The sequence below is a fragment of the Prionailurus bengalensis genome, chromosome B4 (assembly GCF_016509475.1).
Source record: "Prionailurus bengalensis isolate Pbe53 chromosome B4, Fcat_Pben_1.1_paternal_pri, whole genome shotgun sequence".
Lineage (NCBI taxonomy): Eukaryota > Metazoa > Chordata > Mammalia > Carnivora > Felidae > Prionailurus > Prionailurus bengalensis.
Genome location: NC_057358.1, coordinates 109101013 through 109162552, shown reverse-complemented (window position 1 = coordinate 109162552; position 61540 = coordinate 109101013). Strand labels below are relative to the sequence as shown.

General features: G+C 35.0%; 1 long non-coding RNA gene across 1 annotated transcript; it reads right to left on the bottom strand.

The window, feature by feature from the left end:
- Positions 1-1110: 1110 nt before the first annotated feature.
- LOC122472415 lies at positions 1111-28489 on the bottom strand. Its single transcript, XR_006294429.1, has 3 exons — positions 28444-28489; positions 4566-4667; positions 1111-1383 (listed from the first exon to the last, which is right to left on the bottom strand). It is a non-coding gene; the product is annotated as an uncharacterized LOC122472415 (long non-coding RNA).
- Between the last annotated feature and the right edge of the window lie 33051 nt (positions 28490-61540).

The window sequence follows — 61540 nt, the reverse complement described above, 5'->3', positions numbered from 1 at the left end:
TTGTGATCTTTATTATTACTTTTCACACAGTTTTTTGTTACAACTAGTTCAAGTCAGCCGGCACGTGCCAAACTGATTGTGTCAGAAATGAGTGCCTTTCAATTTAGACAGAATCAAGCCAAAATATTGATCGGATGGATGACTTCAACATGTTGAGGGAAAAGAAATTTCTCTTTCCTCTAGATTTTGAGTTAGTAGTGTGTCCAGTTGGACTTACATAGCCATCCTGTGATCATGAGGGGTTAAATAATGACAATTAATGAAAAAGGGGAGATTCAAAGTGAGAGGCTAGAACTATAAATTTTGTTTATAGGTTTTAAGCCCGTTAAGACAACTCTCTTCCAGAAAATTTTATTTGCGTAAGCCAGTAAATGTCTTATTTGCTTAAACAAATTCGAATCAGGTTTTCTGTTTCATTGTAACCAAAGAGACTTAAGATTTACAAAGCCTGTCCTATAACCGTCTTGTGAGGCTTATGAGATAGTTTTCATAGTGTTCAGGATAGACTCTGCCATTTAATAATTCTGATTACTTTTTAGCTGTTATTCAATAGCAAAATTATTTAATGTTAGCAAAAGTTTTGATGAATACCTGACATCAGATGGCATTTTAAATTATGAAAATAAATTTCTTGCTCTACATTGTTTTTATTCTGAGTCTGCCCTGCTTTGTTTACTCTTAAGCTTTTATTTTTTTTACACAGAAATTACTCAAACATAAATACATTTCTTACCAGCTATACTTTTTCAAGTAATTGAAAATATCTTCTTTAAGCTCTCCAAGAATAATCTAATCATTGTTTTCTCAATATAAATGATTGATTTTATGGGCTTGCTACAAAAGCATGAGACGCTTATTCTTTTCAAAAACCCTTTCTAAGTCACAGTTACTTTGTGTGCATTGATTTATGATTTCCTTCACAAGGTAACAAAGCATTTTCTACATAATGCTGTCTTGCACTAACATCTGTACTACAGTAACTCTTTCACTGGATGGATCTTTTGATTTTTCATTCTTTCTTTGAAAGCTACATATATGAAGCAAAATACTGTTTTCTTCTGACTCCCACTGTCTATGTGAAATGTCATATAATGTAATTCTCTCGGTTCTGAATACGAGTGCTTTGGGTCTTAAGCGATAGTAAACAACTCTAGCCTACTTTAGGGAAACAAAAGGATTTTATTGAAAGGATTCATGGCAATTCATAAACCAAAAAGAGAACAAAACAACCAGCTTTTGCAAAGAACAGGACCCAGGAAAGTTGGCAGGAAAAGGAGGGAAATCTGTCCGTGACACTGCAATTGGTGTGCTTCATCTCCTCCCGTTTTCCCTCCTGTGTCAGTGGCTGGGATTCAAATTCCTGGGAGACAAGGTCTGAGTGGCCTGTAGTGAAAAAGAACACTTCCAAAAGATGATTCAGGGCATGTTTCCACAAAATAAATAAACAAGAATAAAATAAAAGTAGGTAAGAGCTGCAGGGTAATCAAACCCAAGGTACCCATTCTAACACGTAACCCACACACTTGAGCTGGATATTCAAGTCACTCTCCTTCATAACCCCAGTTTCTCTTTTAAGCCTTATCTCGTTTATCTATCCATGAAATATTCCCTAGCCAAACTGCAGACCTTTCTTTATTCCAAACACAGTCCCCACCTTCCTAACTTCAGTGGCTTTTATAGAATTTTCTTGTCTATTGAATGAGCTACTTGAACCCCTGAAATTCTTCCTAGCAAGTTCTACTTCTAATTCTTTCTTCTTCAAAATTCTTTCTCCATCCTTACTAAAACATAAACTCCTTGAGGACAGGATCCATGTTCACATGAAATTTTTCATAGCAAGTAATGCCGTGGCCTAGAACAAATATAGTATTGAATGAATAGTACATTTTTGCCAAATCCTGGCAAATCCTCCTTTATGACCCCTCCTACATCTGTCTCCTCTGATTTCTCTGTCCTATGTTATAAGGTCAGGCTCTGTTATTATTTCTGTTAATGAATGATTTCATCTTGGTCTCCACGCTCATAAATTCTCTCCATTCCAGCCTATACTAAACACATCAATACTTGTAATTTTTTTTTGTCTTACTCTTGCTTATTGATTGTGGAATTGATTTTAATAACACAAATTTCTAAAGTCCCCTGCTCTAATTACAACCTGAATTTCTGGTTCTTTTACCTATTGATGAATTTATTTATTTTTATTAATTTATTTCTTTATTTATTTATTTTGAGAGAACATGAGTGTGTGTGTGTGCAAGTGGGGAAGGGGCAGAAAGAGAAGGAGAGAGAAAGAATCCCAAGCACTTTTAGTGCAGAGCCTGACGTGGGTCTCAAACTCAAGGACTGTGAGATCATGACTTTAGCTGAAATCAAGAGTTGGATGCCTAACCAACTGAGCTACCTACCCATTACTAATTTAAGAAAGTATTCATTTATACATTATTTTACTTATTACTTAACCTATTTTATTTTATTAAGTTTACATTCTCCATAGTAGAACTACTTTTTCTCTCCTATTATAAATCATGTTCACCTACATTTCCAACCATATTTTGTTTCCTGTATCTGGAATAGCTTTCGAATTGGCATGTTCAAATCATACCCATGTATTTCAAGGTCTTCCATGAAATTATAACTTATTCATTTTTAAAGTCAGAGTCAAGGCATCACTACAAACTAATATTTAAAGATGCAAGAATGTATAACTTCCCAGTTTAGGTCTGAAGTTTAAGGTGAACTTACTGCTTATGAAAAGAGAAATGACTTAATTCAATGAAATGCACAAATATTGATAACTTCTCTGTGCATAGCATTATAGACGATTTTTTTTTATTTTTTTAATGTTTATTTTTGAGAAAGAGAGATACAGAGCATGAGGGGGGGAGGGGCAGAGAGAGAGGGAGACACAGAATCTGAAGCAGGCTCCAGGCTCTGAGCTGTCAGCATGGAACCTGATGCAGGGCTCCAGCTCATGAACTATGAGATCATGACCTGAGCAGAAGTTGGACGCTTAACCAACTGAGCCACCCAGGTGTCCCTGTAAACAATATAGTTTTTTAATATTCAGAGAAAATTTCCCTTTAAAATATGCTCTGACTAATTAGGGAGATCAGACAAAGAACAAGCTCAGCAGTATGTGAGTAATCCAGAGGACTCTTTCTTAGAAATTCGGTATATAAGTATATAAGTAATCCAGAGTATATAAGTATATAAATAATCCAGAGTAATTCAGTATATAAGTAATCCAGAGGACTCTTTGTTAGAAATTCAGAGATTGGAGAGGGCAATAGAACTCAAACCAAAGGAAAATGTCTTCAAAGGGGAACCAGACCAACACATGGTTTCAGCCATTGTGGTCTGCATCTGATCCAGATATCTTTTAAGGATAAGTAGTGTTTCACAAAAGAATAAACAGGATTGGAAGTAAAAGGAAACCTAGTATATTCTTTGAGAAATGAAGCCCTCACCAATTGGGACATTTATTACAATCACATCAACATATTTAGTTCCTTAGCATCTTTGCCTTGTTCTTCCTTTTTTTGAAAAAAACAAACAAATAAATGTTTAATATCAAAGTCCAATTCTTAAGGACTTCTTTCATTAGAAGCCATTCCTAACTCTATAGTATATTCCCTACAAATGTAGTTACTCCCTTATCTGTGGTCTCATAGCACTTTGTACATAAATGTTCATAGTATTTACCACATTGAATTTAGTCAGCTGTTTGACTGCCAGCCTTCACCTGCTGCTTTTCTGAATTTGTGGAATGCAAGATAATATTCTATTCATTTTTGTTCCCCGTAACATGTAGCATTTGACTGTCACATAGCAGGTGTGAAGGTTGAGTGGTTATAAATCTTAAATGGCTCTAGGGTGGAATTACAGTGCTGCAGACAGAGCAAACAGAGGAACAAAGTTGTTTGACATGATCTTTGCGTAAATGATTTGAGAAGGCTGAAAAAAATAAGAATTTAAGTTGCATTCTTGTTCTTTACTTAAGGGTTAAATCATTTTGTAATGTACATCTAATGACAAGAGAAAAGGGACAAATGTGGAGTACTTCAAATATTGTAAGCATTTTTCAGTGCCATATTATATCATGGTTATATAAAATTAAATTATAATTTTCTTGCATTAGTATATGACTTTAGGTTTGAAAAACTAGCATGATAATATTTTTTGTTAATATTGTGATAGTTAAATTATGTTTTATTTCATGTTACCTCTGGCACTTTTTATTGAATATCAGATTATATTTCCCCTAAAGCATAAAAATACATCTTAATGGATTTTTTCATTTAATATACCATATTCCATAAAACTGTTTGTGTGACTCATCTAACATGCATCTAATTTTTATGACATCTACAAAAATCTTCATGGAATTTGATTTTTTCCTCAAGATTAGCAATCAGTTCTTAAAAGTATTTATCTAATTTTCACCTATGAATTTTCCAAACACTTGTTGCATATACTTTAAATGTTATGCCAATCAGCTCGGGCTGTTATAACAGTTATAATACACACAGACTGGGTGGCTTAAACAATAAATGTTTGTTTCTCACAATTCTAAAATCTGGGACGTCCAGGATCAAGGTGCTGGTACATCCAGTGTCTAGTGAGGGCCCTCTTCTGGTTTGCAGAAGGACATCTCATTGTGTCCTCACCTGGCAGTAAAAGAGAGAGGAAGCAAGTTCTTTTCTGCCTCTTGTTACAAGGGCACTAATTCCATCATGAGGGCTCCTACCTTATGACCTAATTATCTCCCAAAGGTTCCATCTCTAAATATCATCACATTAAGGATAGGGTTTGAACATATGAATTTTAGGGAGATACAGTTTATAATAATTGTATTAATATTTTCCATAGATTTGACTTTTTGAAAGACTGCAATGTTTCTCCTTCAATTTAGTAGTTATTTAGTAATAGAGAAAATACACAAAAATAAGGAATAGCTATTTGAGTATCAGAGCAAAGGAATATTGCTGTTCATTATCTTGTAATCAATATACTGCATTTATTTTTCCAGCAAATAGAGACAGACATTTATGATAGCTTAGTTTTCTCATATTTGAATGATAAATAGTGCATGAAATAGCTGTATAATTTAGCCACTGTATTCATAAAGTTATTCTTGGCAGCTAATGCTGCTTTCTATGTAAAGAAGAAAGGTATAAAGATGAATTATTTTAGCAGTTAACAAACATCCATTCTTCCAAATTTGTATCATGCATTGAGTAGAAGACCCAGATCTGTCTAATTCTAAGAGCTTAATAACTGTTTTCTCATATCCACCTAAGGCTCCCTATAATCATTTATTTCTCTCAACAAAGCTGCATAAGTTTCTTTTCAAAACACAAATTTTGTATTTCTCTTTTTTTAGTCCTTGCACTTTAAGTGTATGGGCACAGACGCTGCCTCCCAATGTCTTTCCTTTTGTCTAAGGTTAAAATCTATGTGATAAAACCGGTCTCTACTTCCCCATGCAGTATGCTGCTCTAACTCTCTGCTCTAACTAGACTAGTCTCCTGTGAGTTTCTTTTAGCCACTGAGACATTCATTCATTCACTCATTTTACTCATTCACTTATGTAATGAAGGTTTTTGCTCCTGTTGTTGCCTCTCTCATACATACTGCCATGCTTGCAAATTCTCTTACATTTAGAAGTATGTGATAAATTTTCAACCTACTGGTTAGACTGAACTCATGATATTGTGCATAGCCTCTCTTCTGCTTGACAATTTTGTATTCTCTGTGCTGAGCCCAGTTATCAATCCACAGAAAACACTTAAAATATGTCAAGAATAACGAATGGGAAGATGGTGATGAAGTAGTAGGACACTAGGTTTATCTCACCCTATGAGCACAACTAGATAAATATCAAATCATCCTAAATACCCCCAGAAATTGACCTACAGACTAGCAGAAAAAACTCCACAACTGAGGGAAGAGAAGAGGTCACATTGAAGATGGTAGAAAGTTCAGAGACATGGTTTAGAGAACAAATGGGTTGTGGGTATTGTGAAGGGGAGGGAGCTGTGGTTGCAGAGAAGAGTGGGAGAGAGGAACACACAGAAAGATGCACAAAGAGAACATTTTATCAAAGCCATTGGCTTGGAAAATGAGAGGGGCTGAATTTTATGAGCTCTTGCAACCAGTGGGACTTAAAGCCTGCAAGTTGAAAGGCCAGCAGGCTTGGCTGGGATAGAGTCTGGAGGGCACTACATTGCTCCTGGAGGGAAGGCAGGCAAAAAACCTGGGAGCAGAGAGCATGGAAACAGTGATCTGAAGAGTGCCTGGGGCACAGTGGGGAGATTATTCACTCTTCTCAGAATACTTCCCTATGTGGAAACATTCACAGGGATGCCTCTCTGAAAACAGAGGAGCTGTCAGGTGCCATTTTCCTCCCTGCCTTTCAGCATCAACACAGAGCCAGCAAAAAGCAGCACAATGCTGACAGTGGCTGCCCAACTTCCTTACACTGAGCTCTACCACCCTGTGCTCTGCAGGATTGCTTTTCTCAGTCAAGCTTGCTTCAGTACCAGAATGGAGAACTTCCCCCAGAAGACCAGTGCAAATGCCTTGCCCACACAGTATCTCCTGAGCAGAGAGTTTTGGAGGTCCTCAGTTCTGGTGGAGTTGCTGCCAGGTCTCTTTTCACATGCAGATTGGAGCACACCTTGCTAAAGCTTGCCACACTCTGGCTAGGGACCAAACATTGCCCACAGCAGACAAGGAAAGCCTCTGCAGATGACTGGCCTGAAGGATAGAGCAGCCAAACACAACAGCATAGTATACACAGCACACAATGAAGACATTCCTTAAGTGCCAGACCTGGGCACTATATGACCTCAGTTTAATAAGGCCATTACTTTCAGGAGGAAAAGATATAACTGGTTCTTCTAACACAGAGAAGGAGGCAGAGACTTAGACAAAATGCCAAGATGGAGGAACTAATTGCAAATGAAAGAACAAGATAAGGCCATGGCAAGAGATCTAAGTGAAATATATATAAATAACATGCCTGATGACGAATTTAAAGCAGCAATCATAAGGGCTTGAGAAAAAAATAGAGACATCAGTGAGACCCTTACCCCAGAGATGAAAGTATTAAAAAAGAACCAGAGATGAAGAATGCAATAAACAAGATTGTAAACAGGCTTGATGCAGTGAATAACATGCTAGAAGAAGCAGAGGAATAAATTAGTGACCTACAAAACAAAATAATAGAAAATAATGAAGCTGAACAAAAGAGACAAAGAAGGATTATACAACACAAAAATAGACCTAGAAAATTCAGTTACTCCATCAAACATAATGATATTCATGTTTTGGGAGGCCCAGAAGAAGAAGAGAGAAAAGGGGGCATAAAATTTATTTTCAAGAATTAATAGCAGAAAACTTCCCTAATCTGGGGGAGGTAACAGACATCTAGATGTAGGAGGCACAGACAACTCCCATTGAGATCAACAAAAGCAGGCCAACACAAAGACATATTGCAATTAGATTTGCAAAATATAGTGATAAAAAAAATCTTAAAAGGAGCAAGAAAACAGAAGTCCTTAACGTACAAGGGAAAACACATATGCTAGCTGGAGATTTCTCAACAGAAACTTGGCATGCCAGGGTGGAGTGGCAGGATGTAGTCAAAATGCTGAATGGGAGAAATCTGCAGCCAAGAATATTCTATCCAGTAAGGTTTACATTCAGAATAGAAGGAGAGATGAAGAGTTTCCTAGACAAAACTAGAGAAGTTTTTGACGAATAAACCAGTCCTGCAAGAAATATTAAAGAAACTGGTGCCTGGGTGGCTCAGTAGGTTAAGCATCTGACTTTGACTCAGGTCATGATTTCATGGCTCAAGGGTTCAAGCCCCATGTCATGATCTGTGCTGACAGTTCAGAGCCTTGAGCATGCTTTGGATTCTGTGCCTCTATGTCTCTCTGCTCCTTCCCTACTTAGTCTTCCTCTCTCTCCCTCTCAAAAATAAGTACACATTTAAAAAAAATTTTAAAGAAATGTTAGAGACTCTTTGAGTGCAAAGGAGAGGTCAAAAGTGACAAAGACAAGAAAAAAATCAGAGAAAATCTCCAGAAACAATCATCAAACAAGTAAAATGGCAATAAATACATATCCATCAATAATTACTCTGAATGTAAATGAACTAAATCAAAAGACATAGGGTGTCAGAATGGATAAAAAAAAAAGACCCATCTATATGCTGCCTATAAGAGACTCATTTTAAACCTAAAGGCACCTGCAGATTAATGTGAGGGACTGGAGAAACATTTATCATATAAATGGCTGTCAAAAGAAAGCCAGGGTTGCAATACTTATATTGCACAAATTAGACTTCAAAACAAAAATTGTTAAAAGAGAAAGACATTATATAATCATAAAGGGACAGATTTAACAAATATTATAAATATTTATGTACCCAACATAGGGGTACCCAAATATATAAAACAATTAATAACAAAAATAAAGGAATTAATTGATAATAACACACACACTAATAGTATGGGACTTTAACACTCCACTTACATCAATGTGCAGATCATCTAAACAAAAAATAAACAAGGAAACAATGGTTTTGAATGACACACTAGACCAGATGGATTTAACAGATATATTCACAGTATTCAATCCTAAAACAACAGAATACACATTCTTTACAAGTGCACATGGAACATTCTCCATATTGGACCACATAATAGGTCACAAAACAGGCCTCAACAAATACAAACAAGTTGACATTGTACCATACACCTTTTCTGACCACAACACTATAAAACTAGAATTCAACCACAGCAAATATTTTGTAAGAACACAAATACATGGAAGTTAAAATGCTACTAAAATGAATAGGTACACCAGGAAATCAAAACAAAACAAAACAAAACAAAACAAAACAAAACAAAACAACATGAAACAAATGAAAATAAAAACACAATGGCTGAAAACTTTGGGGATGCAACAAAAGTGATCTTATAGGGGAAGAATATAGCAATACAGGCCTACTTCAAGAAGCAAGAAAAATCTCAGATAAACAACCTCACCTTACACCTAAAGGCGCTAGGAAACAACAACAATAAATGAAACCTAAAACTAGCAGAAGAAAGAAAATAATAAAGATTAGAGTAGAAATAAATGAATAGGAACTCCAAAAAACAAACAAACAAACAAACAAAAAACCCAAAACAGATCAATGAAAACAGGAGATGGTTTTTTGAAAACATCAATAAAATTGATAAACTTTTCACCAGACATATCAAAAAGAAAAGAGAAATAACCCAAATAAATAAATTCAGAAATGAGAAAGGAGAAATAACAACCAACACCACAGAAATATAAATAATTATAACAAAATATTATGAAAAACCATATGCCAACAAATTGGACAATGTAAAGAATGGATAAGTTCCTAGAAACATATAAACTACCAAAACTGAAACAGGAAGAAATAGAAAACTTGAACAGACTGATAACCAGCATAGAAATTTAATCAGTAATCAAAAAACTCCCAACAAACAAAAGTCTAGGGCCAGATGGCTTCCCAGGGTAATTCTGAAAACATTTAAAGAATAGTTAATACCTATTAATCTCAAACTACTCCAAAAAATAAAAATAAAAAAGGGAGGAACATTTCCAAATTCATTCTTTGAGGCCATCATTACCCTGATACCAAAACAAGATAAAAACTCCACTAAAAAAGAAAACTACCAGCTAATATCCCTGATGAACATGCATGCAAACATTCTCAATAAAAGCATACCAAATTCAACAATACATTAAAAAGAACATTCACCATGATCAGGTGTGATTTATTCCTGCATTGCAAAGGTGTTTCAATCTTTACAAATCAATCAATGCAGAATATGCATTGAACAAAGAACAACATCCATTCATGATAAAAACCCTCAGAAAAGTAGGTTTAGAGAGAACATACCTCAACATCATAAAGACCACCTTTGAGAAAGCAACAGCTAATATCATCCTCGATGGGGGAGAACTTAGAGATTTTCCTCTAAGGTCAGTAACAAGACAGGGATGTTCACTTTAACCACTTTTATTCAACATAGTACTAGAAGTCCTAGCCTAAGGAATGTCACCTCCCACCTGTCAGGAATGGCTAAAATAAACAACACAAGAAACAACATGTGTTGGTGAGGATGTGGAGAAAGGGGAACCCTCTTGCATTGTTGATGGAAATGCAAACTGGGGTAGCCACTGTGGTAAACAGTATGGAGATTCCTCAGAAACTTAAAAATAGAACTACCCTATGATCCAGCAATTGTACTAGAAGGTATTTACCCAAAGAATGCAAAAATAGTAAGTCAAGGGGATACATGCATCCCTATGTTTATACCAACATTACCTACAATAGCAAAATTATGGAAGTAGCCCAAGTGTTCATCAACTGATGAATGGATAAAGAACTTGAGGTATATATATATATATATATATATACACATAATGGAATATTATTCAGACATAAAATGAATGAAATCTTGCCATTTGCAATGACATGGATGGAGCTACACAGTATTATGTTAAACAAAATAAGTCAGAGAAAGACAAATACCATATGATTTCACTCATATGTGGAATTTAAGAAATGAAACAAGCAAAGGGAAGAAAAAAAAAGAGAGTCAAACCATGACATCGACTCTTCACTATAGAGGACAAACTGATGATTACCAGAAGGGACGTGGGTGGGGATGGATTAAACAGGTGATGGGATTGAGGAGTGCACTTGTGATGATCACTGGTTGTTTTATAGATGTATTGAATCAGTATATTGTAGATGTGAAACTAATATTCAACTGTACATTAACTACCTGGAATTTATATAAAAACTTAAAAAAATAAATGTAAAAAAAATAATGAATAAATCAATCCTTTGAGATCCATGTATTCCGTTTACTACTTATGAGAGCATGTTTTCTAATATAGTCACAGAAATTTTGTCTTGCTACTACCTCTCCCAACTAGAGAACAGTGTTGTGGTCTCTAGTTGGTAGGAAGAATTTCTATGGCATAACTCCCTTCCTAATGTCCTGCCAGGTGGACTATAGCATCATTTAACTACAATAAACATTTGGTAGTTAGGTGTTATCAGGAATCTTACACATGAATATGAGAAAGTAGGTAAAAGTAGGGACAAAAGTTGAAGACCTTATGCATACTTATTGCCTGTCACATCAATGTATTGCCCTCAAATTTGATAAGCTATAGAATCATCTCTAGGAGTATTTTAGGGTATTGGAATCTCCCCTCCTGTATTACAAGGAAGGTTGATAAAGGTTTTCACTCTTAGGTTATCCAAAAGAACCCAATACCCAACATGATTTGTCTATCAGCATTACTAATTTAGTCCTACCCAGTTTGAAGACTAAATTGATTGTCTTTACATTAACATAGTATTTGAGTTTAATAAGCATATCAATGTTTTTCATGAAATGATTAGGAATGATAAAATTTGATCCTATTCTCATTAAAACAAGAAAATGAGTAAAGCTTCTCAAGTGGTTCTCCATAATGCAAAACTTATTAGGAACAAGTTAAAAAGAGAAGTCAAGCATTTAGAAGATGTTCTATTTAATTTAAATTTTAAAGAGTTAAAAAAACATTCTTTCATAATGTAGAAGAAAGGAAAAAGAAATCTGGATCTTACAGTCTAACGGGAGAGATAGACAATAAAGAATCATATGAATAATGATAAAAGTGTAACTTTAGTAATTTTCTTGAAGGGAAGATATATAAGAAACTCTAGGTTTACAGTATAGGACACTTTTGTTAATATTTTTATGACTTCCTCCGTGTTGGGAGGGATAATTGAGATAATTCATGTGAAATAAGTTTTTTTAAAATTACATTAAAGTGTGTATGTGTATGATATTTAAAATAATAACTATTTTCCTTTTGTGAATCAAACTTTGTATGCCTGCTTCTGGATTTTATTGAAATATTTAACTATTTAAATTTAACTAGTTGTTTATTAAATTATTATAGCCTTTTATTACACATTTAATCTGTAAATATTGTGACGATGATTTTACAAAAGACTGGCATCCTCAGTTTTGTGGTAAAAACAAAGATGATTATGAAATCACAGACTTTTTGGGTTAATACACTACATTCCAAATTATTGATATATTATTCTCAGATTACAATTGATATCTTAACAAGATGCATTGAATTTCTTCCTATTTCACATGTAAAATAGATAATATTAAGCCATGAAATGATTTAGAAGGATATAACATAAAAGCACAGTCCTTAGCTAGTCTGTTTTAAATTGTATTAATCTCCTTAGGCTAGAAACTGGGTTACATAAACAACAAAAATGTATCTTCCCACAGTTCTGGGAGCTGGAAATCTAAGATCAAGCGACTTTTTTTCCAGTGAGACTCCACTTTTCTGGCTTTCAGAGAGCCACCTACCCTCTGTGTTCTCGCAGGGCATTTCCTTTGTGTTCACAGGAAGAAAGTGATATCTCTGGTATCGCTTCCTCTTCTAATAATGGCACCAGTCCCAGCAGATTAGGGTCCCACCTTTGTGATGGTATTATTTACCTCCCTAAGTGCCGTGTACCCAAATATAATCATATTGAAGGTTAGAGCTTCAACATATGAATTTGGGGATATACAATACAGCCCATAACGTAAACCTTGCATTATTTTGAAAAATAAAGTACATTTATACCACCAATAATACATGGTCTTTTTATTAATCCTATTCCAAACAAATCCCAATTTGAAAATTAGCATCTGTCACTGAACTTTAATAAAAAAAGAAGTTCTTTTATTTTAAGTAACATAAATAGAAAAAAATCTGGTTTAATTTTTGCATACAAAATTTTAATGAATGCTAGTATAGCAATCAAATGATTCTATGTAAATATAAACAATTTTATGTTAAATCATTAGTATATATGTATAATTATGTGGTGACAAGCTTTAAAAAATAATCTTGAAATATTTTGTGTCCAACTTTAGATTTGTTATCTCATAGGAAGAAAGAAATCTAGATGGGAAATATTGAACATTGTGAAGATTACTGCACAAAATGATATCATGAGAAAGGAATTTTCATGAGGACAGGAATGTTGTCTGCTTTTTTCTTTGCCACCATAACCTCAGAGCCTAGAATAGTATCTTGCTCAAAATAAGTGTTCTAAAAATGTTGGTCAAGTAGATAATTAGCACATCATTTGGGCAACCTGACTTAATATCCTATAACATTTTACAATTTTCCTGAATCCTTCTCATAATGATATGAGATCATTAAAGAAAGCTGTGGTTTTAAAAATCCATACATTGGGGCGCCTGGGTGGCTCAGTCGGTTAAGCCTCTGACTTCAGTTCAGGTCACGATCTCACAGTCCGTGGGTTCGAGCCCCGCGTCGGGCTCTGGGCTAACGGCTCAGAGCCTGGAGCCTGCTTCCGATTCTGTGTCTCCCTCTCTCTCTGCCCCTCCCCCATTCATGCTCTGTCTCTCTCTGTCTCAAAAATAAATAAACGTTAAAAAAAATAAAAAAAAAATCCATACATTTACTGGGCAGAAGCTTTTATACTGTCTTGTTGTTCTCTCTAATTTAAAAGTGCTGTATTTATCATCTCAATACTCTATACCTAGCTACTTTACAAAATTTTTAATGTTGTCCCAAGATCCAAAATCCATACTTTCTTGTTTATAAAATTATGATTAATGTATCCTATTTTAACTTTAAACTTAACATTGAGATTTAGAAAACAAAAATGAATAAATTATGGTTTTATAAATATTCATTTAAAATTCTGATGGCATTTATAACTATATAAAATCACAAAACAAATAGGGAATTGGTATTTGTATCATTTATTTGCTTTGTAAGAAAGTTCTATTGCATTAATATTGGGCAAACAAAGAGACATTACCTTTTACCAAAGGTATATATATTTTTTTATTTTGATGATATGTATTGACAGATATTAATTACTATTAGTTTTCACTAGATGCCCAAGGGAATTGAGGACTACTTAATTTTTTCTTTTTCACTTTGCCTTTTGTCATTTTATAATTTGCCTTTCAAGCATTGAAATTAGGATGTAGAAAAATATCAGGGAAAGAACTCTGGTTTTAGAATCAATCATAACATGATCCCTGATGGTTAAACTGCTTACTAGCTGTGTGTTCTATGGAAATTTATATATCTTTTGTTTCTTCTTCCAGAATTTGACCAATTTTTAAATGAAATATCAGGCATAATAAAAATGGCTATGATTCTATTCTTTTATAAATAAAATATTTGTATTATGTTAAAATCAATTTAGATTTTCTTCATAGGAAAACCAGAAGGTTTATTGTAAGTCTGTGTTATAAGTTCTACAATTATAACTTATTTCATACCATGAAGGAGAATTTTAGAAGTTTTAAAAACATACAAATAAAATTGTATCTTTGGAAGGAAAGCCAACTCCTAGAGATTCTGTCCTCAACATTCGTAAATGTTTCAAAACAGGGCTGACTCAAATCACATAAGGCTGTGACCTTTCCCTTGTTATTTGTCACTAACAAGCTTGACAGCAGTGAGGATGTTAGTGACAAATGTAAGAAAATAGGTCATCATTGCTCATTTTGGATATAGTAGGTACTTCTTTTCTTACGTGGTTGTCAAATTAACCCCGGGGATATTTTTCGGGTTGCCAGATCTACTATGTTAAATATCTATGTGTAGATGTTTGGCTTTATTTTGATGCTACCAAATTTAGTGCAAGACTAGAATAAGCTTTTTTCTTAAATGCTGTCAAGTCTCTCTTCTACCAGCTTTCATTCTTCAATTAAATTTCAGAAAGGAGAAATTTCTCAAAAAAGAGTGTACTTATGTTTCTTGGTGTCTTTTGTAAAATACATGTAAATGGGTTTTCTAAAATCATGCATTTTATCTGTCTATCCAGCTTATACTCTCTCTGTTTTACTAAGTGTCTCTCTCTGTCTCTGTCTCTGTCTCTTTCTCTCTCTCACACACACAGACATATTTTGGTGAAGATAGGAAATTTCAAGCTCTCTTCAACATTAGGACCTTTGACAATGAGCTTGATGCTTTATATACATTATCTTTACCCTTCTACTCTCCTCTTCAGGCTAGTATTATTTTCATTTTCATGTGATAGATGCTTAGAGGGAGAAAAGGGCTTGATGTAGGACCCACAATTAGTAAGCTTTGGAGCTGGAATTTGAATCAGTTCATCTGGATCAATAGACTGCAATCAACTCACTTCCCTCCCTCTAGAGGCAAAAGAGAAAGAAAAAAAATGTAATGAGATGATTTCTTTTAAAATAAATTATTATTAAAGAGGTTACTTGATAAGTCTTCAAAATTCAAAATTTGAGTTCCACATAGAGAACTGATTTAAAAATATATAGAAGACTAGCATCTCTCTTATAGCTAGCTATTTTTCTTAAATTTATCAGTTTTTCTTTTATGACTTAAGTAGTCTTCCTATTCCAAATATACACAAAGCACTTGAAAACATATTTCAAAGGACCTCTAGAGTGGAGTACTAGTAAGGAGTCAACTCAGATTCTTATATTTCTTCCTACACTGAAAGGCACAAGCTTCCTTTGTTATATATTTCATTTCTCATGTTCCTCAATTCCAGCTCTCTAGCTTCCAAAACTAACATTCTTGAATAAGAAGAAATCTGTGCCAATGACTACTCGGAATTTTTCCAACCACAAGATTCACAGTCTCTGGCTGCCTCTAATTCATTATCTTCTACATATCCAACAATGACTCAAGCCAAATACCAACCAGGCCAGGACACCTTTTGATCTGCCAAAGCAACTTGTGAAAGAGGTAAACCAGTCCAATTCTGATAATTGATCTATGAGGAAATTAGATAGTCTTCTTGCAAGCAAGTGTCAGTACTGTGACCAAGCAGAGATGACAGGATTCACAAGCTGTTTCATCATTGAACTGTATCAGAAAGAATATTTTCGTAAACATAGTAAATATACTAAACCATCTTGACAGCATTATATTAAGCTTAGATTTAATAAGAATGACTGAGCTACATCACTAAGCACAATATAACACTGTGATTTGGCAAATTGCCATTGGATTTCATATATTAATCTTACTGAAGTCGATAAGTTACTCTGCAAAATTGTTTATGAAGGCTTAGATAGATTCTAGGTTCAATTTTAATTGGCTCTATTTCTTCATCAACTAGGCAATTTTAAATTTATTTTTATCTTATTTAAGTTTAGTTTTTAATTTTAATTACAGTATCATTAACATACAGTGTTCTATTAGTTTTAGGTGTACAATATAGTAATTCAAAAACTGTACATATTACTCAATGCTCATCATGATAAGTATACTCTTTAATCACCATCACCTATTTCACCCATCCCCCCCACCTACCTCCCCTCTGGTAACCATCAGTTTATTCTCTATAGTTAATAGTTTGTTTTTTGGTTTGTCTCTCTCTCTCTCTGTCTCTGTCTCTCTCTCTCTGTCTCTCTCTTTTATAACTTTGTTTTGTTTCTTAAATTCCACATATGAGTGAAATAATATGGTATTTGTCACTCTCTGACTCATTTCACTTAGCATTATACTTTCTAGCTCACCCATGTTGTCATAAAAGGCAAGATTGCATTCTTTTTATCGCTGAATAATATTCCATTTATATATATATATATATATATATATATATATATACACACACATGAGACATCTTCTTTGTCCATTTATCTATTGATGGATACTTCAGCTGTTTCCACATTTTGGATATTCTAAATAATTATGCAATAAACATAGGAGTGCATGTATCCCTTTGAGTTAGTGTTCTTGGATTTTGGGGGTAAACACCCAGTATTGTGATTGCTGAATCCTAAAGCAGTTCTATTTTTAATTTTGAGGAAACTGCACATTATTTTCCACAATGACTGTACCAGTTTGCATTCCCGCCAACAATGCATGAGGGTTCTTTTTTCTCCATAAACTCACCAACCCTTGATGTTTACTGTGTTCTTTATTTTAGCCATTCTGACAGGTGTCAGATGATCTCACATTGCAGTTTTGATTTGTATTCCCCTGATGATGAGTTATGTTGAGCATCTTTCCATGAGTCTGTCAGTCAACTGGATATCTTCTTTCAAGAAGGATCTGTTCATGTCTTCTTCCCATTTTAATTGGATTGTTTCTGGGGGGGGACGGTGTTGAGTGGTATCAGGTCTTTATTTATTTTGGATACTATCCCTTTATCGGATATGTCATTTGAAAATATCTTCTCCCAATCAATGGGTTTTTTGTTTTGTTTTGTTTTCTGTTTTGTTGATTGTTTCCTTCACTATGCAGAAGATTTTTATTTTAATGTAGTCCCAATAGTTGGAATTTGCTTTTATTTCCTCTGCCTCAGAAGACATATTTAGAAAATCATTGCTATGGGCAATGTCAGAAAATTACTGCCTGTGCTCTTTTGTAGGATTTTTATGGTTTTAGGTTTCACATTTAAGTCTTTAATCCATTTTGAGTTTATTTTTGTGTAGGGCATAAGTGGTTCAGTTTCATTCTTTTGCAGAGAGTTGTCAAGTTTTCCCAACACCCTTTGTTGAAAATACTATCTTTTTCCCATTGCATATTCTTTCCTCCTTTGTTGAAGATTAAATGTTCATGTAATTGTGAGTTTATTTCTGGGTTTTATATTCTGTTCCATTGATTTGCCTATTTCTGTGTCATACTCTTTTGATTACTACTGTTTTGTAATATAACTTGAAGCCTGAAATTATGATACCTCCAATATTGTTTTCCTTTTCCAAGATTGCTTTGGCTATTCAGGGTCTTTTGTGGTTCCATACAAATTTTAGAATTGTTTGTTCTATCTCTGTGAAAAATTCTATTGGTATTTTGATAGGGATTATGTTAATGTGTAGATTGCTTTGGGTAGTTTAGACGTTTTAATAATATTTGTTCTTCCATGAACATGAGATGTCTGTATTTCTTTGTGTCTTCTTCAATTTTTGTCATCAGTGTTTTATAGTTTTCATAGTATGGGTCTTTTACCTTTTTGGTTAGGTTTATTCCTACATATTTTATTATTTTTAGTACAATTGTAAATGGGATTGCTTTAATTTCGCTTTCTACTCCTTCATTATTAGTGTATACAGATCTGTAGTGTATACAGATTTCTGTATGTTCATTTTGTATCCTACAACTTTACTGAATTCATTTATCAGTTCTAGTAGTTTTTTGGTGTGGTCTTTTGAGTTTTCTCTATAGAGTATTATGTCATCTGCAAAAAGTGAAAGTTTTACTTCTTCCCTACAAATTTGGATGTCTTCTGTTTCTTTTGTTATCTAATTGCCATGGTAGCATTTCCAGTAAAATAAAAGTGGTGAGAGTGAACGCCAAGTAGGCGTTTTTTTCAATATAACTTTGAGTTACATGTATAATGGCAAGTCATAAAGAATCTGAATCTTTTCATAACTGATGTTCTTGGATGTGTCTTAATAATCATCCTATAAAAATATGGTATTCATTGGTCTTACTTGATTTAAACACATAAAAGAAATGGGAAGGAAGAAATAAAAGAAGTGTAAAAGGCTGTAAGAGGTAGTTCCATATATTTTCACTAATATTCCTTAAAACAACTCTGGAACATAATTATTATCCATATTTTATAGATGGCAAAACTGGGGTTTATAAATATATAAGATCACAAATTAGTAAATGAATATTTTTCTTCTCAGTAGTTTGAATTCTCTATCAGCTCATATAAAGCTTTATTAGCAATACCAGGTTTTTTAAACTTTTTTTAATGTTTATTTATTTTTTTACAGAGAGAGGGGGCAGAGGGGCAGAGAGAGAGGGAGACACAGAACATCCAGCAAGCTCCAGGTTTGTAGCGTCAGCACAGAGCCTAATGCGGGGCTCTAACTCACAAATGGTTAGATCATGACCTGAACTTCTGAAGTCAGATGCTTAACCAACTGAACCACCCAGGTGCCCCTAATAATACCAGTTTAAATGACTATTAAGAAAAAGAAGTATTTGTTATTTTTTAATGAGTTTTACGTTTTATGTTAAGCTCTTGAGGATAAGATGGTATCTTAAATAAATATATTATTTATATTGACTAATCAAGGATCTTATACCTGGAAATATGTGAATTTAGGTTAAAAATAAAAATAAATTATTATAAGTGTTCTTACACATCCATAACTTGTAGTAATACGAAATTAGTATAAATTGTAAAAATTCTATTTTGTTAAAGTCTTCCAAATCTAATTCATTCTCACTCTCATCACCTTAGGTCAAGTTTTATCAATATACAATATACAGAATTTGTTTTTAAAGGCCAAATTCTAAATTTTAAGCAAAGTTAAAAATATATTCAGTCAAATTTTTATGTATTCTTCTCTTGACTTGTTTTGTATAGAGGAATCTATTGTTCAGTATAAGAGGTGAATATATCATGCTTGATAAGATTAGTAAGACAGTGACTCAGGTAATAGCAATTTTATATAAAGTTCAGGGTCAAAAACAAACAAACAAAAAACACAACTCGAGAAAGCTGAAAAATAAGAATAGTTGATGATTTAGGGATGCCTTGGTGGCTCAGTTGGTTAAGTGTCTGGGCTCTTGATTTCAGCTCAGATGGTGAGCTCATGGATTGTGAGATGGAACCCCATGTTGGGCTCTGTGCTGACAGCATGGAGCCTGCCTGGGATTATTTCTCTCGCTCGCCCTTTGACCCTCCCCCACTCATGCACTCTCAAAAATAAATAAGTAAACATTAAATAGGAATAATTGGTGATTTAAAAATAGTAAATCACATGGTCTAACAAATAAGACTATATGTTTGTATAACTCAGATGTCATTCTGTCCTTTTTTCCTTCAAAGGTTATTGCCCACATGTTATCACTGACTCTGAAATCCTTTCTAACCCCCTTCAAAAAGGTTGGTTTCTTCTTAATCCTTCCTATGGCACTTTCATACACGTCTGTGATAGAGCTTGTCCAATTTGGGTTTATTTGAGTATATGTGTGACATCTCTGTAATACTTTTACCTCCTTAGGAGCTAGAATGATGCCTTTTCTCACTGGTATTTGTAATGGACACTCAACAAATATTTTTAATTGTTAAATATATATACTAATTATGAATATATATTAAATCAATTTCATTATATTATTATATGTTGCTATATGTTATATAAGTAATACATGCATTACTTATATAAAATAATAGGGACATTATTTTATATTTTAATTATACATAAAAATTAAAAAATGAATGGATATACTTTATTCACATGGCTTTGTGTTAAGCTATAGAGTTTATCCTATGTTCAGTAGGATGGTAAGTTTGCATTTCCCAATTGAAAAAACAGAGAGGTGACTGGCCAGTTTTCTAATCCACAGGAAGAGGGTTTGTATCTGTGCCTATATGCAAAGCATTTCAGAAGGTCTTTTGCAACACCTATTTCATGACTCTTTCCACTAAATAGAAACATTCATTTACTAAAGACCTGCTACTTTTTATAATAAAATGTATGGATTTTTAAAAGGTTAAGTTTTTGTAATTTATAAAATTAACCACCAAACAATTGTTTTTACCTGAGTATTCGTGACACACAAATAATCCATTATATTGATTCTGTTCTCATCAATAGTTCTCTCATATTTCCCAGAATTGGTTGTCTTTGGGGATGTTACATAATAAAGTACTCATGAGACCTCATTATAGAACCAACTCTATTTTCAATCATTAAATTAATGTTCTTATTAAGATAAAGTGTGAGCGGGGCACCTGGGTGGCGCAGTCGGTTAAGCGTCCGACTTCAGCCAGGTCACGATCTCGCGGTCCGTGGGTTCGAGCCCCGCGTCGGGCTCTGGGCTGACGGCTCGGAGCCTGGAGCCTGTTTCGGATTCTGTGTCTCCCTCTCTCTCTGCCCCTCGCCCGTCCATGCTCTGTCTCTCTCTGTCCCAAAAATAAATAAAAAACGTTGAAAAAAAAATTTTTTTTAAATAAAAAAAAGATAAAGTGTGAGCTGTTTAAATAGTTGCTTTCTTGAAAATGCTGCTTAAAATACTTAAAATCCTTTAGAATAGAGAAGGAACTTTTTTGTCATAATAAAGAATGATATTTTTGGTTAAGAAATTTAATTGCAATTAAATTGATAAATGTAGTGAATTATTTATGTACAAACTGAATTGATGCAAACATGACTTCTTTTCACAAGGAGAAAAATAGGAGAATAGCATAACTATAATCACTTGACAATATAGCCACTCCCAACTGTGAGGCAAATCACCTTTCAAAAAAAATATATATATATATGTATATACATATACACAAATATATATACACACACATATATATATACACACATACACATCAAAAAAATATATATGTATATATGTACATTTATATATATATACACACACACACACATACACATCAAAGGCATCCTTATACATTTAACCCATTTCCTTTCACTTATGTTTAGTTGCATGGATAGGAATAAAAAGGAGGACTTTAAAAATTACTTTATTTAACTTAGCCATGGTAAACTAGTATATTTTGGCTAAGTAGAATTAATCATCTAATGTAATTAAAATAATCTATATTTAATTAATTATTTTATTCAAATTTGTTAAATACCACAGATGCACTAGATTATATGTTATATATAAATACAAATAAAAGATTCTAATTGTTTATAATGTCTTTTCCCTGAAGGAGCTTAAAATCAGTTTGTAGGTAACCATATGGATATGGACATATATGTGTATATATGTGTATATACATGTATATATACCATTTGCTTTATATAAAGTCTTTAAAGATATGAATAAAATTATTATATTTATTATACAGTATCATCATAAGACTTGTAATTACTTAAGTGATCAGATTTTACATTTATTTCCTATTCAATAATAGAAAAATTGTTAAGTGTGTTAGTCAGTTGTCTTAGTTATCTTGTGCTGCCACAACAAAGAACCACAGACTGAGTGGATTACATGACAGAAACTTACTTCCTCACAGTTCTGCAAGTTTTAAGTCCAAGACCAAATTGTAAACTGGGTTGGTTGCTTCTGAGGGGCCTAAGGGAAGGTGCTATTCTAGGCCTCTCTCTTTGGCTTTGTAGCTTGTTGTCTTCTCCCTGTGTCTTCATGTTGTCTTGCCTCTGCTCATGTCTGTGTCCCAATTTCCACTTCATTCAAAGCCACCAGTCATACTGGACAGGGCCCACCACAATGACCTTATTTGAACTTTATTACCTCTGTAATGTAATCGCCAAATGTACTGATATTCTTAGGTACTAGGGCTGAAGACCTCAATATATGAAATTTGAAGGGACATAATTAAGTCTGCAAATAATCTACCCTTAGTCCCCTAAAAAGCCATATCCTTTTCATATGCAAAACCTATTTACCTGATTCTTCCAGACTCAAAGTCTTAACCTATTCCAGAAGCAAATTTAAGTTCAAATCACCTATAAATATTACCTACATCAGGTATGGGTGAGAATTGAGGTACGTTTCATCCTAAGGGAAATTTTCTTTCCAGCCCTTTTCTAAGGCTGTTAATAACAAGTTACCACAGACTACGTGGTTTATATAACAGAAATTTCTTTCTTTATAGTTTTTAATATAAAGTTTATTTATTACTTATTTGAGAGAGACAGACAGTGTGGGTGGGAGTGGGGCAGAGAGAGAGAGAGAGAGAGAGGGAATCCCAAGGAGGCTCCACACTGCCATCACAGAGCTCCATGTGGGACTCAAATCCACAAAATCGTGAGCTCGTGACCTGAGCTGAAACCAAGAGTCAGAAGCTCCACCAATTGAGCCACCTAGGTGCCCCTTTCTTTATAGTTTTGGGTGGTAAAAGTCTAGGATCAAGTTTTTGGGAGGATAGTGCCTTCAGAGTGCCAGAATAGGTGTGTTCCTGATCTTTCTCCTTGGCTTGTAGATGGCTGTCTTCTCCATGTATCTTCACATCATTTCCCCTCTGTATACACCTATGTCCAAACTTCCTCTTCTGATAAGAATACCAGTCATACTGGTTTAGGGCACACCCTAATGACTTAATTTTAATTGCCCCTGTAAAAACCCTATCTTCAGGGGATCTGGGTGACTCAGTCATTTGTGTTGAACCTTGATTGCAGCTCAGGTTATGAAATCATGATTCGTGAGATCCAGCCCTGTGTTAGGCTCCACGCTGACAGCTTGGAGCCTGCTAGGGATTCTCTCTCCTTTCTTTCTTGACCCTCCCCCTGCTCGTGCCAGTTCTCTCTCTCTAAATAAATAAATAAACATTAAAACAAAACAAAACAGAGCAAAAAACAAACAAAAAAACCCAGTTTCACATATGATCACATTCTGGTGTACTGGAGTTAGGATTTCAACCTACAAATTTGAGAGGGTATACAATTCAGTCTATAATACTTCAAATTAATGTCATATTTATAATACTATATCTCCCAGGGGCACCTGGGTGGCTCAGTCAGTTAAGCATCCGACTTTAGCTCAGGTCATGAGCTCACGGTTTGTGGGTTCGAGCCCCGCATCGGGCTCTGTGCTGGCAGCTCAGAGCCTGGAGTCTGCTTTGGATTCTGTGTCTCCTTCTCTCTCTTCCCCTCCCCTGCTCATGCTCTGTCTCTCTCTCTCAAAAATAAATATGCATTAAAAAAATTTATATAATACTATATCTCCCAACTATTTCTAGAGAAACCGCTCAAAATTTCTATTTAATTCCAAAATTATTTTTTCTTGATTTAAGACATAAATTTCTAATAGTATAGATTAAAATTATTAACTATTTCCAAGACTGAATCTATGGTTTTAATGTTGAAAGTATTCATACATAAGTTGGTTCCACCAGTATTAAACATATATTACTGAGTTAACTGAAATTTATGTCCATATTCTATGACAAATACATTGTCTATGTAAAAAATGAGACAGTTGCTTCTAAGATGTTTCTTAACAGTCTACTTCAATCCAATTTATATGCATCATATGCAAATTTTAACATAGTTTTTGAGAGGCCTCAAAATATGTATAAATAAAAAATCATAGTACCATTATAGGATGTTCCTTCAAAAACTTCAATTAGCCAACAAAATAACAAAAATGACATTAATTAGATATAAATATATAATAGACACTAATAGACATTATTTTACATAATTATATTAATATTGGGAAATAAAAGGATTGTTATAAACTATACATACTTCCTCAGAGTTCAAAGTCTATAATGATAAAAATGTGATATAATAGGCACATAAGGGCAGTTAATGCTTAATTTCCACACTATTGTTGTCACTATAAATTGATATTTATAATAAAACTTGGCTTTTTTCAATACTTATGAAAGACCAATGCTTCATGAAAAACTTGCTGTGTTCTTGAATATAGTTTAAATCATTCTCACTGGATCATAAACATTAACACGAAATGCTAAACTTTAAGTCACAGAATCTCTAATAGGATGGAGCCTACAATGTCATTATTATTAACTATGTCCTAGATATAGAAACCTTAACTAAATCCTAGGTGAGTTGATTTTTAAGTGTAATTACAGTTACCAGTTACAGTTACAGAACGACTACTATGTATCAGACATTTGCAAATACACCATATACAACACACACACACACACACACACACACACATTTATGGGTATTAATTGAATGCAAATTGGTATGTCTGTCCCTCTGTCAATCAAAATTAATGCCTGAATCACAAAATGCTTAAAATTTCTGTGAAATACTGTAATCAGTTTTATTGAAAATATCTATAGACTTATTATAATTTTTTGGTAATATTCAAAGCATAGATGTGGATACTAGTGAAAAAAATGAAATAATTCCTGCTTGTTAGTTCATAGTATACTCTGGCACATAATGGATATACAAAATATTAATAAAAATACAGTAGGGTGTATTAATGGGATATCAAATAAGTACCATATTCAATCAGCACAGATTTAGGAATGGCTGTGATAAAATGAAAAAAAAATGACTACATATCAACACAAGTCTAGAAGGAGTAGACTATAGGGTTATTACTCTGCAGCTTCCACTAAAATTTTGTAAAGGCAAAAGTTAATTAAGATGGTAGAATAGATTTATAATTTTGTTTAGAAGCCTGGTAGATCTCATTTTTCTCCCTTGTCATTTATATAAAAATTTATGTTTTGAATCAGATTTAATGTTTTTCTCTTGATAATTTCCTTTTGTGATTTCACCAATATAAAACATGTACACAGAGATGTACTTCATTATGCTCTTTTTAAACCAACGGCAAAGCCCTAAAATATGCTTATTTTATTTCCTTATTCTTAACATATCAGAAATTCAGTAAGGTATGTTTTGTAACAAAATGTCTTAAAGAAGCATAAATTCCGTAGAGAGTGAAAACATATGTTGCAACTCAGTATCTGATTTATACTGAACACCTGCAGACTGAATTTTTTTCTATTTGCTTTCCATTTGAAAAATGGCAAAAGAGAGCACTGAGCATCATCAATGTGACTCTTTTATTTGTCTGCTCTGAACCCGCTACTGCTTTATGATGACATGTTTTTCTACTCTGGAAATATGTTCATTGTTTGTTAGTACATGGTAGGAGGTGCCTTCAAAAAAGGATAAAATATATTGAAATGTCAAAAGTACTCACAAAACACTTCTGCTTTATCCTTAAATATGTAATATAAATACTCAACGGTTTCTCATAACTTCCTTAAATGGGAGAGATGCTGAATAGCACAGAACTAAAGTTAGATAAGACACCAATCATCATAATAACAAGATAAATTTGTGTTATTTTGAAAAAGTGCTGCATGATGTGAGTGTCATGTGACTAGATCCAGAGTTTGGCCTCTAGCTGCTGATAGTGATTCCCTCTTCAGGCAGCCAGTAAGAAACTCTACAATCTCAAGTCTGACGACGACCTGAATGAGGTTGGAAGAGAACCTCTTGGACTGTACAGCCCTGGCCATTACTGTGATTTCAGCCTTTTGAGAACTGAGCACAGGACCCAGCTAATCCATGATAGTAGGCAGAATAACAGCTCCCCACAATCCCACCTCCTAATAATGGGAACCTACAGATGTGACCCGAAAGGGCAAAGAGTCTTTGCAGATGTGATTCAGTTAAGGATCTTAAGAGGGCAGATTAGCCTGCCTTATCTGGGAGGGACACTAGATGCAACCACAAAGGTCCTCACAAGAGACAGGCAAGAAAGTCAAGAGAGAAGAAGGCAATGTTAAAATGGAAGCAGAGACTGGAGTGATTCACTTTGAAATGGAGAAATTGTTCACGAGCCAAGAAATACAGGTGGTCACTGAATGCTGAAAAAGGACAAGGTAACTGAATCTCCCCTGACAGCATCCAGAAGGAAACAGCCTTGCCAACGCCTTACAACTCAGTTTTAGTTTAGTGAAATTGATTTCAGATTTCTAACCTCCAGAAACAGAGCAGAATAAATTTGTGTTATGTTAAGTGATTACATTTGTGGTAATTTATTATAGCAGTAATAGAAAAGTAATACTCTCATGCTGACCCTTGATCCATGGAAACTGTGAAATAATAAGTTTGCATTATTTTAAGCTACTACATTTGTAGTAATTGTTATGCAGCAATAGAAAATAAATACAATCTCTTTGTAGATAATTGCAGCTATCCCACAACAGTATTTAATCCTAAACTACCTCTGTACTCTCTCCTAAGACCCAAATTAACTAATATTCAAGCCAAACTAATCAAGTTACGGACCTCTAAACATAATATCATGCTGCTCTGTTTGCACCATTCATCACGCAGAGCACAGTCTTTCCTTTTATTTTCTTGTATTAAGTGTTATCATTCCATACAGACTGTCTTAATAAGCTCAGACTGTTAACAACAAATTCCCATCAACTGGGTGGATTAAATAACAGATATTTATTTCTTATAATTCTGGAATCTGGAGATCCAAGATCACAATGACAACATGGTTGGATTCCCGTGAAGGCCCTCTTCCTGGTTTATAAACGTCCACATTCTGGTTCAGTCTTCACATGGAGGAGAGAAAGGGCTCTTCCTCTTCATGTAAGGACAGAATCCCATCGTGTAATTTCATCCTCATGACCTAATTACTGCACAAAGTACCTACCTCTTAATATCAGCCTATTAGAAGTTAGCGACCTATGCTGTTTGAAGGGACACATACATGATATCCATATCAAAGAACAGTTCTAAAGCCCAACTTGCCTAAAACATTATGCCCAAGCCAGACATTTTTATAATTTCAAGTGTAATTGAATATGATAAAATTACACATATTTCAAGTGTATAGTTTGATACGCTATGACATATTTATACACCTATGAAAATACCATCAAAATTAAGGTATTGAATATAACTATCATGCCCAAAAGTTACTTCATGCTCTTGTGTAATCCTTCCCTACAACTCTTCTCTGCCCTGAATTTCCCCAGATAATCACTTGTCTCCTGTCAATAGAAGTTTTGTATTTTTTAGATTCTTATATAAGTGGAATTATATACATTTTTTTTTGGTCTGGCTTCTTTTGCTCCACATAATTATTTTGACATTCATTCATGCTATATTGCAATTTTCTCCCTAAGCTAAGAATACTTCCAGCACAATGTCCTCAATTTAGGGAACTTTGAGACTCCATCCGTATTCCCCTTTGCTACGGCTTGAACATACTCTCCATAAGCATAGGCACCATTAGACTCAGCATTTTGTGTCTTCTTCTTCTTCTTCTTCTTCTTCTTCCTCTTATTATTATTATTATTATATTTATTATTATTATTATTATTATGTATAGTTGATACAATCTTGTGTTAGTTTCATGTGTAGTTTATTATTTCTCAGGAATCACTCTCTTGTCTGACCTAGTATCTTCAAAACTGTGTGCAAATATATTTTTTCCTCTCCCTATTTTTTTTCTTTTGGTTGTTTCAGGCAAGAGAATCCTTATTACTCCATCTTGGATAGAAGGGGAAGTGTCAAACAACTCTGAATTCTCATTGAATTTATTATCCAAATCACTCATTTTACAATTGTCATTTGCTCTTTTGAAAAGTTGCTTACCTTTTTATCTACAAGTTAAAAATATAAATAGGTTCTTATATTTCATTCCAAATTTTCAGAAGCATAGTCCTCTGTTCATTTTTATGTTCATAAATGTTGGGCCATGGTATTAGAAACATAAAATCAGTGCACGGAAAGTGAGCTATTGTGGAAATTTATAATGTGATTCTCAGTTACCAATTTTGCCCAGTAAAATATCTACCATTCAACTTCTTTGTACTTGACTCATTGCATTTATTTGAATTTGAAAATTTTAGTACTATTTAAATAGGGTTATATACAGAAATCTCCAGAACCAGAGTGCCTCTGTTTGAATTTTGAGTTTGTCACTTACCATCTGAATGAATTGAGGAAATTTACTAAGTCTCTCTGTGTCTCAGTTTTCTTATCTACAAAGCGGAAGGAAAGTTAATAAATGTAGTTATCTCGAAAAGCTGTCAATGATTTGATGAGGTAATAAAAGAGTAATAGTAAATGTATCAAAGAATTGTGCTAAGTAAAAGTTATTTTTTTAAAGCACTTAGAAATAAAAAAGTGTACTACCATCGTTTTCTATGTTTTGTGGCTTATCAAAATTCCTTGATTCATCTTTATCCAAATATGTGTTTCTGTGATAACCTGCCAACTTGGTCTAGCAAAACCTTTAGCGGTATATGATTGCAAAGCTTTATAGCAATTTATTTTTGTGACACCCATGTAAGAACCAAAGGAACCTTGGGTAATTGAAATGCAGTTTGTTGAATTTCAGTAGAAGCTCATGATGTAAGATCTCAATCAACAGTTCTTCCACCTATCATAAGAAAAATGTAAAGTGTCCCACAAATTGTGCTCAATATAAAATGTTCTTTGGATACTTTTGAAAAGAAGCTGTTAGAGAAAGGCATTTCTCACTTACTTTTCAGTTCACCCTGGGGATACTATATGTGATATCCATTAGTTCCATAGTAACTGAATTTAAGAGGTTTTAAAAGTGACCAGATATGACCCATAGAGGACATAAGAATTTCAGCTGTTAAAATTGAGGTGAAGCTACGGTTTTAGCTGAATTGGAAACTGAATTACTACTTACTGTTAGACAGAATGGTTATTTTTAGTGCCTTGAGGTTAAAGTCAGTGGGAAGGCAAGAATAGGGGTTATATTACATTGTAGGGAGCTGTCTCTATTGTAGCAGGTGTACAGTTCCATTTATGACTATCCTTCCTATTTTAAGCAAAAATATATATTCTAAGAAGAACAATAATCCAGATATAAAAATATTAAACTGTATGCAGGTATCACCTGGAACTGGCATTTTCAAATCGTTCCAGTAGCATGAAAGAACAAAGGGTTCCAATGGTATGCCTTGGAGAGAAGGGGACAGAGTAGAGTCAAATCTAGCTCTCTGCATTTACACACACACACACACACACACACACACACACACACACCACTTAGAGACACCCCTCCAATATGTTTAATCTACAGTATTTCATCGCAAGTATTTATATAAGAAATAATTCTCTTGTTTAAAATAGGTTCCAAAGCCTCTGTTTTGCAGCACTTCCCCTCCCCCACCTCAGTTGGGGGAAGTATCTATCACTACAATACACAAAGAACATTTTAGGCGACTAATGCCTATTTTTCACACAGAGTTTCAGAGAACTATCCTGATCATAACTTAGGTAAATCAATCAAGAGCACTTCTAAAATAATTTAATTCAGCTTACCAAAGTCCTATTCGGATTACTATAAAATTGAAGTGAAGCCAACACTTTGGTTTGCTGGAAATCTAATTACTACTTAAGTTTCTAGAACAGTGATCTTTCAGGCCTTTGAGGGTAAGTCAGTAGAAATGCCAGAACCAAAGACTTTTTATCGCAGCTGCCCTTATACTCTGTATTCCATACCAATATATAGCTCTTTCTTCTATGGATATGAGGATATGTTGTGACATTATGGTGTGACAAAATAATAATATTGTTCTAAATTATGAGGAAATAGTTTTTGTTTCTGCTTACAGTATTTGATACAGAGCAAGTCACTAGGCTTTTTTAATTTTTATGTTTTTTTTTCTTTCTTTCTGTGAAAAATAGTGATGATATGCTCATTTGTCTACTTGATATAGTGGCTGATAAAATCAATTGAAATAAAATACGTGATAATGTTTGAATGAATATAAAACTGCAAAGAAAATAAGTCATTAGTGTGATTTGGCAGAGAATATTTATATATCCTGATGACCTGAATTGTGTCCTCCTCAAAATTCAAATGTTGACATTCTAACCCCCAAAGGGGTGGTTTTTAGAGATGGACAATTTGGAAGGTAATTTGATTTAGATGAGATCATGAGGGTGTGGCCCTCATGATGGGATTAGTGCCCTTAAAGAAGAGGCATCAAAAAGCTTGCTCATTCTCTACCTAGGGACATGTGTCAAGGAGAGGCCATGTGAGCACAGAGCAAGAAAGTGGCCTTCTGCAAGCCAGGAACACAGTCCTTACCAGGAATTTAGTCAGCCAGAACCTTGATCTTAGATGTCCTGGCCACCAGGATAATGAGAAAAAACGTTAAAAAAAAGTTTTTTAATATTTTGTTTTGTTTTGGTTTTGAGAGAGACAGAGGGAGAGAGTGGGGAAGGTGCAGAGAGAGAGGAAGACACAGAATCTGAAGCAGGCTCCAGGCTCTGAGCTGTCAGCACAGAGCCCAACATGGGACACGAACCCACCAACTGAGATCATGACCTGAGCCAAAGTCTGACACTTAACTGACTGAGCCACCCAGGCGCCCTAGGGAAAAAAAATTAATAGGAGATAATTTTAATAAGACACCCAGTCTATGGTATTTTAATACAGTAACATGAGTTAACTAATACATATACCTTAAGATTAGATGAAAAAACAAACAAAAAAATTGCAAACTGTAAACCAGACTTTAAGCATTAGTGATGTCTTAAATATCATCTCACAAATAGTTCACGAAGTGTTAAAATATGTGTTATAAACTTTTAGGTGAGTTCCACAAAGTCTTAAAATATGAAATGGTATTTCTCCTCATAGAAAAACTAAAAAATCAGCACACGTTATATCAGTAATCATACCAGTCTACATTCTCCCAAGAAACCAGACCAGTATGATATACAAGATGTAGTTATTAAGATGTTTGTTTTAAAGGATTATCTCAAGTGGTTGTGGGGGTTAGCATCTCTTAAATTAGTAGTGTAGGCCAGCTGACCAGAAACTCAAACAAGAGATGATGTTGCAGTCTTGAGGCAGAATTACTTGTTTGGTAAACCCCAGCTTTCTCTTATAAGGTCTTCCACTAGTTGGAAAAGGCCCATCCACATTAACAAGGGTAAATTTTATTTAATCCAACTTAAAGCCAACTGCTTGTTGTTAAATACATCTGCATTGGGGCACCTGGGTGGCTCAGTGGGTTAAGCGTCTGACTTCAGCTCAGGTCATGATCTCACGGTCTGTGAGTTAGAGCCCCGCGTCAGGCTCTGTGCTGACAGCTCAGAGCCTGGAGCCTGTTTCAGATTCTGTGTCTCCCTCTCTCTCTGCCCCTCCCCTGTTCACGCTCTGTCTCTCTCTCTCTCAAAAATAAATAAATGTTAAAAATTTTTTTTTAAATACATCTGCAAAATACCTTCACAGCAACATGTGGGTTACTTTTTTGATTAAGTAACTGTGTACTGTAGCCTGACCAAGTTGAGTCATATAACTAGCCATCATAGTGTTGAAAATCTCTTTAAGGAGACATACCATAAGTGAAGGACTAGACTAAAGTCTGATTGGATATATTAACATAGCTAAAGAAAAAAGAATATGCCAATTGCTGTTCAGACTAATGTGGAAGGAAGAAAATGTTGACAATATTCTTTTTAGCACTGTGTCTAGGGGAGAGGAGTTTGAACAAAAGAGCACTAATTTTTAAAGCCTCCTTATAAAAATTCACCCTAAAGTAGAAATGGACACATCAGGCTCCTATGGCTCAGTTCCATTACATGAAATAATTTGCCTATCTCTCCTTGTTCTAAGTTCTTAGTCACCAATAGATAATTTGGCTAAATTGATTGTTTCAGAGAGAAGATATTTGCTTCTCAGTCCCTAATTTATGTGACAGATTTATCTTTCATGTGCCTGCCATTTCCATTCTCATTGTATGTATTCATCTTTTAAATTGTTTTATTGAAGTGGCTTAGTTGGTTAAGTGTCAACTCAGGTCACGATCTTGCTTTCGTGGGTTAGAACCCCACATCAGGAGCCTGCTTCAGATTCTGTGTCTCCTTCTCTATCTGCCCCTCCCCTGCTCGTGCTCTGTCTCTCTCTCAAAAATAAATAAACATCAAAAAAAATAAAAGAAACATAAATAGTTTGTAAAAAAAAGTATAATTGACATAAACTACATGTATTAAAGTCTATAATTTGATAACTTTTGCCATATGTATACAGCATATACTGAAACTAACATTAAAAATCAAGGTAATGAATATGTATCTCACCCTCAAAAGTTTCCTTGGTCCTTTTATAGTTCTTTCCTCCCATCTCTCCTGTCCCTGGCAATCAGGGACGCATTATTTGTCTGAAGATGTTTGCCTTTTCTAGTTTTATAGAAATTATACAGTATGTTCTGTTTTAGTCTGTCTTCTTTTACTCAGCATAGTTACTTTGAGATGCATCCATGTTGTTACATGTAACAATCCATTTATTATTGAGTCACATTCCATTACAAGAAAATACCACAATCTCTATCCGTTGCCCTGTTGATAGTCATTTTGGAATTCAAAACTATTCTCTCTTGAGATGCTCAAAACTACTCTAGCTGAGGCTGGGGTAAGGTTGATGAAGTAGGCAGGAAGGCCCAACTGTTCAGTAGTTTCCAGCTTTTCTTAGTCCTCTTTGATTCTGATCTAGTTTTACATTTCCTTATAATATTGGCTCTCTCTCACAATGACCTCTACACTTAACTCATTAATCTTTCTTAAAAGTAGTAGAGTATCCCCACAAGTGGCTAGCCACAACAAATTTACAAAAAATAGTAGATTACAGAAAAAGTTCTATCACCATGCAGTTTGTAGGTTTTGTGGTGTTTGGTTTGATTTGATGTGCTGGAAATGGAATATTATAATAACCAAATTTCCATAATGGTCTTCCAATTATCAAGCATCTCTCATTCAAATGACTTTGGGATTCAGCCAAAAATGTAAAAAAGTGAATTAGGTCTAATTTGAAATGACTGAGGATAGTAGGTAGAGAGCATAGACTCTGACTAATGATATTCAGACTCACTTCTAAAACACTGTAAAGTAGAAACAAAAACATGTCTTTGGGCTGAATCAGCCTCCCAGAGAATGGAACCTCTATGATAAAAGTGATTCATAGTTATAGCTTCTTCAACTGAGCTACTACCTTCTTGGGAAATATGTTCCTATCCTGTGAGGCTCTAATTCAACTCTTGTGTAAGGACTGACTTCATTTGTGTAGAGTTACTAGAACCCTACATAAACCAAATTATTCTATCTCTTAATAAACCTTTCTCCAGGAAGCTACTTCTCATTTGTCATTTTTTTACAATATACACTCCATCTCAATTTACTCACCTGGGAACCAGGGAAATAAAATCAACAATCCAAAAAATATGTTGATTCCTACTGTGCTCTAACTGTATGCTAGGTATTCTATGAGGTTAAAGATGACCAAAGTTGTTCCTATAACTGAACTGAATAAACTTTGCTTATTACCATTCAACCTGGGTAATATTCTTAGTAGATCTTAACGTATTTGTGATACAGTAGTACTAACTTCAGTTAGAATCTCTGCTCTACCTAAGTATGACTCCACTTACTGAAAGGAAATATTTCCTCAAAAAAGTAGGTGTCTTTATTCTTATGCAGGGAGAGACATGGGTTTTCAGTTTCATACTGTGTACAATCCAAAAGTGACATGATTTTTTTTTTGCCATGCAACAGTGTTTTCCTAGCCTACTCAATCTAGATATTTGATATAGAAGCCATATTTGTTTTGCATTGTTTAATATAAAAAGATTTAAAGCTGCCATTTTTAAAAAATCAAGAAACATTTTTAAAATTTTATACATTGCACTATTTTTTCTTGTGTTACCAGTTTTTAAGATCCTTTAAAGGATGATGGTTTGTCTCCAAAAAGGGAAAATCACATCAGACTTTGCATTCAGTGACAGCTACTATTTCTGTATAAAATAATTGAATGAAGATGTAGGTTTCACATTACCAAAGTGTAGATGTCTATATATATTTATGCAAACTAATACGATTTAAAAACTAATATGACAAAAACTGATCATTTGGTTAAGTACTCCAGAGCTTGCTTATACATAGTCGTAGGTTATTTCTATATAAAATTAAAATAGAATAAAGTATAAAAAGGATAAGTCTATTACTTAGAAGAATGGAATATAAGGAGTATCTGAGTATTGAGAAAATCTGCTATTCAATGATATCTGGTTGCTCTTAGCATTACTCTAAGTATGTTTTCAGCTACTGTTGCTGACTAGATCATCTAAATTGAGAGAGGAGAGTTGGGGCAGGTGTCGGATATGTAAGCCAGATTGAATACCAGAATGAGTGGGTGGAAAGAAAAGAAAGCAGTAAGTGTCAGCTACTTTTTAAAGAAATTTGGATGTAATCAAAGAAGAAAAAGTTGAAGAAAAATGTATTTCCTTCAATTTAAAATTTATAATAAAATGCTCAACACTTTTAATTATTAATAAATGTTACTGTGAACAATTGAGCAATTGCTTTGGGTGAATTTCCTATTGAGATCCTAAAAAAGTTTTAATTTTCTCCATTTCCCAATCATTTTCTAAGATCTGGCTTTGTAAATGCTAAGAAAAATATTCTGACTCAAGTAACACATTAAAATTCATATCTTATACCCCTGGAAGTCTCTATAAATACTCTTTGGTTGATTACCATTGCCTTTGATGTTCTCCTCTGGTTTACATGAAATTACACAATATATTTGCGACCCTGACTATTCCTTCTCTTCCTGAATTCCAAAGATAGACATTCCTTTAGTTCTGTTCTCTGGACTTCTTCTCTTCCTTCTATATATTACCCCTTGTACATTCATTCAGTCATAGCCTCATCTAGTGTCTTCATTCATATCATCCCCAAAGGTGAAAGCCAATTATCCTTGAAGAGATTGGCATGTTAGGAACATGAATCCAAATCCCCACTGATTCAACTTTCACTGAGGAATACAGACCTGGAAATAAAATGTTAAATTCCTGGCTCTTTGTCATCCTCCCAATCTCTATAATGATAAATTCCTGATATTATCCAGAGACGGTAGCCCATGTCTAATGTTTGTAACATTTCTGACTGCCTATATTATCTGAAAGTGAGCTGCTGACAGTGTCTAGAAGAGTCTGCCTGATAGTCATCCATTCAGTATTAGTTTAGTATATTAATAGATCAAAGTTAAACCCTCTCTTATGAGCTTCGAAATGCTTGGTCAAAAGAATTTTGAATATATTTAGATCTCTTTAACCAAATATCCACCAACATATTGATAAATGAAATGGCAGTGAGTAATACAGGGTTTTTCAGTCCTGTTTGTTCTTAAATCTTCACAAAAATTAATGATAACCAAATTTAAAGTTTTGGCCTTAATTATGCTGCAAAACTTATGTGTTACCTGAGCTTGTTATTAAAGACTTCAACATTCCCAATTCATCATGTGGATAAGAGCTTTTCTTCTGCATTTTTCATTGTATTTTCTGCCACCCCTCCCCCATGTGTATGACCCAGGTCTGTGATCTTTCACATTGAACATATCAACCATTTATTACCAGCTCTATTTTAATTTCCTTTCCAGCTACCACTGGAAGTACAAGACTGCTGGCAGTTTTTAATTTCACTTTAGACAGCAAAAGACATATCTACATGATTAAAATGCCAGATATCTATATAACTGTTATCAATTATATTAATTAAGGGAAAATTGTAGCAAAATGTGCTCTGAGGGAGGAAAAAAATATGTCTCTGAAAGCTTTATTAACACATGTATGTCCACAAGCTATTATGTTTCTCAGAGTTTACCCGTGATTTGTCCAGTTTAAAAAAAAAAAATAGAGGACTTACAAAAAAATGTAGTTTTAAGGAGAAATAATTGCGAAATTGGTACCTGTGAACATCATGAGTAGCTATTTTGATGCAAATTAAAACAACCTCCACACAAGTACAGGTGATTAGCTGAATTGACTAATTGTCTTTAAATATATGCCTAGTTGGACAGCCATTTATATTCTCTAACAAGCCACACAGTTCAGAAAGTTTTTAAACCACTTAGGAAAATGAACCTTATGGCTCAACAGCATTTCTACTGGTATTTAGAAAATTACAGTTTGAATTTAAAATGATTATAGCTGTAAATCAGTATTTAAAGAGATTTTACATACATTACCTCATTTAATCCTCACCGAAATCCTGCGCGATAGGGAACATCAAAGGAGGCTGAGAATTTATTAGCAGCTTGACTATGAGCACACAAATGGTACTGGAGTGTAAATTCCAAGCCAGGGTTTCTACTCCCAAGGTTACTGTCACCCTCATCTACTCTTTTATGTGTAAGTACCCCATATGTGTCAGTACTTGGTAAGAATATCATAGGTTGGGAACAGAAGGCACAATTCTGAGTAGGTCGATATTTTTGCTTTCAGGTAGCTTTGAATGTAGCAGATGAGACAAACAAGAAATGAGTTAAAGTATTATATCCAGAGTAAGTGTAAGATAGGACCTAGGAAGGAGACGCAATTTCTATTTTGGATGGGCACAGAGAAGATATCTGAAGTGATATATGCTGGTCCTTCTGTAATTAGTTACATCTACGGAGGTGAAGGACTATTCCAGAAGAGGAGCATGTAGGCGTTTCTAAGGTAAGAGAAAGCATTGCTTACTAAGTGAACTGTGAATAATTCACTGTTGATTGAAATTTAGTATTTCATTGAGAAAAAGTCTAAACTGAAGAGTTTCTCTAGCCTCCTATGAACATTTGGAAATCTCTGACAATGTTTTTGTATGTCAGAGCGGCTGAGGAGGAGTATTACCAAGATCTGGTAGATATGGGACAAGATTTCATTGTAGGCGCTTCCTGCACAGTGGGTAATTTTCTCGTGCTAAAATGATAATTGTGGTCTCCTGAGAAACGCAAACAACAGATCATCAACAGCCTCATAGGATATACTGAGACATTTGGGCTCTCTTCAAAGGCAATGTTCTGGGTCACTAACACTTTGGTCAGATTTCTTCGTTGGAAGATCCCTTCAGTTGCCATCTGGAAAGTGGGTTAGAGGGTATGCAATTAGACACTAACCCCACAAGTTCATGCTCTGCTTTGCATAGGCAAGTCCAAGAGAGCAGGGGCAATTTGGTCAGTCCTGAGAGAATTTCAGTGCACTGATTCTTTCTACTGGAAAATGTGGATGTTAGCTCCCTTGAGCTGACTGAATGAGAGAAGGTGAAGTGTGCAAGAACGAACCCCAATAATAGCCCCTATAGGGGGCAAGAGCAAAAGCCATTCATTCCAAAGAACAGTGACACCCTCCTTGCTAGGAATAGACAGCTCTACAATTCTGCCATGGTAAAAATAATTTCTTTTATAGATACATCAATCAAATCCTTATTATAATAGTTTAAATTCCTGAAGTTGGATTTCTGTTTCTGCAACTGGAAGAAATACTCATTGATTCAATGGGGGGTATTCAGTCATGACATATCTTGATTCTGACGCATTACCAGAGTCAGTGGCTGGGTTTATGTTTTAGTAGTTTTATGAAAAAGAGGGTGCTTTCATGGAGCCATATTTTTCCATTCATTAATTCATCTATGCATGCATGCATCCAACCATCCATTTGGTCATCAAAAAATATGTATTGCAGGTATTGATTAAACACTGGAAAGAAAAAAGTGCTGCTCAGAGTTGGGCCTTATAGACAGTTATCTCTGGAATTCACCTATTTTTTCTCTATACTTCCAGGAATTATTGTATCATGTTGTTAATACTTTTTTTTTTTTTGAAATTCCTCAGTATTGTTAAGGACCTATGCCTATTGTGTTATGAAGTTTGGACTTCAAAATCAGAAATGGAAATACAAAGCACAAATTCTGTTCATAGTAGTATGTGACTATCTTCTGAAACTGGTACTTTATACCAAATATCTCTGTAGTTCTCCAAATTACTTTGATTAGACACAAAAAGGAAATTTCTTCATTCTCCAGATGCAAACTGCTTTATTTACATGCCCATTCAGAATCTGAATATATATGCCTTTCTTTGTACAATTTAGTCATTTAAAAAAATTTAAAAGATGGGATGTCTTCAGTAGGTGGTGAAGAGAGTTTAAAAACATTTTTATTTTACACAGGTGTAACACAGGTGGTACGCCCTTTCCTCTCTGCCCCATAGGGTGTAGCTCTAACTACCCTCTAGGGAAGAGAAGGTTGGGTGAACAGCCTTACTATTTCTCCAGCTCAGTAATTACCTGCAGGAACATTCTCTTCACTGCTCAGGAGTTCTTAAGGGAAGTGCAGGCTGATGCGTACAGAATGGGCTTGCATCCTGATTCTTCTACGAGTCACTTCACCCTCTTCCTCAGACCTTATACACATGTGTGGCTGATTACGTTTTACTTTTTTTCTCCCCCTTAATTGAAGGATTCAAGTCTCTGTCATGCAGTTATATATATTCTGGTGGAAGGACCATCTCATGGTGCCCTGACATAGCTACTTTGTTCTCAGTAACATATGTAGAAGATAGTTTTCACAAATAGAATCCTAATGAACAGCACTACCTTGTAGCTACAGCACCAGCTTCAGCCCTCTCTGCATTTCAGATGCTTCCACCCTCATCTCTTTAGGCCAAATGATGTTGATGATTCCCTGTGGTTGCTAAAGTCAGGGTAATTGAGCGTGCCTTCATAGCTTACTTTAAACCTGCTCTCATATTTATTAACTGTCCCTGCATTAAAGTCTTTTAAATTACTGCATTTAAGTGTGACTTTTTTTTTTTCCTGTTGTGATCTTCCCTGATACTAATGTTCATACTACTAGGCCACTAATAGAGTTGGGGGGGGGGGGGGAGGCCCATCCTTGGCGAGGAAAAGTAGAAGTGAATCTAATTTTAGACCTCTCAAATTTCAGATGTCTGACTAATATTCCAGAGAGATGGAAGTAAAAAGAGGTATCTGGGATGGATATTTAATTTGGAAATCTAATGAAATTTATGAATTTGAGAAAATCTGGGCTTCATTTACCAGTCTATAAAATTAAAGAAATACATTGGTTATTTTCTCTGTGCTTCCATCCCTGTGAGTCTTTATTTTATGTAGAGAGCTGATTAGAAAAGCAGGAACTTAAGGGACCAAGAAATTTATCGTAGCCAGAAAACTTATGTGAACACTGCAGTATCTTATTTTGTGGCAACAATTCCCAACCATTACGTCAAATGTGAAATAATCTCTTCAAGGGAAAGCTCATCTTCTGAGACATATTTGCTCTTGAAACATAGAACGCATTCACAACATAAATTATTAAATCACTGATATATGTGTTACTATTTAGGCAATATATATTTGAATAATATGTTTTCTTTGTATATAGCACACCTCTACTATTAAAATTTTAAAAGTTATGCTACATGGCTATTTTTCTATTTCTTCATGATGAATTATTTCTTGTATTAACTCTATATAGTACTCATGGAATCTAAATGGAAGCCAGAAAGTGATCTGAGAATGACATTGGTTTATATAAAATATTACATATTATTAATACAATGATGTCAATTATACAAATAATTTTATGTATTAATTATAATTATATATAATTCTATAATTGATATAAAATGTTTATATTGGCTATAATTGAGCTCTTCCCTTATATGTTAAACTATATATCTATAAAATGTTACACCTTTCAGTCTTTGAGACATTTTAAAATATCTTTAATGTTTCACAGTGTTGATTTTGAGAATAATTCATCACCTGTTTACTGTTTATATCATTATTTACTTAGATTGGAAGATTTAAGATATAATGTGTTTTTACTATTAATATCCTCCTGAAGTGGTTACTATCTGTCTGTACTTCTTATAATCTCATTAAAGCCTCTGAATAAATGCTCATTTTCTATGCTAGGGAATATTAGTTTTCTTCTAGGGTAATGTTACATAATAAACAACCTTGCCAGAACCTCAATGGCTTAAAATAATTATTTATTTAAGCCTTAGTGGTCTACATGTAGGTCAGCTACTCTCAGCTAGGATATTCTGAACTAAACTGGATGAGAGACTTTTGATCCATGTGTTTTCATTCTGGTAGTTTGGCTGAAGCAACAATGGCTAACTATGGTATGGCATTTTTAAGGAACGAGTTGGAATCAGAAACTCATAATGCCACTCTTTAAGGCTTCAATTCAGAAATGGCATCCCGTCGCTTTTCCATTGGTTAAATGAAGTCAAATATCTATGTTTAATATCAATTCCTTATGGAAGTAAACTCTATAAATACTATGCCTTGGCAGGAACTTGGAGGAAAGGAAGAATTTATTGATAAATGCTATAATCTGCTGGTAAGGCTTGCCAAGAGACATGTGTTCTCATTTGGGTTTAGTCAACCTGTATTTATTATGCTTTTGTAGGATTCAGAAAATTCATACAAGAGAGTGTACCATTTGAGATAAATAATATGTGAATCCTGAATAACCTTAAGCCTAGACATGAATATGAATAAACATGGATAAGAATAAACTCAGGATAAGTACATGAGATGACTAAGGAGAAAAAGAGATTAACTGCATGTGTTAATTATCAATGCCAAAGTAAATGAATATACCTCACAAAATTAAATAAATGTATATATTCAAATATGTGAAGATCATTTTGTTAAAATTGGATATAGGAAAAATTTTAATTGAAGCCATTGTACTGGCTTACTTTTAAATATATAGTTGAAAAACTATGAAAGAATTCAGTCAATCCTCTTGTTCATGGTTGGTTCCCTATTATATTTAGTGATCTGAAGGGACATTTTATTGAAAAACAGAATCTCTGGATTGGAAGAGCCCTTAAATGACATGAGAACCTCAGGCAGTTGTGTAGGAATAAAATTAAGATGAATCATTGTACACAGGCAAAGCCACTTTTGTATCTAGTAAATTTCTGAAAATTTCCTGCATACTTTCTGTGCATAGGTTCAAGGACTATTCCTAGATTCTCATTTTGTACCCTGACTTAAAAGAAAGTTTTATTTTGAATCTTGCCAATTATGCAGCACAATGTTCAAACATTGTTTACTTTTTGGGTATTTTAAATAGTACCATTAAAGCACATTGGCTTTCTAGTTTTTAACTTAATATTTCTAAAACATAACCCAATAACAAGACAGAAATTTGACGGTCACATTTTAGGGAAACTCATTGCAGTAGTTTTGTTTTGTTTTTTTATTTATTCAATTTTTTTGTTTTGTTTGTTTAGTTACTGTTAGGCAAAAAGTAAGCAAAGTGTTTTTATTATGAAGAGAAGTATGTTTTAGAATTTCAGAAGACAAAAAGAGATCATACATTTTTATGAAAGTTCTATACATGGTAACGTAAAACAACCTAAAATAAAATCAAATGTTAAAATATATTATGAAACTATTTTAAATAACATCACTCAAGAACTGTGTGGATCCAAATAATAAATTCCAAACATATTGTTAAAATTACTTGTTTTGCCTTAAGGCGATCAAGAATAAAACCAGACTGATGTATCTTGTTGCAGGAACATTGTTCTATGGAAGACCATCAAGACTGAGGTTTTTCTGAAAACTTCTAAAAGCTTAGAAGCCTAATACAGGAATGTTAATAAAACGTGCATTGGCTTTCCATTATATAGGCAAAATACTTTGGAAGATCCACTGTGCAGATATACTCATGCACATAAACTAGGAAACCAGGTGGGGGGAGTATTAAAATTTCAAAATACGCATTTTTTAAATTTAATTCTATTGTAATAAATACATCATCTATTTTATTTCTGGTTAATAGAAGCTTATATTTGGTCTTTCAGTTTTTTTCAGATAAAAATTCATTTTTGCAGAAACCTTTTCTTTAATTTTACTTTAAAATTTTGTACTAGAAGTCTGTACCCTTTTACCAATCCCATTTTCCTGCTCCCCGGCCCCTGGTAACCAGCCATTCTCTGTTTCTATGAGTTGGACCTTTATATGAGTTGGAACACAGTTTTCAAACTTATCTGAAATAATTTGGAAAGGGATTGAAATAATAAAGGGCTCTTACTAAAATGAGATTGAACATTTTGCTTCAAATACCTTCAAAAATAATTATTGTGTATCAGTTAACAATTTTGGAATTGGGGGTAAAAATTGGTGCTTCTTGGGGCACCTGAGTGGCTCAGTTGGTTATGGGTTGTACTTCAGCTCAGGTCATGATCTTATGGTTTGTGAGTTCAAGCCCCACATCGGACTCCCTCAAGTTAGTGTGTAGCCAGCTTCAGATACTGTCTCCCTCTCTTTCTGCCCCTCCCCTACTCACATTCACCCTCTCTCAAAAAGTAATAAACATTAAAAAAAAGGAAGGAAAATCAGTGCTTATTATTGTCCTTAGAGCTTTTTAGCTATGGATAATTCATAAGGAATATTATATCATGAATAGACTCCTTCAATTTAGAGAAATATCTATATTTAAGTTTATGGAAAAATCAGAATATAGACTATAAACTTGAATGTTATTAAAACAATAAATGTTTTAAATTTTTGTATCTGAAAATACATACTTTTATTGATTGTATTTTTACTTTTATTTATTTATATTGAAGAATAGTTGACACACAGTATTACCTTGGTCTTAGCTGTATAGCATGGTGCTTTATCAAGTGTGTATGTTATGCTCTCTACTCATCACAAGTGTAGCTACTATCATGATCACCATACAATGCTATTATAATACTATTGACTAAATTTAAAGTTGGATTAAAAAATATGTATTTAGAGTTGTGGCAAGATGGCGGCTTAGGAGGACGCTGGGCTCACCGCACGTCCTGCTGATCACTTAGATTCCATCTACACCTGCCTAAATAACCCAGAAAACCGCCAGAGTATTAGCAGAACAGAGTCGCCGGAGCCAAACGCAGACGAGAGGCCCACGGAAGAGGGTAGGAAGGGCGGCGAGGCGGTGCGCGCTCCACGGACTGGCGGGAGGGAGCCGGGGCGGAGGGGCGGCTCGCCGGCCAAGCAGAGCCCCCGAGTCTGGCTTGCAAAAGCGGAGGGGCCGGGCAGACTGTGTTCCGACAGCAAGCGCGACTTAGCGTCTGGGAGGTCATAAATTAACAGCTCTGCTCGGAAAGCGGGAAGGCTGGAGGACAAAGGGAGGGAGAGCTGCTGAGCCCCCTGACAACAGAGCTCAGTTTGGTGGGGAACAAAGGCGCTCGCCAGCGCCATCTCCCCCGCCCATCCCCCAGCCGAAATCCCAAAGGGAACCGGTTCCTGCCAGGGAACTTGCTCACTCCGCGCAAACACCCAACTCTGCGTTTCGGCGGAGCCAAACCTCTGGTAGCGGATCTGACTCCCTCCCGCTGCCACAGGGCCCCTCCTGAAGTGGATCACCTAAGGAGAAGCGATCTAAGCCTGCCCCTCCTGCCCCCGAGCACCTTGCCTACCCACCCCAGCTAATACGCCAGATCCCCAGCATCACAAGCCTGGCAGGGTGCAAGTAGCCCAGACGAGCCACACCACCCCACAGTGAATCCCACCCCTAGGAGAGGGGAAGAGAAGGCACACACCAGTCTGACTGTGGCCCCAGCGGTGGGCTGGGGGCAGACATCAGGTCTGACTGCGGCCCCGCCCACCAACTCCAGTTATACACCACAGCACAGGGGAAGTGCACTGCAGGTCCTCACCACGCCAGGGACTATCCAAAATGACCAAGCGGAAGAACTCCCCTCAGAAGAATCTCCAGGAAATAACAACAGCTAATGAGCTGATCAAAAAGGATTTAAATAATATAACAGAAAGTGAATTTAGAATAATAGTCATAAAATTAATCGCTGGGCTTGAAAACAGTATACAGGACAGCAGAGAATCTCTTGCTACAGAGATCAAGGGACTAAGGAACAGTCACGAGGAGCTGAAAAACGCTTTAAACAAAATGCATAACAAAATGGAAACCACTACAGCTCGGCTTGAAGAGGCAGAGGAGAGAATAGGTGAACTAGAAGATAAAATTATGGAAAAAGAGGAAGCTGAGAAAAAGAGAGATAAAAAAATCCAGGAGTATGAGGGGAAAATTAGAGAATTAAGTGATACACTAAAAAGAAATAATATACGCATAATTGGTATCCCAGAGGAGGAAGAGAGAGGGAAAGGTGCTGAAGGGGTACTTGAAGAAATAATAGCTGAGAACTTCCCTGAACTGGGGAAGGAAAAAGGCATTGAAATCCAAGAGGCACAGAGAACTCCCTTCAGACGTCACTTGAATCGATCTTCTGCACGACATATCATAGTGAAACTGGCAAAATACAAGGATAAAGAGAAAATTCTGAAAGCAGCAAGGGGTAAACATGCCCTCACATATAAAGGGAGACCTATAAGACTCGTGACTGATCTCTCTTTTGAAACTTGGCAGGCCAGAAAGAATTGGCACGAGATTTTCAGGGTGCTAGACAGAAAAAATATGCAGCCAAGAATCCTTTATCCAGCAAGTCTGTCATTTAGAATAGAAGGAGAGATAAAGGTCTTCCCAAACAAACACAAACTGAAGGAATTTGTCACCACTAAACCAGCCCTACAAGAGATCCTAAGGGGGACCCTGTGAGACAAAGTCCCAGAGACATCACTATAAGCATAAAACATACAGACATCACAATGACTCTAAACCCGTATCTTTCTATAATAACACTGAATGTAAATGGATTAAATGCGCCAACCAAAAGACATAGGGTATCAGAATGGATAAAAAAACAAGACCCATCTATTTGCTGTCTACAAGAGACTCATTTTAGACCTGAGGACACCTTTAGATTGAGAGTGAGGGGATGGAGAACTATTTATCATGCGACTGGAAGCCAAAAGAAAGCTGGAGTAGCCATACTTATATCAGACAAACTAGACTTTAAATTAAAGGCTGTAACAAGAGATGAAGAAGGACATTATATAATAGTTACAGGGTCTATCCATCAGGAAGAGCTAACAATTATAAATGTCTATGCACCGAATACCGGAGCCCCCAAATATATAAAACAATTACTCATAAACATAAGCAACCTTATTGATAAGAATGTGGTAATTGCAGGGGACTTTAATACACCACTTACAGAAATGGATAGATCATCTAGACATACGGTCAATAAAGAAACAAGGGCCCTGAATGAGACATTGGATCAGATGGACTTGACAGATATATTTAGAACTCTGCATCCCAAAGCAACAGAATATACTTTCTTCTCGAGTGCACATGGAACATTCTCCAAGATAGATCATATACTGGGTCACAAAACAGCCCTTCATAAGTTTACAAGAATTGAAATTATACCATGCTTACTTTCAGACCACAATGCTATGAAGCTTGAAATCAACCACAGAAAAAAGTCTGGAAAACCTCCAAAAGCATGGAGGTTAAAGAACACCCTACTAACGAATGAGTGGGTCAACCAGGCAATTAGAGAAGAAATTAAAAAATATATGGAAACAAACGAAAATGAAAATACAACAATCCAAACGCTTTGGGACGCAGCAAAGGCAGTCCTGAGAGGAAAATACATTGCAATCCAGGCCTATCTCAAGAAACAAGAAAAATCCCAAATACAAAATCTAACAGCACACCTAAAGGAACTAGAAGCAGAACAGCAAAGGCAGCCTAAGCCCAGCAGAAGAAGAGAAATAATAAAGATCAGAGCAGAAATAAACAATATAGAAACTAAAAAAACTGTAGAGCAGATCAACGAAACCAAGAGTTGGTTTTATGAAAAAATAAACAAAATTGACAAACCTCTAGCCAGGCTTCTCAAAAAGAAAAGGGAGATGACCCAAATAGATAAAATCATGAATGAAAATGGAATGATTACAACCAATCCCTCAGAGATACAAACAATTATCAGGGAATACTATGAAAACTTATATGCCAACAAATTGGACAACCTGGAAGAAATGGACAAATTCCTGAACACCCACACTCTTCCAAAACTCAATCAGGAGGAAATAGAAAGCTTGAACAGACCCATAACCAGCGAAGAAATTGAATCAGTTATCAAAAATCTCCCAACAAATAAGAGTCCAGGACCAGATGGCTTCCCAGGGGAGTTCTACCAGACGTTTAAAGCAGAGATAATACCTATCCTTCTCAAGCTATTCCAAGAAATAGAAAGGGAAGGAAAACTTCCAGACTCATTCTATGAAGCCAGTATTACTCTGATTCCTAAACCAGACAGAGACCCAGTAAAAAAAGAGAACTACAGGCCAATATCCCTGATGAATATGGATGCAAAAATTCTGAATAAGATACTAGCAAATCGAATTCAACGGCATATAAAAAGAATTATTCACCATGATCAAGTGGGATTCATTCCTGGGATGCAGGGCTGGTTCAACATTCGCAAATCAATCAACGTGATACATCACATTAACAAAAAAAGAGAGAAGAACCATATGATCCTGTCAATCGATGCAGAAAAGGCCTTCGACAAAATCCAGCACCCTTTCTTAATAAAAACCCTTGAGAAAGTCGGGATAGAAGGAACATACTTAAAGATCATAAAAGCCATTTATGAAAAGCCCACAGCTAACATCACCCTCAACGGGGAAAAACTGAGAGCTTTTTCCCTGAGATCAGGAACACGACAAGGATGCCCACTCTCACCGCTGCTGTATAACATAGTGCTGGAAGTTCTAGCATCAGCAATCAGACAACAAAAGGAAATCAAAGGCATCAAAATTGGCAAAGATGAAGTCAAGCTTTCGCTTTTTGCAGATGACATGATATTATACATGGAAAAATCCGATAGACTCCACCAAAAGTCTGCTAGAACTGATACAGGAATTCAGCAAAGTTGCAGGATACAAAATCAATGTACAGAAATCAGTTGCATTCTTATACACTAACAATGAAGCAACAGAAAGACAAATAAAGAAACTGATCCCGTTCACAATTGCACCAAGAAGCATAAAATACCTAGGAATAAATCTAACCAAAGATGTAAAGGATCTGTATGCTGAAAACTATAGAAAGCTTCTGAAGGAAATTGAAGAAGATTTAAAGAAATGGAAAGACATTCCCTGCTCATGGATTGGAAAAATAAATATTGTCAAAATGTCAATACTACCCAAAGCTATCTACACATTCAATGCAATCCCAATCAAAATTGCACCAGCATTCTTCTCAAAGCTAGAACAAACAATCCTAAAATTCATATGGAACCACAAAAGGCCCCGAATAGCCAAAGGAATTTTGAAGAAGAAGACCAAAGCAGGAGGCATCACAATCCCAGACTTCAGCCTCTACTACAAAGCTGTCATCATCAAGACAGCATGGTATTGGCACCAAAACAGACACATAGACCAATGGAATAGAATAGAAACCCCAGAACTAGACCCACAAACGTATGGCCAACTCATCTTTGACAAAGCCGGAAAGAACATCCAATGGAAAAAAGACAGCCTCTTTAACAAATGGTGCTGGGAGAACTGGACAGCAACATGCAGAAGGTTGAAACTAGAACACTTTCTCACACCATTCACAAAAATAAACTCAAAATGGATAAAGGACCTAAATGTGAGACAGGAAACCATCAAAACCTTAGAGGAGAAAGCAGGAAAAGACCTCTCTGACCTCAGCCGTAGCAATCTCTTACTCGACACATCCCCAAAGGCAAGGGAATTAAAAGCAAAAGTGAATTACTGGGGCCTTATGAAGATAAAAAGCTTCTGCACAGCAAAGGAAACAACCAACAAAACTAAAAGGCAACCAACGGAATGGGAAAAGATATTCGCAAATGACATATCGGACAAAGGGCTAGTATCCAAAATCTATAAAGAGCTCACCAAACTCCACACCCAAAAAACAAATAACCCAGTGAAGAAATGGGCAGAAAACATGAATAGACACTTCTCTAAAGAAGACATCCAGATGGCCAACAGGCACATGAAAAGATGTTCAGCGTCGCTCCTTATCAGGGAAATACAAATCAAAACCACACTCAGGTATCACCTCACGCCAGTCAGAGTGGCCAAAATGAACAAATCAGGAGACTATAGATGCTGGAGAGGATGTGGAGAAACGGGAACCCTCTTGCACTGTTGGTGGGAATGCAAATTGGTGCAGCCGCTCTGGAAAGCAGTGTGGAGGTTCCTCAGAAAATTAAAAATAGACCTACCCTATGACCCAGCAATAGCACTGCTAGGAATTTATCCAAGGGATACAGGAGCACTGATGCATAGGGCCACTTGTACCCCAATGTTCATAGCAGCACTCTCAACAATAGCCAAATTATGGAAAGAGCCTAAATGTCCATCAACTGATGAATGGATAAAGAAATTGTGGTTTATATACACAATGGAATATTACGTGGCAATGAGAAAAAATGAAATATGGCCTTTTGTAGCAACGTGGATGGAACTGGAGAGTGTGATGCTAAGTGAAATAAGCCATACAGAGAAAGACAGATACCATATGGTCTCACTCTTATGTGGACCCTGAGAAACTTAACAGGAACCCATGGGGGAGGGGAAGGAAAAAAAATAAAGAGGTTAGAATGGGAGAGAGCCAAAGCATAAGAGACTGTTAAAAACTGAGAACAAACTGAGGGTTGATGGGGGGTGGGAGGGAGGAGAGGATGGGTGATGGGTATTGAGGAGGGCACCTTTTGGGATGAGCACTGGGTGTTGTATGGAAACCAATTTGTCAATAAATTTCAGAAAAAAAAATATGTATTTAAATTTGGAAGTTTACTCTCTAACCATGATAAAGTATAGACTTGTGATTATACTAGCATATTGAAAAAGAGTACAATCATTTGCAAATGTTTGCTTCGTACTTAGGTTTATACCTTTCATAGGTTATTTATTTTCCAAAAGATTTTTGCCTCAAACATAAGATTTATTTTGTGTATGCTTATACAGGGAGCATAGCTGAATTAAAAGTGTTTGTTGCTTTTTTCCCCCAATCCATCTGAAGGAGATTAATAGAGCTACCATGATGACAATAATAACTGACACTTGTTGAATGTTTACTAGACACCAAGTATCTCTCTTTCTACCTTATACACAGAAACCTTTGTTTAATACAAAATTGAGCATAATTTCTTAATTTTATCTTCTCCCTTCTGTGTTAGATTGGATAGACATTTGATAAAATTTTATAATGAAAGAGCTTCCACAATCCTTTATCTTAACCTCTTCATTTTTGGAGGTAAGAACTCTAAAGATCAGCTAGTTTTGTGGCACATTGGAAGTCACCTGCCATCTGCTTGAAAGTCCTAATGAATAAGTTTCATCTTATTATTATTTTTTTTTACAATTGAGATCCACAAAGGTAGGTATCATATTCTTAACACTGATTCTATTAGTAATCAAGCCTGAAATTTTATGGCTATAGAACCTGACTTCTAAAAGCAGTAACAGAATTTAAAAATATAACACACTCCTTGTAAAAGTTTGATTAATATATATTGAAATTCATACTTGACGCTGATTATAAAATAGAATGAGTGATATTATTCATTTATTTATTCAACAAATATTTATTGAGCATCTGCTAAGTGTACAATCTCTGTGATCCATAGTAAACAAAACAGACAATAAACACCTGCCTTCATGAAGACATTTATTCTAGTGGGGAAACAAAAAATAAAGAATCAGTGAAAAGTATCCCTTATATTAAGCAGTGGTAAGTGCTAAAGAAAAAAAAAAGTGACAAGGTAGGGAGGTATTAAGTGCAGGAGAGGGGAAAAAATTCTAGTTATGGTAGGCCACAATGTCTCCCTGAAAATGTGATTTTTAAAAATAAAGATCTGAAGGAAATGCAGATGTGTGTGGGAAGAGCATCCAAGACAAAGGGAACAGAAAGGGCAGAGACTTTAATGTGGGTGTGTAGCTGGCAGGTTTGAAAATTATGGAGGAGGAATAGGAAGTGTTGAGGTAGATGAGCTCTTGATGGAACAGGAAATCAGATTATAAATGGTTTTACAGATCGAGTTGAAGATATTAACATTCATGTTGAGAAAGAAAATAAGTTGACTTTTCAGTAAAGTCACTTAGGGGAAGCATATGGTTCAAAGATTGAACCTCAGGGTTCCTTAATATTTAGGTGTTAGATAATTTTAAAAGCAAAACAAAACAAACAAACAAACAAACAAAAAACCAACTGAGGAAAGATATCCAGCAAAGTGGAAGGAAAACCAGGCTTGTGTTTTGTTTTTGCTTTTTGTTGTTTTGTTTGTTTTTTAAGAAAAGAGGCCAAGTGAAGAAAGTATTTTAAGTTAGAATAGTCTATGATGCCACCTGGTTCTGATACAGCAAAAAATGTAAGGACTGAATTTAGCATTGGACTTAGCAGTGTGGCAATTAATAGTGATCACAAAATGAGCAATTTTGTTGGAGTTGTGGCAATACATATTTGATGCTAGTGGGCTTCAGAGAAAATAAGAAGAAAGACATTCAAAGAATAAAAAAATAGACAGCTATTTCAAGGAGTTTTGCTTTATAATTAAAGTAACAGAAGAATGAGGTGATAGCTATAAGAAGTGGTATCAGCATCATTTCTCTTTATAAGATGAACAACATAACTTCATGTTATTTTGATGCTGATGGGATTCCCCAGTTGATGGGGAATATTTGATAATTAAAGGAATAAAAAAGGAATTGCTGCAGCAATATCCTTGAGAAAGAAAAAGGAGATAAGAGGGTGTAAACAATGGAAAACCTGTATTTAGTTGGAATGCAGTCCATCCTGATGATGGAAGAGAAGTTAGAGTATTCAAATACAAATGCAGGAAAATAGATGTCAGGGGAAGATGGTGGGTGGAATTTCTCTTCTGACTGCTTTATTTTCTTTAATGAAATAGGAAGAATGGTCACAAGCTGACAGTGGGAACTGAGAAGTTTGAGGCAAAAAAGGACCTAGTACAACAACATCTAATAGAACAGTAAAAGAGTGAATGGACTATAGAAATACAGTATGAGTTAGTGCTCTTGAGTTTATAGCTAGTCCAGATGGTTGGGAGTTCCCTCCAGGCTGGTACAGCAGTGCAGGCTTAGATGTACAGCTCTTGGAGATTTGAATTTAGCCATAATTATGGGTTAGCTAAGAGAGACAGCAAATATGACAGAAAACAAAGGAGTTGATGTTGCATTTAAGTGAGAGATTTTGTAACAGCAATTAAATTTAAGCTTGATAGTAAGAGAAGTGTGAGTGTTGGATGAGGGGTGAGAGATAAGGAAAAATGGTAAGATCTCACTGGTTTCAAGCCATCGTTGGAGTTGGGCTTTCAGAAGGATTGAGCTGGAAAGATAGAACACTGTAGTATGGCATGCTTGAAATTGAGGTTTGGGGAGAGTAATAGTGATTAGTAACAAAGTCATGGGTATGACCACTGAAGTGAATTCTGAAGTTAACCATCAAAAAGATGGTTGAGAAGAAGAATGGAAAGGTCTAGGTCTTAGACTTTGGACTTTGAATTCACTGCTGAAAAGTAGTGTTGGAGAGAGTTGCAGTGAGCCAAGAGCTAACATTCAAAAAACAAAGGGAGATGACTGGGGAGGGGGGGCAGGGAGAGCAGCCAGAGGCACGTTTGTTTGTTTTTTATTTTACAGAGAGAGAGCATGAGAGGGAGAGAGGGGTGGAGGGAGAGAGAGAATTTTAAGCAGGCTCTATGATTAGCATGGAGCCCAACGTGGGGTTCAATCCCATAACCCCGGGATCCTGACCTGAGCCAAAATCAAAAGTCGAATGCTCAACCAATTGAGGCACCCAGGCGCCCCAAGGGGGTGTTTTATAGAGAAAGGAGACTCAACCATCTGGAATAGGATAATGAATACAGAAAAGGCACTTATCCTACTTTGAGTCCCAGGCTTATTAAGTCTGCAGAAGAAGCAGTATCTTCAGGAAAGAGCCAGATTTAAGTGAGAACAAGACAGTGGGAGAGACATTCAAGGAAGAGGTTGAGGTCAATTTTTCTAATGGTTAAACTTGAGAGAAAAAAATATGGATAGGGGATGGATAATGAAGATTCAGAAGATATCTTGGACTAGGAAGAGATCAAAGATGATATAATCTAATCTTTTATAACCTGAAGTCTCTTCACAATATAACTAATACTTATCCAGTCTCTATTTGACTATTTCCTGTGATTGGTTTTGTCCAGAGAAGCCCATTTCAAAAAAGAGATATTTTTCTATGTTCAAAGATACTTCCGTTTGCCTGAAAATTAAATAAAATCTATCCGACACAGGTTCCTTATCATTAGAACTCTCCCTTGCTTCCTGTCTCTACTCCCTCTTTTGATCGTTTGATTCAAACTCTGTGGTTTGCTTGCTGTCTTCCCTCTTCAGTTTCTGAGGCTGGACAGTTGTACAGCTCCTAGTTACTTGTTTCAAATTACTTAATTTCATCAGCTGACCATCCTACCAGCTACTGTCATTTCAAGCAACTTCAGTGACTTCCAGTTGTCTTACTGCTGATAAGTTGCCTTCTACTTTCACATTTTTCCTCCACATCCAGCTTTTTTTGGTCATGTCATATTTACTCTAACTCTTTTAAAAACTATTCTTGACTCCCTTGTTCTAATCTCATACACACCTGTCAAGACTGCAACTATGGACAAATCCCTCTCTATGCCTGTATTCCAACAAATAAGCATCAAACAGTAAACTGGAGGTATTATAGTTTCACATTCACCAAACTCAAGTGGGCTTTCCATAATGCATTCAAGAAACTGTTTCCCCAGAAAGTTAACTCTGCTTATTCCCATGATAAAATGACATTTTAGCCGCTCTACTTAAATATTTTATTACTTCTTTCTCCTCTCTACTAATCTCAGTGCATGGCTTCACTTCCTACCAGAGAGAATACATCATACAATAACTGCTTAATCATTGGCTACCAGATCTAAAAGTTAACCTGCTGTCCGCCAGCCTTCTCATGACCATGAAGAAAGTGCTACTCCAATCCAAATCCAACCTCTTCCATGTGTGCTTCTTTGTCCCCAGCGTATTTCCAGCTCTCTGTCTCCTGCATCTCTGCATCTTCATTTCTACCACATATTCTCTGTGATCAGTCAAACGTGTTTTAGTGCCTATAAACTTAAATAAAGCAAGAAAGCCTTGACCTGACCTCATGTATCACTTTAGCTATGACTTTTAACTGTCTTTTGTTTCCTGCTATCCTTTCATAACCAGCTTTTCAAGGAATTTTTGTGTGTATGTTTTTGTTTCTTTCATTTATACTATTTCAACTTTCTCATTTGATTTCCCACCGTTGCCACTCTTGGGCTGCACTTGCAGGGTTATCAATTAATAACATGTTTCTGTCCTAATTTAGTTGTCAAATATTTTACGCAATTGAGCACTACTTTCTTCCTGTGGAGATCAAGAGAATGTTTTATGGTTATATATTCTCAGGCTCTAAAATTCAAGTGATGACAGTATGTAATTATTTTAACTTTTATTATTATTTTTTCCTTATAACCACAGTTAGATTTTGAGTTCCCATTCTGCTTGGTAGCAAAAAAAAAAAAAAAAAAAAAAAAAGTAACTGAATCAATTCTATGTAAATTCATTTGCTTGAATGTATTTTCAGGCTTAGGTTTTAAATCAGGGAAATCAAAATTGCCTTTCCCCCTCCTCCTTCTGTTCTTCCTGGATTGGTTTAATTTCTGAAATGTTTATACAATTCAATAATATCAGATGGTAAGGCATCTGGATTTCATCCTTCCTTTGTCCTAGACCGACATCTGTTGCAATGTACAATCATGCCCCATGTCCCCACCACATTGGCATCTGCTGAAGTTTTTGTATTCCCACCTGGTTTCTTGACACACATCCTTATGCTGCTCTTTGTTATAATTTCCTCTCATCATGACCACGGATCCCTTCAACATCTGCTTGCTTTCTCTCTCTCAGCCAAGTGTCTTGTTATCAGAGGCAAAAAGGAATTCATGTTGTGCTTTCTCCTGTTACCCAGGGACCACATGAGACTTGCTGTGGCTTTCTTGAATCTTCTCCCTCTTCAACAGCAAAGAGACATCTCAGCCCTCTTGCTCCAGTTTTACCTGGCTTACTAGGGAATCCTAAAAGGATATTTTCCATTGTCCTGGAAAGGATTAGGGTAAATAAATCCTTTATTCGTGGATCTCCAAACTGTTTAGCAGTTTCTGTAAATACCCCCTTTAATTTTTAGTGATTAAAGAGTAGAAAAGACAGTGCATAAAACTTCTTCTTAGGTCCTACCAAGGTCTAAAGGATTCTCTTCAACACATTGTTCAACGTTTTTCTCTACCAAAGGGAGTAATTATTCTTATTATTCTAATGAGGGGGAAGAGTGGTTTAATGTTTCTATTCTTCCAATGCCTTGTCCGTTACATCAGTAACCTAGCTCTTATTAAAATAAAAACCAAAGATTTACGATCTCTGCTTTTAGGTCTCTGTTTTCACTTATCTCAGCTGGCTGGCCTCGGGGAAAAAAAGGGACCACATGTTAAAGGTTAAAATACTTGATGAAGATTAGAGGGAAAGATTTACATTTCTGCTTATGGCAGAATGGGTTTTATGCCCCTCTCTTTGGGGGAAAATTATAAATGCTGAATAGATTAACATATTTAAATGTATATTGAGGGGCTGGATAGAAAGTAAGGAATACTCTGAGGCAAAACCAAATGAAAGGAGAAAACGGGGAGTAATAAGTAATAGCTGGTACTAGCTTCCATGTTGAAAACAGTTGCAGAGGGGCGCCTGGGTGGCGCAGTCGGTTAAGCGTCCGACTTCAGCCAGGTCACGATCTCGCGGTCCGGGAGTTCGAGCCCCGCGTCAGGCTCTGGGCTGATGGCTCAGAGCCTGGAGCCTGTTTCCGATTCTGTGTCTCCCTCTCTCTGCCCCTCCCCCATTCATGCTCTCTCTCTGTCCCAAAAATAAATAAACATTGAAAAAAATTAAAAAAAAAAAAAAAGAAAGAAAACAGTTGCAGATCCCAGTGACCTTGGGTTTCAGTTTTCGCAGATTTACAGAGCATAGAAAATAGAGAGATAAGTCAAGTACTTTCTTTTTTATTTATTTATTTTTATTTTTTTCAACGTTTATTTATTTTTGGGACAGAGAGAGACAGAGCATGAACGGGGGAGGGGCAGAGAGAGAGGGAGACACAGAATCAGAAACAGGCTCCAGGCTCTGAGCCATCAGCCCAGAGCCTGACACAGGGCTCGAACTCCCGGATCGCGAGATCGTGACCTGGCTGAAGTCGGACGCTCAACCGACTGCGCCACCCAGGCGCCCCAGTCAAGTACTTTCTTAAATTAGGAAGGCTAAAAGATTATAATCTCATCATGAAGCTTGGTCCACCAAATTGGCCAGTTCCTTGATGTAAGTGTAAAAAATATATAAATGTACATTCGCTGAGGGTTTTACAAGAAGACATTCCTATCTTAAATCCTAGTGATGAATAAGAGGGACAGAAAATCCTTCTAGCTAAAAAACCAACCCTTATATTGGATTATTGCCTGAATTTACCTAATTATGTGATGTGAAAGACTTTAATGCAACACTATACTTTAAAATGGTCCTACACTGTAATTGAATAGCCCCCAATCGCCAGGCAGAAATAAGTGCAAATCTTCTCTGAAAACAAAACAAAACAAAACAAAACACTGTCTTTAGTCCAAGCCGCAAATAATTCCCACAAGTAAAAATTTAAGAAATGCAAATTTATAATAAAATATCACAAAACTTCCAAAGAAATAAGGTGCCACATAAGCTAGAGTCTCCAGAAATGTGACAGAATATCAAAACTGAATATATAAAATAAATATGCTTCATGGGTTGCATAAATAAATGAAAAAAAGTACTGAGAAAAAGAAAATAGAGAATATTAGAAATTGGAAAGATTTAGCTAAAGACTCAAAAGATTGGTTCAATACTGTAACTCTTGTTTTAGGCTAGGGTACCCGAAAACAGACTCTGAGATACACATTTCCATGCAAGAAATTTGAGTGTGTTCTTGGGGGAAAAAAAATTCCACAGGGCAGTAAGAGAAGCCTGATTAGGTGATACAATTGCAACAGGAGCTTCAGATGATCTTACCATGAACCCTGGACCTACTCCTAAAATTACTACTCAAAGCCAGACACATTTTTAGTGTCTCTATTATACAGAATAGCAGCCATCCAACAGATAGAATATAAGGTTATAAGGGGAAAATGAGATCACAGGTATGAAAATTTCTTAGGAACTTGAAAAGTTCTATGCACATAGTTATCATGATTACCTATCCAGAAATCAAAAGAACAGCCTCACTAGAGTCAGATAATATCAATTCACTTCTGACTCTAATACTCACTAGTTACTGGACTGAAAGCAAATTACTATATTTCTCTTTTCCTCAGTTTTCCCATATCTAAAGTGAAATGGATAAAAACAACTTTGTGGGACTGCTGTGGAGGAGAGGAACATAACTGAAGCATAAGCATAATACTATACAATAATAGCTTATTAAATATTATCTGGTACAATAAAAGTACTTTTAAAAAGGGAGAGGAGGATCATAACCATAATTCCTAACTTACCATCTGTTTCACCTTGTCTATGTTTCCTTTGATATGCTATTTTAATTCCCTGTCCCTAAGACATTTTCTGACCATAGCAAATGCAGAAACCTACTTCCTACGCCAAAAGCAAAATAGTATTTTGCTGAAGTTTACCTTTATTGGGATATAGATATTCTGCAAACTCAACAGGACTTTTTCTCTGACTTTTTCTGTACTTTTACAGATTGAAATTGCCCATCTTACCTTTGTTGTGGCAGCATATCACATATTTGAACAGTGATACTATTTCTTGGGCTAAACATTTGAGAATAGAGTGATTTGTTTTCTCTTGCTACTATCCTGACAAAACAAGCGTAGATTATATAGCATTGAGATTTTTACTAGCAGAAGCATTCACTATTAATCAAATTAACATTGAAAAATATGTTTTTTTAAATCTGTGCCCTGGAAAAGGTTACATATAATTTTCTTCTTGGTTTATTTGTTATCCTACTCTTAGAACAGATTAGTTACAATCGTTTCATTAAGTCAAGTCCCTTCATTCTGACCCTTTGAAAAGAGCAAAATTCTTACTAATTTTTATGGTTGAAATTTTGAACCCACCCAGTAGAATTGGAATATATCTCATAAGAAACTGATTCACAGTGGGTTTCCTTGCAATAATAAACAAGTACTTGTTTTATTCTTTGTGTTTGATCAGATTTATCTTGTTCTTCTCTAAAGAAAATCTGGGACAAGTTGGCCCCTACGATAAGCTGTCAAGATGAAAAATCCGCACTGTAATGTCAATTTGCAATCCTTGTGGTTCAAAGGATATTTATGGCACATGTGATTTATTTTTCAATCACCTAAGATTTAACAAAGAAACTATATCATGATTAATCTCAAAAAATTGAGAGGTAATTTATTTTTACAAATTCTGGTTGAACAGCAAAAGCATGTCATTTCTAAAGGTGCTATTAGGAACAACAATAGCATGCCAGCTATTGAAGTATGTATAGCCCGAATATTTTAAATTACAAAGAAAACCAAAGGCAACACCTGAGGAAAAACTAATACAGAAACTCCACTGTCATTTTGGGGAATTCTTTCATGGATACTGGATAGCTGAAGTGATGTGTAGCATCTTTTCAGGGCTTTTCATATGAGGTTAAACTTTTATTTTTCAAGTGTATGTTATCCTCTTGAATCCTTCTAACATGGTAATTTTAATACAAATTTTGGTTAATAAAATTGACAAAAATAAATAGGTTGAGATGAAAATTCAACAACGGAAACACTGGAATAGCTCCTATGTTTCAAATGCTGTGACTCTTGATTTTGGCAAATGACTTCTTGTACTTCTTAACATCAACTTAGGAAAATCTACTTTAGAATTAATCTCCTAATATTCACTTTCAGCTGTATTCTATTCAGGATCAAACCTGATAGACCTGCCTTCTGCTGAGTAAGTGCTTGGCTTCCTTACTTACACAATTTTATTTTCTTAATGATAACATCTATCATTGCAAATTGCTCCTGACATAAATTTTCCTTAAGGTCTTTCTCCTTGTTTTCTTGCAAAACCAATTTAGTCTTGTTTTAACTATAAAAACTAATAATTGAAAATTCTTGCTAAAGTGCATTATTCTATTACCAATTATTCTATTGCCAAAAATTACATTTAATCATCCTTGTCCTTTTATTACAAGTATGTAAACAGTACATAATTTGATGTGTTTGAATGGATATTGAAGTATCTAAGATATAGTGTTAAGACAAAAAAAGGGAGTTTGAATATAGTGTGCTTTATAACTACAGCCATCTGTACAAATATATTTGTTTATTAGATAACAATGTTAAAACACATTGGTACGTGCATAAAAATCTGGTATAACATGCAGCTAATTTATTGAGTGAGATTATACTGAACATTCATTCCTTATATCCTTATGTGTTATATTTGGCAAGAGAGGTTTTGTTTTGGTTTGGCTTGGTTTAAAAATTAAAATGTTACATTTATTTTACCATAACTGAAAATTCAGTGTGGAAAGAGAATTTGGTTTGTTTTGGTTTTGGTTTTGGTAATAAAACACGGGGAAAAGACCAGAAGCATGTAGAACCACATATTAATAATGACTAATTCCAGGAGGTAGAATTATATGCAATCTTAATTTCCTTGCTTCTTGACTATATTTAAAATATGTGTTCATGTAAAAGAATTATCAATTTAGGAATGCAAGGTAGAATCATGTTAATGGACTAAAATCCAAAACTCCCTCATTTATGACACTTGTAAAAACATCTCATTTCTCATACACTTTTTTTGGAAATATTTTATTAATATGGTTAACTCTTGTTTTGATGAAATGTATTTATAAATAAACTACCTTAATTGTGTGAGCATTGTTAAATCAGCAAACCAAATGTGATACATCATAGCTAAGTTACTGTTTGACTTTGTCTTAAGCTTTAGTTAATTGTGAGTGGGTTGACAATTAAGTGGGTTTTTTTTTAACTTTATTATTTCTTAGCTTTATTTTCTTTCTTTCTTTCTTTCTTTCTTTCTTTCTTTCTTTCTTTCTTTCTTTCTTTCTTCCTGCTGGTTGTGTCAGTTTTTGTTTGTTGGCTTTTTAATAGGGTCACAGATAATGACAGTAGAATAACTCCATACCTTCTTTCATGTATAACAGGGAAAACACATCAGGAAGATTAGTTTCTATTTGTAGGAAACATTAAAACAATAAAAAATAAAAAGAGTACTCAGTAAGCCTTGGTTTTATATATTTCTTTCTCTTCTGTTTTAATGTACTAAATCACTCTTTCTTACTAACAGTATACACATTCGGGTGTCATTAATTCGTCTTAAATATATCATTTAAATACATTTGTTTTGAATATATCGTTTATAAATTTGTTTACCTTATATCAGTAAATGTGCCTATTTTATTCCTAGTTATCCACTCTATTTTTCTTACTATTTTTGTCTTTCTTTGACTTCTGGCTTTCCTTTGCCTCTTCAAACATCTCCAGTAATATTTGAGATCTTTGATAGCTAATGGTAATGTCAGAGGACATTTCTGGATGCAAGCCAATCATAATGTCTTTAAGTAATGTTTATATATCCCAAGCTTGCCAACTACTTACCAGTGCATAGCAGAAGATAAATGTATGCCACTCTACTAGCAAGGCTAAAAGAAGCCAAGCCATCTGACTGCTAGCAACCTAATTTTTACATAGCTGTTTATAATTCTCATCGTCATGTTATAGCAATATGATTTATTAATCCTTCTGGCATTTTTCTCCTTGACAGCTTCTCAGCTGCTGTTGCATCCTTCTTGGATGGGTAAGTTCTACATACTATTTTGAAACTGTGAGTCAAATTTTATGTGTTGAGACTTCATTTGTTTTAGGCACTTAGGCTGCTAAAGTGGAAGAACTTGAATTTAATGTCATCAAAGATGAAAACAGGGTTCAAGCATTTGAGAGACATAAAAATAAAGAAATATAAATTTGGAGATGTAATTGCAATGGAACCTTTCAATAATTTTAATTAGGAGTAGGTTAAAATATAACTTATATTATAGTTTTTACAGGTAGGCCACAGCATTTTACTCCAAATAAAAAATATACTTTGTGACCTTGGCAATCTTTTATGAATATTAAAATATTTTGATTCAGGATTACTTTTGTCAGAATTATTTAGAATTTTATACCTTTTAACCGTACTTTTACATTTTCAAGTTAATTTAAAATCACCAGTAATTAGCTATAACTACCAATTCAAGATGGTACTTACTTATCCATTATGTTTCATTTAATTATAATAAAATTAGATTGATTGTTAGATATCATACATATCAATGCAATTTAGAAAGCTATTGGAAGGGAGAGTGTGCACACACACACAGTTGGTTTTGGTTTGTTTTTTGTAATAAGATATGCGGAAACAATGACAAACTCCAGGAGATAGAATTACAGGCAATCTTAATTTCCTTTCTAAGAAAAATATGTGTATATATATATATATATATATATATACATATATATGTATATATATATATAAAATATGTATATATTTACTTCTTATTTATATATTGCATATGCACACACACACACACCAATGATTTACTAAGCTAAGCTCTAAAAATGATTGTTTTGCTAGAATTTATAGCCAAAAAAAGAAAAGATATAATTCCATAGTTCCCTTTGTCTAATAAAAGAAATGAAGTATTTTTGTTTAATGTAGACTGACACATTTTTTTTCATGCTGGTGAATCCAGAAGCAATTCAAACATATAAAATATATTATGAACTATCATATTGTCTACTATAAATTTACACAGACATTTTTTTAGGTGAGTAACTTATAGTTTTGGATTTCTATCTGATCTACTGTCTGGATATTGAGATCCTTTATCTATAGTGTCATGTCTTACGTTAGTGAAAGTTTTGCTATGGAAAATGAAGATCATGTGTGTTCATGTTACTTCCTTATGATCTAATTTGGTACATTTAGTTTAAAATTGTGAGAGGAAGGTATAGTTTATCATGAGATGATTTCACTCAAAATTCAGGTGCTTTAAACTGGATATTGTCCAGTGATAAATTAGGTTTTGTCATGGAATTTTGAGATGAACATCTATAGGAGTATATTCTCTAGTGTTGATTAGAGAAAGATCTATAATCTTTAGTC